The sequence below is a fragment of the Melopsittacus undulatus genome, chromosome 7, assembly GCF_012275295.1.
Source record: "Melopsittacus undulatus isolate bMelUnd1 chromosome 7, bMelUnd1.mat.Z, whole genome shotgun sequence".
Classification (NCBI taxonomy): Eukaryota; Metazoa; Chordata; class Aves; order Psittaciformes; family Psittaculidae; genus Melopsittacus; species Melopsittacus undulatus.
This window is the reverse complement of record NC_047533.1, coordinates 51,625,624-51,697,712: the sequence shown is the minus strand read 5'-3', so window position 1 is coordinate 51,697,712 and position 72,089 is coordinate 51,625,624. Positions and strand designations below refer to the sequence as shown.

Sequence of the window (72,089 nt, the reverse complement as noted above, 5' to 3'; positions counted from 1 at the left end):
CTGTCTCCATAGGAGAGCTGCTCCAACCCTCTGATCATAGTTGTGGCTCTTCTCTGGACTCATTCCAACTTCCCTCTTGTGTTGGGGGCCACAGAACTGCACACAGTACTCCAAGTGGGGTCTTACAAGAGCAGAGAGGCAGGATCATCTCCTTGTACCTGCTGGTCACTCTTCTTTTGATGCAGCTCAGTATATGGTTGGCTTTCTGGGCTTCAAGCACACACTGCTGGCTCATGTTGAGCTTAAATTAACAATAACACCTGGAATTGATTTTCCTCTCCTTTTAGAAAAGTGCTTTGTGCATGTTAATGGGTCTTTCTAGCAAATCCAAAGATTGATTCTCTCAGAAGAGCATAATTATTCATGCAAAGTCTTTGCCTTTATATTTCATTAAATACTGCTTTTTAATTTACTTTCTCCTATTGTAAAATCCTTCAAGTCATTTTGTATTAGAAGTGAGAGAGAGAGAGGCTGGTTAAGAGTTCAATGGAAAAATACTTCCTGAGAACTGCACTGTCCCTCCTCTGGGAAGCTTTGTTTCCTCTGGGATGCTTCATTGCCACAACTCACAAGTCCATGCTGCCCTGGTCTCCCATCTTCATGCTGGGACTCTCAGATCCCCATTCATCTCTCTGCTCACTCAGCCATAGGAATACTGGCTTCTTCCATGTGACCCCTCAGGATCTCAAATCTCCTTCCTTCACTCACAGCTGAATGCCTCCAGCTAGTTCATGTGATGGCCCCATCGAAGTGAGATGGGACTCAGTGAGCAGAAGCTCCTCAATACCTCGTGTTGTCACTTTCCCCATCTCCAGGTGTAAAATGCAGTTGTTGACTACCTGGGATCTCTGTACCCTACGATAATGGGAAAGCAAAGTTTCTGGGTATGCTGAGTAAAGTGTATAAGAGTATGTTCAACTTCTAGGGACTTCAGTGGGATAGAACGTGAGACTAAAAGGTAACTCTAGAAACAGAACCAGGAGTCGAAGTGACGGAAGGGTGAAAGGAAATGTTGGTCTCCCAGTGACTACTTTCAATGCTACAAAGACATTACATGTTTTATGTAACCCACAAAAGAAGTGGGTTTTGAGGGAGCACAGTGAGCTGAGATAAAATAGCATAATCCCCTGGCTATTGTACATCCTATTAAGAGGCACTAGACCAAGACATAAAATAAGTGAATGTTACCTGCTGCACGTACTGTCGCTGTCCTTCCACATGTGTTCAGGGAATTGGAGCTCCCGATGTTTGGTTGGAAAATGTGTACTGTGCAATGCAGTGTCTACCCTGTGATATGCTTTATGTCTTTCAATATTACCATCATGTATTGGCCACTCCTGTTGAATCTAATGGGTTGGCTCTTCAGATCATACTCAGGCAAAACATACTGCAGCCCAGGGTTACCCAGTAGAGACTGCAAGTGCAAAAGGATGATGCAGTTGTGTGAAACATGATGGACACAATGTCACTCCCTCAGGCATTTCCCTGGGTCTTAGTACAGTATCAGAGGGAAATTAAAGCAATTTTTCTATTCCCTAAGTTGTGCTGGAAGGATATGGGTAAATTTTAGGAATATTGCACACACACTGCTACTGTAATTTGGTGATGTAGTGTACTATTTTAAAAACCCTTCTGGTACTCTTTCACAAAAGCACTTACAGTGCATCCAAAGCTACTCATTCTGTCAAAGAAAGGGCATTACCTGTATTATTTTCATCATTGTGCAAAAAAAGAAGAAATGAAAACTGGATCAATTATATTTTCATAAGGTTTTTTTTCCCTGCCATTTTGCATATGCCCTGTGGGAAATTTCCTACAGCCTAAATTAAACATACCCAAAGGGCTAAAACCAAGCAGCGTGTAAGGCTTATGGGACAAATGGCTTTGATGCTCTTAAGCTTGGCCCATTGCTACGGCTGGTTTCCACTTAGAGCAATCTTTGTTTTGTGCTGATGCTACAATCACACAGGGAAGAGCTTGTAGCTGTCTTGTGGAGTGCACGGTGTTTGCCCCAGATAGTTCACCAAACGTAGAACACAGGTGCTGCTGGAGGCATCCTACAGGGAGTGGGCTGTGTGGCTGGGCTCTCCTCCTGGGCAGCAGTCAGGCAGTGGGTGCCTCTCTGGTCCTGCTCCAGATACTGCAAAGGCAGCTGAGGTTATTCATCATCCTCATACCCTTCTTTCCACCCTCTTGAATGCTATTTCATTTTGGTTTTCCCTTTGAGGTAATGAAAGTGGTGAAGCTTTCATTAGTACATTAGTGCTGCTGCAGGTGAGTGGTTAGCCGGTAAAAGAATCCTAAGTGCATGGGGAGGCACCTGGGACATGGGTTGCACTGTCAGCATGGAGGCAGGTAATGGAAAACCGAAAGGGGAAAGACCATTAACAACCTTCCTCCATACTGGGCTTTGCGGTAGGAAAGGGATGTTGTTCTTTTGCCTCCTGATGTGCTGCTTTGGCATCTTCAGCAGGGGTAGTGGAGGCTGCAGCTCAGGGGATGGATTTTGCAGGATGGTTTATATCCTCCTACCTGCAGTAGCTCTGACACAGCACTAACCAAGCCCTTGGCAATTCTCACTGTCCCCACATTGTAGCAAGGGTGGGGAAAGGGAGAAAGAGAGAATTTAGAAAATCCACAAACCCCTAAATTTTAGCAGGGGTATCAGGTTAAATATTGTATCTTTTTGAATCACTTAAAAAAGTCACAGTTCAGGAATAAAGCAGAGACTAAAATCCTGATCCAGAAAACAATTAGTTCCCCACATAAGCCCACTGGGACTATTACATGAGATGGGCTGATTTCAGGATAGCACACTATGGAAATTAGAGTTTTATTCAGTCTCAAATGGGAGGAATCAAAAAATATGGAAAATGTTTTTTAGAAATGTGTCTTGTGGTAAGAATTGGGAGTTTGGGAGCAAGGCACTTATCTTCCTCAGAAACAGGCCACTATTTTGGCAGGCGTAAGCTGAAGTTGGTGAGAGAGTGCTGGATTTGGCCAGAGTGGATGAGGCTGCAGCATCTGCCCACAGTGTGCCCTCCCTGGGGGGGCTTTCTTTGCCTGACTGCTGCCAGTGTGGCTGAGCTGATGGGTCGTCCTCACCCCGGCTTTGGTCAGATATTTTCACCCCTTGGGAGTGCTGTTTTATTTATTCATCAAGATATGTAGGAGGAGTAGTCAAGTAAATCAAGTAAATCTTAGGACAACATTTTCCCAAGCAACAAAATTGTTTAGAAAGGAAAATTCAATAAGACCAGGTTGCAGATGATGCACTGAAATGCAAATATCTGTTGACTCAAACACACAGGGATGAAATAACAATTTACATCATCAGGGTCAAAGAAAAGAAAGTGGCAAAGAAACAAAGTCAGGCATGAGTAGGGTAAAGGTCATGAAAATAAGAGCTAACAACAGCCCCCATAGTAAGCATGAATGAATGGAGATGACAGTAAACTGAATGGGATTAATTAGAAATGTAACTTTGCATACAATTAGGTTATTTGCTTGAAATGCTGGATACACGCATTTAAGCTGATTTCAGTTACCATAACAACCCGATACAAGCATCATATAATCTTTTATCACATTATTTTGTATATGATTACATTATTTTACAACTTTGGTTGCTAGGAGAGCACGGTACCTTTCTGCATGCTTCAGACAACACTCACTTTGCAGAGACATCAGCTCCTTGTGACTGGCTTCTCAGATAGCTTACGGAATCATAAACAATGCAAGAAACTGCATCATACATGTAGGAGTATGCTGCACTAGGAAAACTCTCCACAAGAGAATGGCTGGGATTTTCTACTGCCACAGAGCTGGCAGGGGTGGCTCTTGTCGGAGAAGAGCCAGGAAGCAAGGAGACAGCAGTCTTGGGGGAGCCTTATTGGAGAGATGGCTTAAGCTGAGGAGCTTCTTGCACTCTTGTTCTGATGAGTTTGTATTACAGAGTACAAGCTGCATTTCATGCTAGCAGATTCCTTTGATGGAAATTCTAATAGCAGTTAAACTCCAAAGTTGTTTCTAACAGAAGAGCATATGCCAGTTCATAGTCAATGTTCCCACTTTTGCCCACAGAATAATCTAATACACCTCAAACAAAGACAGCAGATAGCTGTGGGGCAGCTGTCTCCCCTGTGTTTTGCAGCATAAAGGCATTGCAGAAAAGGAGTGGTTGCTATTTAAGATACAATTACAAGCATTTCCCAGCAGAAAGCAGTGGCAGAAAAAGCTAAATGTGATGGTTCATGTGCTGGAGATGGATGTTCATAACACTGAGGAGGTTTTTCTGGCACTTGGCTTTGCAGATGGATTGGGGGCTGGTATTGATGGCTTACAATGATAATTCTGGACAGGGGGAATACAGGAGAGAAGGTGATTTCTTGCAAATACTGACTGCCGAAGAAGGCAGCACCAGGAGAGAGGGGGCAAGGTTGGTGGGAGGTGTTCCTCTGCCTGGAAAAAGGACCAGCAATACTTCACTACCTCTGGTGTCTGGGGAGGCTTGAATGCTTTGCTGCTCCTGGAGGAAAAGGCATTACAGGTCTGTGTGGGGATTGTGGTTACAACGGGTAACATGGAGGTCTGAAATGAATAGGAAGATGCAAGGAACACTGAAATACTTTTATCGTGTATTTAAGAGCCGGGAGCTGTTAGTAGAAGCAGGGCATTTCTTTTTCCCTTTAGATTTATTTACGATTACAGGAGCTCTCTGGAAAGATTTTGTTCTTAAACCACACCCAATAGCAAGAAAGGGAAGAAAATTAGTTTGGGTTATTTTCCTCTCAGTCTTCTCCCCTCCTGTGCCTAGAGATTGCAATTAAAACAGTTGCCCAAGAAACAAAACAGAAATTCAAGGGCAGCCTAAATATCAGCCTCATCTTGTTTTCCTTTGGTCTTCTCCTTGGAGAGTTACAGCGACTGGACAATGCAGGCAGCAGTGCCAAGCTGGGGATTTGAACAACAGAATGCACGTCTCACAAGGAAAACATGGAAGCTGCACATTCATTGCTCCTTGTGATGGCCGCACATCTCCTCAGAGTTGCGGAGGGACAGAGGTTGTGTGCAGGGACCTGCAGGAAGCAGGATTTGATGTCCCAGGCAGCAGTCCGCCTGACAAGGCTGCCAGACTAACATTTCTCAGCGGTACAGGACCCTCCTCCCTCAGCTATGAAATGTCAGGCTTTGGCACCTGCGGCGTACCTCCGTACTGCTCTGCAGTGACAGCCAGGCTCTCTCAAGTGTCACCAGTGATCCGGTCCCCAATTAACGGTGTGGGTTTGTGGGTTTCTGACACTATTCTTAAAGCTCCTGCGTGCTGCTGCAGCCTACAAGCCACGGATCATTTCTGCCTTGCAAGGCTCAAAGGAGAGGAAGGGAAAGAGCTAGGAAGTAAAAGCTATGGTTTCATTATTCCATGCTAGCAGGATAACAGAATACATTTCCTTTAATACTAAAATGTGTCATTTGAGCAAAGATCCTGCTGTCTGATCAAGCTCTCCATTAGTTATTTTTGCATGTGCATGCACAAATCCAGCAGCTAAGCCTACAGCATTGCTGTATATTGGAAACCAGAAAATGCTGCAGGGTGTTTCTAAAGAATAGCAATTTGGAGATTGTGGGTGGTTTGTGGGTGTAATAAAAAAGGCTTCATAGCGAGGCATGTGAATTAAGCTTCTCTTTAGGCTGCTTACAGTCTCTATCTAGATTGTTAAGAACCTGATTCTGCCATCCTTACCCTCACCTTGTAGCATTTTCTCCTGTGAGCAATTTCATTTAAGTGCCACCTGTTGTATCAAGGGCCCTAACACAGAAGCTGAGCACCAGCGTGGCTGAGCACAAGTGGAAAAACACTGAGCCTTACTGTACTTACTGATGCTCCCTGTATTTTTAGCAACTCCTGAAAGCTGAGATCAGTTGGTCACCAAACCATGGCACACAGGGGACATGTTGTCATCCCTCTATATTGCCCACCATGCTCACCACTTTGCTCTCCCTCGCACAGCTCACCAGAGGCTCCAAGACGACTATGGTCACCATCAACAGAGAGGGCAAACTAAGCAGTTGCCCTATGGACACTTGCCATCTTATGCTGTCTCCCTCTGTACCATACTGGAGCATTGGCTCAACGCCCTGCAGCCCCTGGGGACTTTCTCCCTCTGTCACCGATGGTGGTCAGTCACAGCCACCACCACATTGGGACCCTCAGTAACTCTCATCTTCCTGGATGGGTTTTTGTTTTGTTTCATTCTGGGGGGTTTCTCAGTTACGCTGGGGAGGTTGTTTTGCAAAATTCCCTCCTTTTCCACCTGAGGCTCCTTGCTCTTGCTTGGCTTGAGGGATATCTGGGGAGGCAGACTTCTGCCAAGTTGATGGCTTGTGCCCTGTGTGCAGCCAGCCCTGTCTTACAGGCAGCTGACTCCAGCCTTGCCTAATCTGGTTGATCAGTTACTGCAGAGTTAGAAAAAAAACCTACCAGTCCTTGTGCTCCCTTGAGCTGAAGTTTTGCTTGGCTTTAACTGCAGTAATAGCAAGCTTTATAGCCTCAGTGCTCCCACTATGCAACAGCGCTGGAGCAGCACAGAAGCCTGAACCGTTATTCCAAGAGCACGCCTAGCAAGTTCCCCAGGTCTTTTATAGCCCTTATTTTGCTAATGGAAAGTTAATCATTGGCTTGAAACTGTGCAAAAATGTTAAGGGAAAGAATCACAAGATCACAGGAAGAACTCTAATGTGTTTCCTACTATGTCCCTTTCATTTGCCTCTGCAGTTCACAGCTCTAAATACCTTGGGGTGAAATGTGTCTGAGCATTTCAACACCTAGCAAATATTAACTACCTCAGAGCAGGCTCAAACAAGCAGGATGGGGGGGGGGGTGCCTTTGTGCTGCAGCCTGCAAAGTCGGGAATGCAAGGTCTGTGGAAATAGCGACTTTTACATTCTGCCCTTCATGTGTGTAATCCTGTGGAAGACCATCATGGGACGGAGTAATGCCACAAAAGCACTCACAACACCTAAGGACCCTTCAGTGCTTGACAAACATTACTTCATTAAGCTTTCTGATGCCCTTCCAAGGTAGTTCTGGCATTGTTATTCCTTCCTGCTTTCAGAAATAGGGAAATCTGGGATTCTCAGTGAGCAGCACAGAGCCAACTGACTTGTAATGTCCCTCTCTAGATTTCTGACCTGTGGTGTAGAGGAGCCCACCTTCGTCCTCTAGCTAAGAAAGCTAAAGATGCTGCTAGCTGAGCTGTTTGTAAGGGGGGTGAGGGCATCAAAGAGCATGTGTTCAATAATGCTGAACACTTTTCTCTCTGAAATCTACTTTTCCTGCTCAGAAGCAATATTGTGTCAATTGCCCTTCAGAAGCAAACACAATAATGTGAATGGCAACTCCTATGTGAGGAAGCTGAGCTTTACAGGTATGAGGATTACTTACAGGTATGTTCTTTATTATTTCCTTTTGATCCTTCCCATGGGAACAGTGGCCCAGTTGGATTTCATCAATATCTACTGATTTTAGTGACCTCTTTGTTCAAAGGAAATATGAAAACAAATCTGCAAAGATCTGTAATGTCTTTTTTGGTGGACCAATGGAACTAGATCTGTGGATCACACCTGATAATGCATTTGTCTTGCAGTAAAAAACAAAGTCTCTTTTTTCCCAAGCAGTATTTTCTAACCAGGAATGACATGCAGCTGGATAAAAATACATATGGCAAAGAGAGAGAAAAATAAAATTCTGGTGTTTATACAGAATGAGCAAGTGGAGAGTGTAGAACTGCTACATGCCTGTTGATAATTTATCTGTGATGTTAGGGGCTTTTGGGGTGTTTTTAGAGAATATAATCTGGCCACCCATAGAGAACAAACTCAAACCATGGCAGGCGGGCTTGTTTGCCTCACAGCAATGCAGCTGTGCTCTTTAAGGAGCAGCATCCCACAGGAGTATAGCCAGCAAACAAAACAGGCTGGTCTTTTTCTTTCCTCAGATTTGAATTGCTTGAACAAGTAGGGGGAAGAACAATACAGGAAGAAGAAAGTGTGCTAGACACAGGGTACTGCACACTGCTCTTCAACATCCAGAGACAGGCTGCAGGTGGTGATGCTCCGGCCTACGCACCCCTATGCCGCCATCGCAGCCCCTCTTTGTAGTCATATCCCTGCCCACAACTTCCTTTGATACATGTCCAGTGAGATGTTTGTAAGTGACATAGCACAGCCTCTGTGGCTTTGCCAGCTGTCTCTTCTTCAGGCAACCAGTTTTCTATCTACAGCAACATACAACATGGTAGAGTTGCTTCAGTATGTTTGCATTTCTGCTTGCTTGCTTTACTGATTTAGTATAAATTACACTGATTTCTAGCAAACCCAAATGCTTACAAAATTAATGAGGCAAGAAAAGAGCACAATACATAAATGCCAGGGAGTAACCTGTGCTTCTGCCATTTATGGTTGTATTTCACTGTATTATGAAAGCTCCCATTGAGGTACAAACTTCTCCATGCTGTACAAGTTTTAAGACCCTAATAAAAATAAGATTCAATACAGTGGCCAAGAACAAGACACTTAAACAAACTGAAATGAGGCACATATATACTCTCAAAAGAGTAATTATCTACCCTGTGCTGCTGTGCTCCTGTCTCTGTGGTGAATCATGCAAGGTGGCATGAGAGCAATTGTCTTACTCTCTTGCTGGATTTCATGGCAGCCTCCCCCGATAAGACTTCAAAGAAACAATGGGAAGCTTATCCTTATGAAGGCTTTATTTGCTGCTGAACACCAGGCTTTGTCACTGTTCTAAGTCAATGGAGCCTCTCCCGGGGCATGATGGTGTGGTTAGGTGCAGATGTGCAGGCACACAGGCCACTGCCCATGCCCTGAGCCAGACAGAGTGGAGCCAGCTGCAGTTCAGAAGCTGCATTAACTTGGATCCCAGCCCTAAAAGTACCTGATTTGTTGGCCAGCTTTTTTTCAGGATCACAACTAGTTTCCTTATGTGGTCTAAGGGTTTGAAGGTAGTTTCTTGTACTTCAGTGCTCTCTGTGCCTCTGCAACAGTTGCTCCTGGAGAACATAGGTGTCTTTCTGCAACACATCTTCTGTTATTCAAGCTCTGATGAAGACAGATGTCTACAATCCATTCTGCCTGTACAAAACATTGATAAACACATTAAGTACCTGCTGGTTCATTCCTGTCAGTAGCAGCCCACTCCTGCTAGGGACCAGCCTGACCAACACTGCATAACATACTCTTTCCATAGGTCATGAATCAGATGTTAAGGGAACTTTAACCTATGTTAAGGGAACTTTTATATTGGACCTAAACAGTAAATGACTTCCCTCACTTCTAAGATCAATACAAAATCATGATTATGACTCCAGAAACCATTTCTCTGACTGAGACACACCAAAACCTACAAACGGTACAAATCCACACCACCCTCTCACAAGGACTTGCTGAGAATTAGGCAGCCCAGATGTGCTGGCCCTGGGTTACCTGACCAGCCAAGAATGGGAAAATACCTCTTGGTTCATAGCTTTAGTTCTTGGTTTTCTTCCAGCTGCTGCAGTGCTGGCTAAAGAGGCTGCTGTCCTTCACATGCCATGACTGCCACCTCCAACCCACCAGTGCAGGGCATTGGGTAGGTCCTCTTGAACCTCTTTCCATTCAAAGGAACTGAAGTATCAAGAACTGCTGAGCAGAGTGGTCAGCTGGTTGTAACTGAGAAATAGTGAGAAACTACTGCTCTGGGAGGGCTGTAGCCTTTGGCATTGGAGAACACATCTGTGATGGGAGATCCCAAGCTATGTGGATGCACAAGATACAGCTGGTGTTTATGGGACCGTGGTTTTCAGCTGAGAAATGCACCAGGCCCAAGGTAGCTCTTTGCACTCTGCTTCATTGTTGGCAAAAAGATCCTTGGATCAAGCAAGGCTTGGATCTAAAGAAACCTGTTCTGACAAAACATAGCTACTTTTTAATTATGTCGTCCTCGTCCCAGCTTTCTAGAGGTTTTTGTCTTCTGTTTTATGGTAAAGTGTCAACGTTACTGCACAGTAGGTGCACTTACCTTCAAATTTAAGCTGTTCTCATCTCATAATTACATCCCAGAGGAAATGCTAAGCATACTAAAGACAAACACAAGAGAACAGTCACTCTTCCAGGTCTGCAATGCACTCTAGCAGAAAGAGGCCTCTGTGGGTGCTGAATCACCCCAGAGCCCAAATTGTCCCTCTGATCCGATCACAGCTTCCAGCCCTCTTGCTTGAAGACACCTGACCATATTTCTGGCACACACAACAAGCCCAGGGGGAGACTGGTGCTTTACACTGAGACTAGGTAGTTATGGTACACAGATAGATGAGCTGCTCAAATGCTCCCAGAGGTTTCCTGCAGTTGTTTTGCTAATGTCTGACCTGCTGCCTGGGTTCAGACAGGAGGAAATGATTGCAAATGCAGGTGGTGGTTGCTGAATCAGCCTTCCTTGGATTTAGATCATGAGAGGAAATGTATAGCTCTTCCAGCCCAGGTATCCTGAAGTAGAGAACCATTAATTGCTCAGCTAGGGAGGTGTTAATTGCTATGTTGTTACAGCTGCAGTTGACTATTTCAGCCTGTAGTCAAACTGTCCCATAGTGCCTTCTGCCTCTAAGATGGTTTTTGTAACAACCTATGCAGGTTGTTACAATACAGAAACCTTTCCCATGGCAAAAAAAAATCCATCACAACTACCAGCAGGACAGAAAGGAAGAGAATGCCCATTCAGGCTTGCTGATTTGGTTTGGCATGAGGCAGTTAGCCACCCAGAAGGTAGGTGCGCCATGGTGGAGTGAGCTGCACAGATGCCTGAGTCTGTACCATAGCTTAAAGGATGCATCTCTCAGCTTTCTCAGCTGTTTTTTAGCCTTGTTGTTTAAAGATTCTTACAGTAATGGGCTGTTATGAGGTTGAACACGTGCATAGGGTTTGCTGCTCAGCCCCGCAGTCCCAGTGCCCTCTGGCTGCCAAGTAACCTGCATGTTCTGCTTTTGGCTTGTTTTCCTTTCCCCTCCGCTGTGACTGGAAAGCTGTAATGAGCAGTGCATATTTGAAGTGTTCATTCTGGCCTAATGGTTTCTTAATCCTTAACAGGCGGGGAGTGGGGGTGACATGCTGATGTTAGATGAGCAGCAGACAGCTCTGTCCTCAATACCTCAAGGTGCTCTAAATTAATGCTGATAAAGCTGGCAGCCTATGTTAATCCTTGACTAAATGCATGAAAACTGATTAATAAAACAAAGCTTCAAGCTCCAGCAGCTCCTGCATTCAGGTCACTGACCCTATTTTAAGAAACAGAGTTTTGTGCTTGTGCATAGTTCCTGTTCCTGAGGTGGGGAGGCAGATGTGATAACCAGTGGAACGTACTGGTCTCTGGTGTGGCATGGCTTATCCCGAATTCTTGTCCCCTGTATTTGCCATTACATATCCTTTTTACTAAATCATTCACTCTTGTCTTATTGAACATTTCCTGATGTTTCGTACTAATGTTCTCATTTTTTAGTAGTGACAAAAGAATATATTTTCTTTCCAGGAGAGCAAAAGCCTTATTTTCTAACTGTGTTTATCTCACTTGGGAGTTTATTCTAAACGCACTGCTATTAAGACTGCATAAATTTAAGCCAGGAGTGGTTTATTGCATGCTTCAAGTGTATCTCTAATTCGTTCATACTTGTGATTTGGGCAGGAGGTAAAATGCATGTTACTTCTGGATACAATCCAAGACCTTAGCAATATCTAGTTCAGCTGAAGCTAATGAAATAGTTCAGGCCAAGGAGCAGAGACCTCTGCCTTAAGGAACTGCCCTCAATGTGAAGGCAATGGGAGTTCTTTCATTAATGCTTTCAGGGTGTCAGACTTGAGAGGCAGAGTGGTGGTGTCTTGCTGCTGCTGTGATCTTACTCCCACAGAACAGTGAGGAAGTAATACATAGCTGTAGGTTTGTTGTATTGCAAGGCCAGCATGTTCATCACATACCCCTCAAGAACTACCCTCATGTTTGATGACTGCATTGCTGTGATTAAGCTGCAAAGAATTCTGAGATATCACCAACCTCAGTGCTGGGATTTGCCTTTATCCTTTTAAAAGGGCTGCTCTTATTACCATGTTCTTTTCCAGGACAAATTTGGTCAAAAGATTGCAGGCTGCTGTCTCATCCCAAACAATTCAAGCTTGTAACCCATCAACATCGGCTCCCTCCATCCACCCCTTGGCTCTCGCCTGTGCCTGTCTCTAACAGCAGATGTGGCACAAGGGACTCTCCAAGAATTAAATGCAGGAATTTGCTGGCCAGAACTCTATCAGCTGAAGGCCAAGCCTACCTTTATAAGCTGTTCCCTCAGCAGAGATGCTCTACTTTCTCCTGAAGGCATGCCTTATCCTTGAGCCGTTCGAGCATGGGAATTCACAGCCATTTTCTTCAGTCTTCACAGAGAACTGTGAGCTGCAGTTTGGGTTCTCTGCAAAGCCCTCTGAGTACAAAGCCTCACACCAATGGCTAATGCTCACCGCTCACTCCTCCTGCAGACTGAAGGGTGCCTTGCAAGACACAGAAAGCATTCATCTCCTATGCAGCTTATAGACACCTCTTAGCATCCTGGGCTCTGACTTCCATGAGCATTCTTGCTTCAGTGCAAAACCTGTGACAGAAAATTGGATTTCACTGAAGTCTGAGGTGTTCAAAACACTCATTGCTTCTGTCTCGCTTGAAAAACAGCTCCTCTTCCCCAAGATATATTATTATCCTTCCCCTGTCACTTCCCCCAAGTTCAGCCACAATAGGAATAAAATTCAGTGGAAGTTGCAAGCACCAGATCATCTTTGTCAAAGATGGCAACAAATCATTTGTGGAGCAAGTTATATTTAATCAGAGTTTTTCAGAGACTCGCAGGCTGGCTTTTCTGCCCCTCTTCTCTCTCTAAAGTAAAATGAAGCTAATTTCAAAACTGGATGAGTTTTTGCTTAATCTAGTTTTGACAGGGCAGCCTAAGCTGAGGCAAAGCCATGCTGGTCCTTTGCTCAGACACAGGAGGTTGAGAAACCCAAGGGGTCTGCAAGGGAGGGAGGACATCTTCATCTGATGCTGCATAGAGCTTGTACCACAATCTCCTTGGGTGCCAGAGATTTCACGCTGTGCTGCTGTTCATGGAGACCAGTGCACAGCCACTTGAGAAAGCTGTGGTGCATCTTGTGTTGCTCTGTCAGAAGTAAAATCTAAATTAAGATGGAGGAGGTGGTGGGTTTCTAGCCGAGGAGAGGAACGTAACCAGCAAGGCTCTGTAGAAAGATTGTAGGACTTGCCAGACGCTTCTTTTTTAAACCTAGAAAATCTGAAAAGCAAATTAATGTGCTCTTTGAGTCATTCTGTGAAACCTGTAGCAAGCTGTGAAATTTTACTCAACGGCTAAACTTCTGTGTAAGTTGTTTGGGTTATTTTTTTCCCATAGAGGGTGGAAAAGAGAGTGCAGGAAGCTACAAACTGGGAAGGGCTAATGCTGAAAGAGGAAATCTCTGCCAGAGTTGCGTTTCAGTGGAAAATGATGAAAAGTTTCTGTCCCAGAAAGTTTAAGGGGGTGGGGGCACATGACACAGCAGCCTTGCATCGGGAAGTTACATGGGCTGATGAAGGTCGTCATCCAATACTAACACCTGGTACAAGGGGTACAATGACAAGGACATACAATTCTGTGTGTGTGCTGCATCCTCTGGGAAAATCAGGGCAGTGAAGAAAGGGGCTGTGGGTAGAGAGAAATTAACTGATTTATGAGTGGGTTTTCTCTGGTTTATGCTATTTTAGATCAAATCACCACTATAATATTTGGGCTATTTTATCAGATTAAAATTTTGCACATCATGGTAAGACTTCTGCTAACATGAGAAACCAGGGGTATGGCACTGAGTCCCAGTGAAGGATCTCCTGTGTTTTCTTGGGATACCAAAACAGGAACCAGAATTAGTCCTTAATCCTTTGCTGGTTCCTTACATCCTCTGTGTCTTTACATCCTCCCTTGCTTTCAGGAAACCAGGCTTATCTGAGGCCACTCCAAGTAGAGCTCTCTCAGCTGACAAGCTGCCCTCATTTTGTAATTCCTTTCCTTCCCCCAAGTCCTTCTTCCACTTTAAATTCACCGCAGGACCAAAGAAACCTCATGTTCTTCACAAACACCTTGTGTGCTTGTTTTGGGGCTAGCACTGACAGCAAGTCTGCATCTTCAAATCTTCCCATGGGGCCTGGATGCTATTGCAGGGGAATCTGTGTTACTCAGGTTTCAAAAAACCCCAACTCCAGACCTCCACATCTTTTTAGGAAATAAAATTACCTTCAGGGAAAAAAAAAATACTCTTTGCTACTGAAGAGACAAGGTCACATCATCTGTGATCAGGGCAAATTTGTCCTCTCAGATCAGCATGCCAGATTGCATCTCATGCTGGGAGCAGCTCAAACACATGGGACCAGGGTGGGGAGCTCTCTTCCATGCAGCACACATGTAACCCTAAAATTCTGGTGTTAGTGTGGCAAGCCAGTAACCAAACCCTTGACGTTTAAGCTAAGAATTCAGCAACCCTAGTGACTATTTGAAATGTTTGAGCTGGTCAGATTAATCTGGTATTTTAACCCCCAGGCCCCCAACTTCACGCATGGGTTTTCTAGTACTCGTTAGGTCCTATACTGACTGAACACAGTAAATACACAAAACCCAGCTATTTTGCTGTGACACAGCCACAGATATCTGAGATGAAGCAAGACTTGTCCCATATTTTTATGTGAGTAAAATCCAAATCTAGTTTAAAACAAAACAAAAAACAAACAAACAAAAAGAGCAAGGGCTGGAGAATGCCTCTGTACTTTTTCTTTCTCTTGTTTGTCCTGTTATACTTGTTACTTTGCCTTCATCCCTTCTTCCATAATGTCCACAGGAGTCCAGCTCCTATCCCAGGTGCACAGCAAATCTGTCCTGGCATGATACAGAAACATAGTATCACAGAACTCTTTAAGCCAGAGGAAACTGGTTCAATTTTGAGTAAGTCTGAGGAATAACGCTGCTCAGTTAACATAAAAAACCTTTTTACTATCAGTAACATTGTCCCTTTCCCGTACATCATTGTAGCATTTCTGTGCTGCGTGTGAGTCTCACCCTTACATATGGAAAAAAAGGAATTCTTGTAGTAAAAAATGATTCTATTCCACTTGCACCCTTCAACTTGCTCTAGTAAAAAGTATTAATGTCATGAACATTATATACTGTGGAGTTCAGCCGCCTGAGTGGAGGTAATTCGGTCCAGCACACTGACAGCCATGCTAGAGGCTGCTGAGAACCCAAGGGTTAAAGGATGCTTTTCCTCTGACACCTCTTCTGGAAGGATCCTCATGTTACACAGGGTCTAGAAAGGAGAAGGGCTTCCCTGTGTATTTTCATGAGAACCCTAACCTTTTCCCAGGGGTGTGGGAAGAAAACACACCTACATTTTGGGCACCGCCAATGTAGTATGAAATTATCGATCACTGTTTGACTCACATCAGGATTGTGAACCAGGGTGGCTAAAAAATGTTCGTGCAGCAAGGTCTGCTGCCTTTCCTGTGAGAAAAGTAGTGTTTGCTAGGATGGCAGCTGGGGGAGGGAATACCTTGAAGCCTTGCATCTAAATCACTTCAGACTTCAGCTTTAATCACTCCTCCAAGGGTCTAAGTAGGAAGTTAAAACAGCTGGAGCCACAGTTCCAGTGGTGCTCCTGAAGGTGATTAGTCTCTCATTTGCAGAATTTTTTAAAGTGCCTATGCATATCCTGTGATAATTCGAAAATGTAGCCATGGTGCCCATTACAGACAGAGGGAAACACACATCTTTTTCCAAAAACCCAGCTGAGCCTGAAATCAGAGCAACCAATGCAACAAGGTTTGCATTTGAGGGGAAAAAAGGCATAATTATTGCAAGAAAATAATGCCTTGATACCACTCTCTTCCGCTGGGAAACTCAGCATGTGAAAGGCCCTGAAGCCACTCTTGTGCAGAGGAGCTGCTGCCATGCTGATGCGTTATGGCTTGTGGGGAAACAAGTCTAAGAAAGAAGTCTTCAAATGACCTTGAGTCTTATGTTGAGAAAAACAAAAGCAGCCTCAGATATTTCTGTGGAAAAAAAAAGGGATGGAAATGCAGTTATGGAGACGGCGGGAGCTGGGGGAAACGAGAGCTATGAAATGCATTTATTTCAATCTTGTGAAGTACCACAGCATATCGAAGCACTTCACTGAAAATCAGGAGAGATGGATTTTGACACAAATGTGTCTTCCGAATCAGCTAGATGCATGTCTCCCTGCCAAGATTATTCATAGGTGAACTTTGAGAAGTGCTAGCCTCATCAAAATGAAAAACCAGATCACTTCTTCCCATCTGAGACTAGCTAAGCTCTGAAGGAATATATATTGTTAGTTGCAGGAATATGAACCTTGATGAGCACATAGGGCTGGGCAGACCTCTGGAGATCAGCTACTGATTTTCTTTTTTTCTGATAGCCTGAGCAGCTCTGCAAGGAAAATATAATTTTGTGTTACAGAAATATAATAAATATCTCATTTCTTATTATTTCACACAGGCCTGAACTTTACCAGCTGCTGCAAAAAAAAAAACACCAGAGTGTTCATAACGGAGAATATGAATGGAATATGAGGTGCCATAATCCCTCAGCACACTCAGCTTTTCTTGCATTCAGTGCAGAAGGCTTACCTGGAGTAGAGGCAGAACCTCTCTTCTAGTACCACCAGGTTCCATCATGCTGTTGTAAGACTAAATTATCTCAAATGAACAAACTGCTTGGTTCCTAGCAGTGTCAGGCAACTTTCACCTTGTTATTTTTTCTCTTCCAGGTTTCCAAATGGGTAATTTCTGAGGTGTTACCACCAAACATAGCCACTGGTCAAAACACTGTTGCGCCGCTCAGGCAGTGCAGAGAGCTGTATTAGTGGAGCGAAAGAAGATGAGGGAGGAAATGGGAAGGTGGAGATCAAATCAGGAGCTTGAGCACCATCGACAACTACTCTGGCCCTGGGAAATGCCACCTAGATAAAAGGAAAACGGGCTCTATCTTCACCTTTCTGTTATGTTGTGGTGTTGGCAAGATTTGTGTCTGTTTGTCTGCATTTACAGTGCATTATTATAATCCTTCTGTGGAAGGATTATAATAGAGAAAAATGAGGAAATAGAGGATTTCTTTTTTGAACTTTGTCCTCAGATTAACAAATGAATATAACTGAAAATTATTTAGGTAGATTTTCAGTCTGCAAAATATCCCTATTTTTTCCCACAAAAATGCTATGTAACATTGCCTGAATAATAAAATTTGATTCAAAACCCACCAATTTGTGCTCTGATGTGGTGCAGAAGAAGGTTCTTAAGTTTCTTTGCTCTGATGCCCACATCCAGAGTAGACCCATAAGTAGCTAACATTTACACAAACAGTTGAGCTTCTTGGCTAGCTGTTGCCCATTGAGCAAGCTCTGACCTCCAGCAAGGCTCTCCTGGCCCTCTAGCATGTGTCCTCCCAGTCAAGCCTGGATGCTAGGTCGGAAGCTTAGGAAAAACTTCAGGCTCTTTCACCAAACCTAAAGAACAGCCATGTTAGTTTTGGTACCAGTGAACCTCTGTTTCTTTCAAAACCCCATCTAGGAGCAATACCCCATAGTTCCTGCCTCTGCTGATGCTCATGGTAAAAAGAAAAACATCTTTCTGTTGACATCAGTGAGGCAAGGAGTGGGCCCAGCTTCATTCACACCCACGCGGTATGTTTAATTAGAAACTATTTTCCTCTAGGAGCAGGCATTTGAATTTCTTGAGATGCTGCAGAGAGCTGCAAGAAGGAGTTGCTGAGGGGTGGGGGTGTTTCAGGTAGGAGGAGGCAAATAACAGTTGGGAAAAAGAAATAAAAATTAGGGTTTTGGATCAGGGTGGTTTTGTAATGATCCACAGTCAGAGGCTGTTTGCAGCCTCTTCATATTTTCCAGAGGAGTTTTCCATCCCTTCAGTGTAAATTTGACCATAATCCAGCTAAATCTATTTTCTAACTGGAGTTAACAGAGTTAACGGAGTTAACAGGATTGTGCTGTGTCAGGGAAGATATCACAGCCATAACATCTGCCTTGTGCTTGCTTTCCTGTAGATGTCCTCTCTAGCCTTCCATGGACTTTTTCCATTGTGTGCTTTCAGTCCTGTTCCCAGGGAAATAGCTATCTATTAGTGCTGTAAAGAGAAGGTTTGCACTGAACTTAATTAGCAGACTCTATGTCCATAGCCTGCTTGCTGCTTGGCCGTCGGGATTTCGAAGGAACTCTTAACTGCTTGCCTTGTATGTGCAGTTAGATGGAATTACGACAAATTACAGCCCATGTGTGACAGTTTAATGGCAGAGCAAAACACAGCTGAAGTCAGATATTTCATGAGAGCTGTCCTAATTCATGCCCTAATGACATGTTTGTGTTTGTAAATACCCTCCTGGCTTGCGTGATGTGCAAAACACAGAATCAGGGGCTGAAAGCCAGTCTCTGACCACAGGAAGCTCCTGTGCTTTAATAAAAAGCCCCACCTTATTGCAGCCAACAGTATCCAGTCTCTCCATATGTGGAGGCTGCGATTGAGATGACCCTTGAGACAAAGTCTTTTGAAAGCAGCTAGTCATTTTTTGAGAAGTGTGAACACAGAGAGAAGTGTTTCTTAGGCTGCTTCTTTCCTCTGAGACACATAAAGGAGAAATTGCATTTGGCCTTCCAAAGAAACCATACATCCTGTCATGTCTATCGCAGGGGGCAGGGCACAGGAGGGATCAGGAGTGCTGACCAAGTGCAAGCGCCGCTCTTGGTTAAAGGTGCAAGAGGGACTTGCTGGGAGTTAATAACAGTTTCAAGCCTTCCTATTAGACTCTTCAGAGCAGATAAAGACAGGCATGCATATGTGCATAGCCATCCCATGGAGAAGGCCAGGAAGCTTTCAGTGTTTTCTGAAACCTGGTGATAGGTGTGGTGGGAGGAGCTGGTTTCTTGGTAGACTGGAGCTGCCCAGAGATGCTCTCTCTGGGGGGATAATGAAAAGAGGGAGACATGCAGTGACTCCCTGAAACATCCAGTGCCCACCGCTTTATTGGATTCTGGCGCAGTCCTTCCTTCTGCTGCTTAATTCATTCTGATTACTTGATAGCTGACTAAAATTGAGTAAAGCTGTCACTACCAGCAGGGAAGATTAAGATATGCTGTACTACTCCTGCTTATTTTCCTTTCAATTTAGAGAATAACGCAGTGCCAAGGCACAGTGGAGCTATGCCTACACTACAGCCCTCTGCTTTGCTGTGGCAGTCCCTTGGCTCTGCTCAGCTCAGTGAAGAGGAGGAGAAATGAGTGGGGTGACACACAGAGTATCTCTGTCCCAGGGGACAGGATGTTCAAACAAGCTGCTGTAGGCAATGCACTGTGTGCAGCTCGTAAAGTGGAAAAATACAGCCTCAGACTCCAGGGTAGAGGTTACCTTAGGAAAGATAATGGTGTTATTTAGCCTCAGGACACCACCTGTGAGATGTTCAATAAGACCAGTGCAGATCCGGGGGAACGGGATGTCACTGGGGATGTCTGGGAGAGCCAGAGAGGATCTTAAGGAGTGTGAATATTTCAAGGGAAAGATGTTCACCTGAAGGCAAATAAAAAGTACAAAATCTTAATTTTATAAAGAAGAGGCTGTGTAAGGGACTGAGCTGATACCATGTCCCTCCTCTGTCTGCACTCGGTTTAGCCCACTTTTGCTTGATATTATGGTTCTGATTATGAAAAAATGCTAATGTGTTACTGAATACTTTAATGGCTGAGTAGCAGTTGCTAGGTTCTTGCAGTCCTGTCATTTGCTTTATTTGCTGCCATTGTAAATACTATTGGTTAGGAATTTCATGTTGAAACGTACTTCTTGCACGATCAAACTTTTAGGAAGGAAGAGTTTTGTTTTATCAGAAAGGAAAACGTTAAGGAAATTTTTCATTTGCCATAGGGTTAGCACAGACTGAAATCTGTAGCACAGAAACAAAATACTGTATTTTGAGTGAGTTCAGCACTGACCTGTACCACCCCAACATCCTTTCTGAGTGTTGCACTTTGTGTGCCCGATTTTCCCCCTACTGCAGCCCCCAGACTGTGCTGTACCTCCCCATCTTGACAGAAAATGATGCACATAGCAGGCTGGTTTAGCTGTATTGTGCAGTCCCCTGAGTGCCTTTGTTTTCTGGGAGACCTAGGCAGCCTCCTGGTGACAGCTAACCTGACATACGTTTCTTTATCTGAAACCTTAAGCTGCACTGTAGGAAATGTATTTCACATGAGAAGCTCCATGGTGCAAAAGGGTGCAGAGAAAATGGAAACCACAACTCGGGGAGGCTCTGTAAGGCCATGAAGAAATACGATTTCACTTTGAAGGTAGCCAAAGTGACATGTTTTGGTTTGCCTCAACATACACACCTGAAATATTTTGTTTCAGTCAAAATTAACACATTGGGAAAAATGACAACTTTGCATTAGAATTTGTATTTTAAAGTAATTTTGATCAAACATATGGAAATTCCCTTTTGCACAGGAATTCAGGTTTTTTCTCAGGTGTGACTGTAATTATTGATGATTAGTTTGAGAGACTACATTCTGACAATTGCTACTTTTCTGTATCAGTGCTAATTACAGTATGTTTTACAAACAGTAGCAAGCTCTCTGTCAGGGAGATAATTTTTAAATGAGGAGAGATTGTTTAGTGCTATTTTCTGGCTGAGAGCAGCAACCAGCATGAGAAATAACTGTGGTTTTCTGGCCTGCTCTAATGTTTTCTTCTGGTTTGACCCAAAATTGTTCCTTTCCTCCCAACAAGTTATTAAACTGCATTTTTTTATTATGGTTTTGTATAGCTACTGCTTGGGAAAGGGCACTATCCCTCCATCACAGGGCTTCTGGCACAAGGGGAAGCTCAGTATGACTGCAGCTTTAATATGCAACCATATTATAGTATACATTTTGTCATAAGGAGGCTATTAAAGAGATATTTTCTTTCACGATAAAGTTAAAAACGTCCAGGTTTCAAAGAAACTAAAAAGCAGTGTTAAGGTGATCTGCTCAAATTGTGGCTTGAAGAACATTAATTTCCAAGATCGTACCGTAAAGATCTACAGGCTCTTTTCATTTTTGGGAACCATATAATAAAGGCTGTAGTAGCTCGTTTGCTGTAGGAGTGAGTTATGTGTCCCCTGCTGTGGCAGCCTGTGATTAGAGGGAACTGGGTTTCCTCCTCACACAACCAAGACATCAGATAAAAAGCAGTGTTCCTCCTGTGGAGCGATCTGGTTACTTGCTGTGTAGTATGTTCATGACTAAGTAACTGCTCCTGCTGATGCTGCAGTCCCAGGGGCAATCCGAAATGAAATCCCAGCCAGCAATCAATGTGTGAATCAATGTAGCTAATTTTCTTTTATTCTTTTTTATCTTTTTTTTTTCTTTTGTGCAATGAAAACAAATAATTGGATGCTATGGACAGCTGCTTGATCCAAGGGCTATACTTTCTTCCCTCCAATAAAGATAGCAATGAGTGCCCCTCCTTTTATTTTTTTTCTTCAAACAGTTATCGAACAGCTCTGTGGGAAGCTCTGAATCCTTCCTGCAGTGGTAGGGAATTTATTCTACTGGAAAACTTACTGTTCCTAAGGACTGGAAGTGTAAAATTAAGTATCACTAAAGCAGTGTTGTGATTTACCCACGGCAATTGCGATAGTTAAGTTTTACCCTCTTGCTGAAGAGCAAATTCATGCAGACAAGATAAGGGGCCTGTCTAGGGTGTCTTTGGTAGGGAGCAAAGCTCCAGGGGTAACCCTACTTTCCCAGAAACAAGCACAAATAGCAATCTCTAAAGATATTAATAAACAATGAGAAATTCCTCATTCTGGTGAGATGTACTTGATTTTATTACTGATACTTATTGTGAAAACCTCAATTCAAAGGTTCACTGCTATTATGGGCAAGGAAAAAAACATGAATGCTTCTAAACTGACTCAGTGTTTGGTTAAGACCAACCTGTCCGTTTCATAGGTTGTTATCAAGGGATTCTTGAACTGATTTATAGTCTTGGCTCCTTCAGTGCTTTGAGAACTGGAAAATTCACAAGTTGAAGTGTACTGCTGAAGTTGGCCTGAGTTACTGAACTTTGAGGAAGATGGCAATGGAGAACATATTGTTTATCATCATCTCACTCAAGGAGTTATGAAGGGAGTTTTATAACAGAAGACAAAATTACAAGTAGGAGTTTAAAATTAGGCATGAAAATGCAGTCATCCTCAAATAGATTATAAATATGCAAAATCCAGAGGTAATAACCTGAGTGTAGGTTGCACAGATTCTTCAATCTAAAGAAATTAACATTGTTAGACTGATGAGGGTCCTTCAAAGTAAAATTTCTGAAAAAGTAGGGATGGGGTAAGAAAGGAGGATGGCAGCAAAGCTCAGAGAAAAAGGCCATTTAAGCAGCATTTGTGTTTGCATATCAATGAGGAATAGAAGATTCATGAAATGGAAATGACTCCTTTTATACAATTTTTCCAAATTCAGAAAACACAGATGAACACAGTAATTGTTCCATGCATGCAGCAGAGAACAGATGTCAGCCAACTGTCCCAGCTGAGGAACCCAACAGTGCTATTTCCAGACCCAGAAGGAAATGAGAAAGTAAGTCTGAGGAGCAATGGGAAACTTGTATCTGGCAGTTAATTCTTTGAAATATTGCTCAGAAGTTTAGTTTTCCATACATCAGTATCCCAGACATGAGAATTTCCAATGTATTTTGATTTCAGTGGCAGTGAGTTAGTCTACTGTGGGGATTTTGAAAATCTTCTGTCTGACAGAAGGTAGGTCTAATAATCGTATTCATATAGGATGTGGATAATTGTAAGTGAAAATGGGAGTATCTTCTGTCCTTCCGACTGACAATTACCAGCTCTGTGGTGTACCTCTTCCTTTCTTGAATTTCATGTAATTTCTGTTCTAGACCTCAGCAATGCTGCCAGTGAGAGCTTCATGAAAACCAATACATTGCTGCAAAAAGGGTTGGTTTAACTTGTTATACTTCTTTGATGAAAACAAGTAGTTAGAATATTCTCAATCCAGTTCTCATTTCAAATGTTAACCTCATTTTTCTGTAGAGGAAAAGCTTTTTGGAAGAAAGATTACATTTTTGTTTTACCGATGCCCTCCAAATGTGCATTTCCAGAGACAGACCCCTTCAAATGAAAATGCTTATTATGAGCCATCACAAGCTTTATCAGAGATTGTATTGGGCTGCCTTGATTCAGAGACATGTGGTAATTGCTGGTAGTGCTAGACCAAAATTCAGACATCAGCATAGCTGGACCTGAAGTTTAAAACTTTAATCACACACCTGAAACTAAGAAATAGGCCTTGAGGACAAACCTCAACTATTTTTCTAGACACTGAGAAGGCAAGGTAGTGAGCAACCCTGTACACTATCCTAACTCATACCCTAATGTACTGTTTGTATCTGGCACCAGGTGAAAGAGGATGCTTGCAGATGAGTTGCAAATACCAGGGTTACTGTGGGTAAATTCTCATGAGAGTTGTGAGCAGAGTTTCAAGCCACAAGCATCACTGCTTGTTCATCCATATTTAGCGGGGTCAAAGGGAAAGCATGCATTGCAAGATTTGGACATGTGGAGGAGACAGGGAAGACAGGAGAGTGTCTTCACTGGTTCTCCAACTGTCTCTTGCTCCTTGCTAGCTTTCAGCAAACTCACTTGGCTCGAGTGCTCCTCATCTGAAAGCTGATTTCTTGCAATCATTTTGACTTGTTAGGAGCGGGGTGGGACTTAAGCCTATAGACTTCTAAAAAGTAGTTCATGTTATGAAATATCTTTTATTCTAGCAGAAAACACTCAAACTGACAATGACAACAAACCTGAGAATGTTGACTATGTGGACAACCTGCAAGAACTTTGGTATGCAAGCAGTGTCACTCAGCTCTATGATGATTGTGAACTACTGAGGAGAAAGGTAAGCACAAAAAAGGATGTTATTAAAGGCAGCAGTAAAGGCTGTTCTGTACAGCTGTCACAGGTGGAAACCTGTTGCCTTCTCACTGGGTTCTGCAGCACCAGGCAGATGAGAGAGCAAAGGAAGTGTATCTCCATACAGTACATGGAAAGCCCACCACGACTTTTGGCTGATCTTGATGTTTTGTTTTAAAAAGCAAAACACAAAAACCCCTTCACAAGAAGCAACACATTAACTTGGTATCTTGTAATTTAGAACACATTTAGACAACAGCCCTAGTAGTTTCCTAAATTCAAAGTACTGTAGTTGTTCATTATGGGGAGTGCTTGGGTCATGGGCACTGCTGCAGGTGCACTCTCAGGTATGAAGGTGCTAGTTATATTAAGAAAAGCTTGGGGTGAAATGGAAAGATGTTGTTGGGATCAGCACAGGTCTGTGGGTAAATGCTGAATTTCTGAATGAAAAAACACAATATCTTAGTTGCTTTTCAGCCTTGAATCTGTCTTTAATAATGATATCTTAGTATAGCAGACAGTGAATAGGGGTTAATGGGCTTGGTGTTTTAGAATTGTAACATGGAGATTGGAAATATAAACATTAGTCAAAATTAAAGGATAAATTGAAGAATTTTTAATTGCTTTGGGTTAAGATGTGTATCAGTCACCAGGGGACACAACTAGTTGTTTAAACTTAATTTTTACATGGAAGCAGAAGTACAGACTGGATGGAGAGTGGAATAGATTAAAAAATATTTAGATAAGATGGATGTACTCTAGTCAGCAGGGTCTGATGGAATTCACCCCAGAGTACTTAAGGCACTGGCTGAAGCAATCACTAAGCCATTAGTGATTATCTTTAAGAACTCACAGAGGAGAGAGGAGGTCCCTGCAGACAAGAGAAGGGCAAACACAGTATATTATATTTTAAAGAGGGGAAGAGAAGGACCCAGGGAATTGCAGACCTGTCGATCTAACTTAGGTCCTTAAAAGATTCAGAAACAAATCATTAAGCAATCAATTTGCAAGTAGCCAGCTGATATGGTGAAAGGTGGGGGGGGAGGTAAGGGAGGAGGAAGAGAAAAGAAAAACATAGGCTTGTCAAGAACAGTTGATGTCAAATCAATCTAATTTCCTTCTTTGTCACTGTAGCATGTCTAGTGAATAAAGAGGAAGCTGCAAATGCAATAGTGCTTGATTTTTAGTAACATTTTTTGACATATATGACAGGTTAAAGAATAAGGTATAGATATAATTACGATGGGATAGGTGCGTAGCCTGCTGAAAAATAGCTCAGCAGCAACAGCTAGTGCTGGATCACTGTCAGCGAGGGTATTTCAAGTAGGTCATACGAGACAGTTTGTCTTGTATCCAGTTCTATTAAGTAGTTTTTATTGACAACTGAACAACAAGCAAACAAATCCAACCTGTGTATGACACAATTAGGAGGTGCTGTGAGTCCTAGAAGGTCAGGATCTGAATTTGAAACAATCTTCACAGCTTGGAGAAATGACTCCCAAATGTTTAAATGAAATTCCATCAGAACAGTCCAAAGTGCTGTGCCTGGAAAAGCAAGACATAGACACTTTGGCGGCGGGGAGAGAAGGTGAGGGGGAATAACCAGGCAGCAGCATGTTTGTAAAAGATTTGAGGATTGCAGGGAACAATGAATTCAATGTTCTGTGTTATAGGAACAAGAGCATCATCCTTGAGGCACTGTCCACAATTATTTTCCTTTCTTGGCTTCATCTATGATACTGCATGCAGTTTGCCAGAGTGCCACCTTTTCCTGGTGATGAAGACAAAGAGGAGAAAATCCAGGGAAAAATCAGAATGTAGAGTACCAGAAAGCAAAAACTGTGAGGAGATGCTGAGAGAATTGGGTTTGTGCGTTTCAGAAAAGCAAAGGATAAGAGAGAGTAACATGGCAGCAGATGTCCAGTGTAGAGGTGAGGGCTGTGAATGAGACAGTGAGCAGTTGTTCTCTTTGATTGTGGAGAGGATAACAAGCAGAAATGATCTCGATTCAGCACTTAATGTCAGGGTGAGAAGAGCTGGCACAGTCATGCAAGGAGGCTCCTTGCTGTTTGGTTTTGAGTTTCTTAGTTTGTTTTCTTCCCCTTAAAACAAGTCAGACAGTGCCTGTTGGGAACCTCTGGCTCCATGTCAGTGTGGGAACTCATGCCATGAATTTCCTACAGCCACACATTTCTACCAAGGGATTAAAAGAAATAATGTGAAAATGTCCTTATTGCTTGAGTTTCCATTTTAAAGTTGCTTTGACAATATGCCAGAAATTGTTTGATTTGATGGTCTTGCATTGCTCACCATGAAAATGTCAACATTTATTCTCTGTTACCATCCTCTGTAGTGAAGATACTGCAGTATTTTAGTTCATAATAAGCCAGCTGGTCCATTACACATGCTCTCTTTATGAACATCAATTACTGCCTGCTTTAAACTCTCCTTCTTTCTCCATGGCAGCATCACTCCAAACCTTATTTTGTGGAAGAGACAAAACAGGCTTATATAAATATTAATTGAGAATGTTGTGAAAAGAGATTATCTGAGAATCTGTCCCTTGGAGAAAGCAGCAGAGCAGACTGTTGCATTAAAAACATCTTAATGCAGCTTTCCAGCAGAACACAGACACCCCTTAAGTACTCTGCATAATTAGATCCGGACATGGGCAAAAACCCAAGGCTTTCTTGTTGTGTTGCTGTCAAGGGTGCAGCTCCTGATTTCAGTAGTTGGCATTCTGCTAGCCCCTGCTAGAATCACCCGAAAATCAACAGGCACTATGGACCCCAGACCCTACAATCCAGATATATTGTGCCAACGCTGTTACCCTGTTGCCTTCTTAGGGGCATGTGGCTTAACCTACAAGTTGGTGACTATTTTTCCTAATGCCACCACCTATTGCAACCCCGCCTGTCCCTTCTTTAAATCATACATAGTCTACCCCATCGCTGCAAGAAGTCATTGATTATAGGGTGTGTTAGCAATAATCCCACAGTTAATGTCTGCTGGTTTGTTAGAGAAGTGAACACCCTCAGCTTTGCTTTCAGCTATTAATTAACCAACCAGTCATTAACTGCTGCTAACAATTGATTTACAGGGAATTATTGCTTAAATAGCAGGAGGTATTTAAGAGGAAAATAAATTAAAACAAAGAACTGCTGGATCCTTGGGCACAAAAAAAGGACTCCTTGTAATATAGAGCATAGCTGCTACAGCACTGTAATTACAGAGTGATAAACAGTCATTGGGAAGTACGTTCCTTTCTAGAGACAATGACATTATGTCTCCTGGAAAGAGCCCCTTTGTCTGCACTAATTGAATGATCTGAAATGAATGATGTTATCAGAAACCTAACCAAGGCAACTAATGTTATATTTATGGGTTATCAAAAATGTTTAATCACAGCTGCGGTCTTTCCAAGATGTGTCATGGACACTGCAGCATCCAAAAATATGATTGAGGGCCAGCACGGCACATTGTCTTAATTATAAAGGAGAATTACAAGTTCTTCCACTGATTCTGCCTCCTTCCCCACTGGCAGAACAAATGAGACCTATTAACCTAAGTGCAAGTGAACACCGCCTCCTAATGACACTTTTTCCTCTCTGTGGACAGAGAGTGAATGAGTGGTTGCATACTTTTTTCCCTAGGAAACAGTGACCTAAATCAATTTACAGAGCCTGTGGCACCTGAAACCCCACTCACGGCCACTCCTGTTGAATCTGCCCAGGTTTATGCCAACGCAGTCAACGTCTAGATTGATCAAGCGGGCGTTGCTGAGCAGGTCAAGTTGCATTTGCCCTTTCCTGGCCAAATTAAGCCGTGTTTCACTGCCCTCTCCTGGAGCCAATGACTGCCTGCTCTGCTGCCGTTTAGGGCCTTTCGGTACCCCAGCACTAGCAAAAATGCATTTGATATGAGAGCACAGGGAGAGTACCGCTGCTTTTTCAGACCTGAGGCTGTTGATTTCCCTTGCTGAGAGGCTCTGCAGGAGATGGCCAGAGAACAGATGGGAAGGTATCACTTTAAAAATAGATCCTGTGCTTCAGCTTCTGAGATCGTTTACTTTCATTAGATATATGTCAGTTTCCCTCCCCACCTGCATTTTTGGGAGTTGTTTTCTTGTAAACAAGCTGGCAAAAATATGTACCCCGCTCAGGCACAGAGCGGTGCCCATAGGGCAGTAGGGGGGAGAGAGCTCAGGTATAACTGCTGTAGGGGTTTTCTTTGAGAGCAATAAAGATACTCAAGTAGACAGTAGCTGAGGACAACATCTTACTTGCTCCAGGAAGAAATGTCACAGCTTTGGTCACTTTGAAAAAGATAATTGGCAAAGCTCTGAGCAAAGTCCTGCTCTTCTCTCTCATCCCAGCAGCTGTGCCCTAAGCTTTGTCTCTCTCCTTTTCATTTATCTGAGCTATGGGGACCTGGAAAGCCCCCAGTTCCAAATCTTTAATCAAAATCTCAGGGTTTGTATCCAAGACCCATAAATGCTGCAAAAGGAATTTCCTCAGTCCTGCAGTGAATAGCAGACATTTCTGAATAAAACGTTGAACTCCCAAGCTTTCTCTTGTTACTTCAGCTGGTTTGGTAAAGATGTATCTGGTTTAGCTTAGTTACAGATATCCTGGAGAGAAGAATTCACAGTAACCTCTTGCCTTAGCTTCCCTGTCCTTTCATTCGTTTACAGCTACAAGAGTAATTAACTTTTTGATTATCTGTAAAATAAATAGCTGCTTATAAAGGGCTGCAGAGTACCACAAAAATTCAGCAGGAAGTAAGGATTGGCTGGACCTCAGTATTTTTCTGTACCAGGAGGTGGCACTGATAATCACAGGGATCTGCAGCAGATCTGAATCAAAACCTGTGTGGTAAAACCTCTTTGTTGATATGAAGCATGACTGCAGGTGTGTGAGCCTTCACAACGGTCCGTGTGTCTTGTTTGGGCTTTATTTAACCTGCAGAAGAATGGCAGAGAGCCTGTCTCTACCCAAAATTATCAATTCAATCTCAAAAAGGAAGTGCAGAAGTCTCATGAATGGTTATAGGATGTCAAAAAAAGAGCTGCCGCTAGCAAAGAGAGCATCAGTAATGTGGTTTCCTAATGCATTTATAGTATTTCAGAACATCATAAAACTGTTATCAAGTGAGGAGTACTTAATCCTCTCAAAATATGCCTGAGAAAGTTCTGGTGCTCTTGATGAGGCAGAAGTAAGTAATACTGGCATGGGTTTTGGACTGAGAAATCTTTCATGATGGTTGTGGAGCTAGAGCAAAAAAAATAGCCTAAATGCCTTCAGCACTGCAGTGCTTGACTTTTAGGTCCCAGAGAGAGAAACCAACATGCCTATGACAGGGCAGGTGCTTTGCATCTCGTTGGGAATCAGTATACATCAGAGTAGGGAATGTTACTTGAGGTGTTTCACAGAGTTTAGTCCGTGGACTGTTGGTATTCTGTAATAGAAGGTATCCTGTCTAAGAACTGCAGAATTATCCTTAAACATTCATGCAAGGAAAGCAGCAAAATTGGAGAATAAAAGTAAGTGAACACACAGATGTCAGCCTGCCTGCCTTTTAGTCCCTGCGAAAAACAGTTGTCTGGGGGTTTGTTTAAAGATCTGGAATAGTTCTTGTTTCCAGAGTGTCCTCTAAGGGCTGTGAGGAAGGGCAGCAGCTGCCTGTCTCTCCTGAGGACAGGGTTTTTTTCCTCTCTGTCTTCCAGAGCACAGAGGGCTAGAGTCTTGTCTTGAGAAAACATGAAGGGTGCTTGTGCTAACTCTTGCTTGAAGGCATTTTGGAGATACTGGGAGGAAGTTGTTCAGATCTTCTGGTGGTCTAAGAAATTTTTAAACCACATTTCTGATTTCCAAAGAGAGCTTCGTAATTGCCGAACTGTAAGAGCATGAAAAGGGATGTCTTCCCTGACGCTCACTCCAGAGCTTCCTGATTTCGTTTCCTAAGCCTGATGGAGGCATAAGCATGAGGTGCCAAAATGTGGCAGCTGTGCATATATCCAGATGTGGACTTTTTCTGCACAAAAGCTGCTTCCAGTGCTTGGCTCAGCTCAGGCAGATTTAGCTGGGAGTCTCAAGCATAGCCCTATTTAGACTTATCCTGGCATACCTGAGGAGTAAGATGTAGCAAGAAAACGAAATAAATTGCAGTCTATTGGAGGACTCAGTATTTTTAGACAGTTGATGTGACCACTTTTGGTGGGATATAAAGCCCAGTCACTCTTATTAGACACAGCCTACAAAACTTGAGGTGCAAACTGCCTCTGGATGGGAAGCAAGCAGACAATCAGTTTTCCTATTTTAGCTCTGTGAGTACGAAGGAGCCAATAAAACTAATAAAGCAATGACTGATTTAGTTTGTCTAGTGGTGGCTGTCTATGGTAGTATCATCAGCTCCTCCCAAAACAGTTACCATAGTAATGAAAAACATCTCTAATGATTTAGAGGTTCTTAAGGACAACAAATGCGTAACTTAGTCCAAGAAAGAAGTGATTAGGAAAAGGTCATACTGGATTTACTTCTCTGGAAACACTATCTCTCCATGCACCTAACCAGAGGCTCTATTCACCTGCACACCTGATCTTTGTTCTTGTATCTGCATCTCCCAAGATCAACAGGGATTGCCTATTTAACACATTTGCTTCCTTCTTTAACTAAGCTTTGACAAACTCCAAAGAAAATGTCTTGCCTCTGTGAACTGTCAGCACATTTCACTTTTTATGCAGTAGGAACTGACCTGCTATTTCTTTAATGTCATCTTTTTTCTCACATCTAATCAACAGGAATTGATCACTATTGTTATTAATTCAGCTCAATGAAGTATTGCATGTTCCAAACAATCATATAGCTGATGAGGTAGGTATAACAATTATTTCATTGTTTTTTCTCTGTTGTTATCTAATTAATACATTTTTTTCTCTAATTCCAGCTTTACTTTGGAATTATAAATTCAAGGGACTTGATACAGAGAGAACGATTACATGCTCTGATGTTAAACAAAAATATTAGAAAGCTGCTAAATTTCATGCCAGACCATTAGAAACAGCATTTGAATTAAGCATATTTTATGTTCTTTCTGGTCAAATAAGGTTTTCTGCTGGAGAAATTAGGTCAAGCTATAGTAGAAGGATACTCTGAATAGAGCCTATCAGCAGTTTTAAGACCATGTTAAGCCTGTGGGTTCCAGGTACTCAAATGAGCTTTGTGTGAGGTGTTGCCTGAAGTCACAGATAATTCATGGACTGGTCATTACCTTACAGTATCCTTTGTCCTATTTTGATATTTAAAATGCAAAAAGCATTTATTCACCCTCTCAATTTTTCTTAGAGGCTTGATGGGTCTTTAAATCCCTGTTTTAAAGTTAGCATAAATGTGTCAAGGTTTGATGGCCTGTAGTGAAGCCCAGGAGCAAGAAAGCTCTGCGGCAAGGGCTGTGAGCAGCTCTGAAAATGCTTGCAAAGGTTTTCCTCACTCCAAGCTGTGTGAAATATTTGAGCGGAGGAGAGAAGGCTGACATTTGGATTAAGAATTGTTGAGCACTAAGTGTTTTTGAGACTGAAGATCTGGCAGCAAATAAGGTGAACCGAAGTGCAGCTTATCTATTTGGCTGGGTTTCCAGGGCTAACAAGTCCCTTGTCCAGGAAGCACACTGATTGCTGAGGGAGGAATGGGGCTGGGAAAATATTTTTATACTGAGGATGCTTTCACAGGTGCTCTTCCCTTTTGCTGATTATTCCCAAACAGTTTTTTCTTTATCTGTGTGCAAGGCTCACATGCATCTCAGTGCCAGCAATTTGCTCTTGAAGGGCCACTTTTTGATGAAATACTAGAGCAGTGGGCTTCACAATAGCCTTGAGATTGACCCATAACTATCTGGCCTCCTATCCAACATCTCTCACCAAGAGTTAATTCTGTGTCACCTACAGGATTACTTTGTTCAAGCTGATTTTATCCAGTGGAACAGTTAAGGTATTGACAAATAGTAAAGAATAACAATAGAACACCAACTGAAAGAGTAAAGCTTTCCCACAGATGATTTTGTTTGAAACATCTGAAATAATTTCTGGATAAATGAAACTCCTCAATGAAAATCTTTTTTTTAAGAAAAAGAAGTGTAACAGGATGTGAGAAAGAGTTTTCATTTTGAATCCATGCTGGACAAAGCTGAGCATAGATGCAAAATACTGCAAATTCTCCACAGAAAAGTGTTCCGTGATTTCTTAGGGATGCGATGAACAAGTGAAATCTAGCTAAAGAGGGTTTAATAGACTCCAAAAGACTCATAGGAATTTTTTTTCAACTATCTTATGGTGTTCAGCTTAACTTCTGTACGCAGGAAATACCACTCTTGAGAATGATATTTTGGTTTCTACTCAAATATCTATGATATTTGACTTCTATTTCCACAAGGGCTGGGCAGGTTCAACATGTGACCAATACTGCCACACCAGATCAGTTACGTATTTTGGCTTAAACAGCTCCAGGACCAGTGAAGGAACATCCCCCCACATCTTGGTCTATATTGGAAACCTGATTGCACATACAGGAATGATTCTTTTGAGAGTTAACATGTGCTGTTAAATACATAGAGGTGAAGGAGACCTTTCAAATACAAAGTTCACATCTTTGTGCACATTCTTTTCCCAAGATTAAGATCTTTTGGCCTTGAGTGCAGGAAGTTTCTCCTGTCACCTAATGAGCAAGCTTGAAGTTCACATAAATGCAATCATGCTCCAGGAATTTAAAACGAAAAGGGGGAAAAAAACCAGTGTGCAAGCCATGGGGTCCTGATTCAGGACAGGGCCCAGGTACCTGTACTGGTGCTTGCCTAATATGACTTTACTCTGCTGTGAGACACTAGCCTGGGTGTTTGGATGGCCCCAGTGAAACTTGAAAGGCATTGTTTTGAAGTGCTCCTGGCTTTTCCTACAGTTCATCGCAGATCTTGTTAGGAAATGAAGGAGGAAACTAGGCAACTTCACTTCTCAGCCATGAGGAAACACACAATGAGCGTGATGAAGCCAGCAGCTGCAAGACAATGGGAACAGGCTGGGGCTATTTTTGTTAGATGTGAACAATCAATTGAACGTGTGAGACCTTATCGTGTTCCCTCCCCACCTTCTCCCCCCTTTCTTTAACACTGGAAATTTTCCCAAAGAGAAAACAGCTTTCATTTTCTCTTAGCAAAGTTGATTACCATAATAATTTTCTCTTTCATCTCAGTGCAGGTTTCTTTTGGAAGTCTTTGATGGCTTCCTCTGAGCACAGTTATTTTCTTTCTGTGACTGAGTGACTTGCAGCTGGGTCATACTCGGCATTTTGAAATCTGGAGTAGCATTTGCTGGTATTTATGAGTTGGTAAGGGTCCCCTCACCTCTCGCTTGCTGGATGTGGAGGCTGGAAGCATTTCTCCCAGAGCTGTTTTCAGGGCAGAAAGCTGAATTCGAACTGGGCATAGCTTTTACAGAGAGAAAATAAACAGCAAGCTTTCATATCCTATCAGATGTAATGAGGAGAAATACATAATTAAGATGGTAATCAGCGCTCCGATAGCTGAATCCCCCCTTATCTTTATGACTGTCTTCTCAGAACATTCCTTTTAAATGTCACAGCAATATTAGCTCCAAATCACAAATGGAAAGATCGAGGACATAAGCACATGATTTATGCTGTCAAGTGAGCATGAAAGAAAAAACATTTTGCTCTCTAAACAGAATTACATTTTTCCTGTATGTTCAGACATGTGTATTACTCCCCTGATATAGTTGTTATTTATATTGTTTCAATGTTCTGTGTGCCAATAGCAGATATACTACCCTAGATTCTCATACTTCATAACTATGAAAGGAATATATATTTGTAAATGAGCTTTTCTAACATCTTGTGATATTTCAAGCACGCACTAAAGCAGCACTTCAGGTTTACTATTAATATTTTTTATTTTCGGTTCTTCCATGTGTAAGTCTCTCTCTCTTTATTAAGCATCCTATTAGTCACATAAGATCGATACTTTCTGGACTTCTACCCATTATCTTAATGTCACTGAGATCTGGCTAAGACTTCATACCACAGTTCTTGCTACTACTTAATTTCATTATAATGACATATTTACATTGGTAACAGTTCAATCAAAATTGGACGTGTGTATAACACTTACTGCAGTTTAGATTAACAGCTTACTTCTACTTTACTACAAGGAAACCACTAAATTGACTGTAATTTGTAATCAATATAACTATAATTCTTAGCATTTAAATAAGTTTTTAAGCAGTCTCGCCTGTGCTGCTAAAGGTGACATGGTTGTCCCATCTTATCCATTTGAGTGAGTCCAACTACTTGTTATATTATCCAACTATGCTTCTCTGTTCCAATTGTCTCTACCAGTTCACCATTATTTTCTCAAAATCCAGCAGTTTCACTGGGAGTAGCTGTGGCTCAAACTCAGCTCAGTGTTGAAAACAAAGATCACGGTTTTCTCAGAGTGGCAAAGTCAATGCTCTGACCTCACCACTCACTATCAGAGAAGCCTCAAACAGTGCTTGTGATCAGAGTTCATGGTTTAGGTATTTATCCTCCATTTCGGGCTGATCTACAACACAATGACACAACTTGCAAGCATTGTAGTATCATGGTCTGCACACTGAATTACTAGTTTTGTCAGTGTTTTGTCTATGTTTCAGATGAGGACCCAAGTGTGTTCTGGTGTCCTCAACATAAAAAGGACATGGAACTGTTGGAACAAGTCCAGAGGAGGGCCATGAGGATGATCAGGGGACTGGAGCACCTCCCATATGAAGACAGGCTGAGAAAGTTGGGGCTGTTCAGCCTGGAGAAGAGAAGGCTGCATGGAGATGTCATAGCAGCCTTCCAGTATCTGAAGGGGGCCTACAGGGGTGCTGGAGAGGGACTCTTCACTAGGGACTGTAGTGATAGGACAAGGGGTAACGGGTTGAAACTTAAACAGCAGAGGTTTAGATTGGATATAAGGAAGAAATTCTTTACTGTTAGGGTGCTGAGGCACTGGAATGGGTTGCCCAGGAAGGTTGTGAATGCTCTATCCCTGGCGGTGTTCAAGGCCAGGTTGGATGAAGCCTTGGGTGATACAGTTTAGTATGAGGTGTCCCTGCCCATGGCAGGGGGGTTGGAACTAGATGTTCTTAAGGTCCTTTCCAACCCTAACTATTCTATGATTCTATAATTCTAAGCATGCCTCAGGCACACCCTGCTCCCATACTAAAGGGCACCAGTCCCTACCTAACACCCCCCCCTCTTTCTTTTTTTGTGGAAAGAAAATCCATCTGCAGGAGACCAGACCTTTCATACTTGAGCAAAACTTTGGATAGGCAAACACTGATGCATTGTTCAGATGTATTATGCACTCTGATGTAGACTGGTGCTTTGTAGGCTAGGCAAAAGCTCTCATTGAAAATAGATGTGTGATTCCTATGGCTGCTGAGCTCCATAGTTATTTAAAGGAGCTTTAAAGGAGGTGTTTATTTGATGTAGTAAAAGTGGACAAAACTGCTGAAGACTGGGGAAAAAGAGCTTCTAGGCAGGTAACCCACATGTAAGTGTTATAGCACTGTGCTTATTATTTGCTTACTTTTTTTATCCTATAACTGACTCTGAACAGAATAAAATAAGATTTGGGAAAGCCTTTTAAAACCTATGTACTTCCATAACCTGGTTTCCCAGGTTTCCTACAAAAAAAGGAGCTCCAAAACCTCTTCCCTGAAACAGCTGGAACTGAGCTTACTTCTCAGACCTGTGGCCCTTCCCTGAAAAGGCTGCTGCCCTCTGACTTTGTCTCTGAATTGCCCAGTAAAATGCCTAGAAACTGGAGCTCTGTTTTCTTGGTGCTTCTGGGTATCTAAGAGCCCTTTCATCAAGGAGAGACGACAGCTTTCTTTTCGAATCAACTCATTTAGGGAGAAGAAATCCAAAACAATAAACCACAAACAAAAAGCGTGAGAGGAAGGGGAAGGAAAAGCCCTCAGTTCACACAGCACATATTGTTTTGATGTTGTTGGAGATAGACAGTGTTTTTAATTAATTTCTCAGAAGTGAGTCTGAGTTCAGTAAATCTGGGGACCCTTTCCACTGTCTCAGAGATCGCAAATTGAAATTGCAAATTGAAAGCACTTTGTCAGAAAATCCTGAACAAGGGCTCTCCATCATATTGGAGTAAGCAAGGCTGGTGGGAATCCAGCTACCTGACTTTAATGTTTTCCCTGCTTTGGAAGCTTCAGTGCAAGCCCTCAGGTCCCTTCAAATGCACTCACCTTTCTCCTCTGCTCGCTGCTTTCTTAAGCACAGAGTGGGTGGGTGTGAACTGTGCCCAAGCTGAGCTGACCAGATCCTGTCTGATCAGATCCTGTCCCATCTTCTGAGCAGCTTTTCTGTATCTAATGATGGAAAAAATCTTTCACATTCCCAGTCCATGTGCCTGAGACTGTAAATATAAGTCTTTTTCCTGGTGAAGAAGCTTGACAGGTTAGCAATGGCAGGTTGTTCATACTTAGGATGAATTCAAGTACAATATCAGATTTGTTGCCTGGCTTGGGGTTTGTCTAGACGGGTTGTTTTATTAGACAGCAGATGGTTTGGAAATTGTTTGCTGTGACAGGGCTGAGTGGAATCTGAATTCTCTGTTCCCAGAGCAAAAGAGGGTGGGGTAGGGAAAGAGGAGAGCAGAACTCCCACGTTTCCCATTCAGACTGAAAATGCATATATATATATATCTATATGCATATATATGTATGTATATATTTTTGGGGGAAATGAGCTTCACTACACTGATCACGGATCCTTAAGCAACTCAGATCACTCACAGGATAAATTTCCTTAGGATACCCCCAGTGCCAATACTGAAAATTGAATTTACAATCTTTAAGTGTTTAATTTTTGCAATTTTGAACGAGATAGATGAGCAACAGCAGGGCATATTGGCTGGACCAAAAAAATGACATCGATTCAGGTATCAGGCAATTGGATCTACTCTGTTTATTCGGACCCATGTGGGCAGAAGTTGAGGCTGCCTCCTTTGCAGAAAGGTTTGAGAACAAAGTCTTACTGGCAATGATTTTGGATTTCTCTTTAATTCTAGGCCGATCTTCACGCGTGTAAATTAATTCATTTGCAAGGGAAGCAGCAGCTCTCTCCCCTCACAGGTAGCACAAGGCCCTGCAGATGGGCTTTGTATGTCAATATGGACTTCAGTGTGAAGTTTTAAACAATTTCCCCTCTGTCTTTCCTGACGTAAAGGTCCTTCAGGGAGGAACTGATTACCAAGCTGAAAAACCGAAACTGTTATGAAGCAATGCTTGTTCTCCAAAGAGCTGTGAAGCTTTTGTTTCTGGTTGCACAGGATTGAAAAGCCATGTTTCTGAGCAGAAGCAGAAGCTGGGCCATCTGTGCTTTGAAGTATTTCAGAATTTATCCCTGGAGCCAGAGTATGTACTGATAGAAAAAAAAATCAACGACAGGTTAAAACTGACAGCCCGCAGCCTTGGTTACTATAACTAGGGTACTGTGCAACTGCATTTTGGTCTTATGACTCAGGGCTGAATGGTGCTTCTGGCTTCCTAAATCCTCCAGTAATGTGTCTTGGGGTTGAAGTAGCTGTTTCAGGGACAGGGAACTGAGAGGCAAAGGTTGGGTGCCTTAGTCAAGGGCAGCCAGTAGAGCTGGCTTATAACCCTATATAACTCCTTCCTTTCTCAGCAAGGGTTAGGGTATGGAAGATTCATACCATTTCCCTCATCATCTAGAGCAAGGGGAAAAGCAGCAGCTCTGAATGTGACTCCCTCTTTCTCAGGGGATGGCATAATTGCTCACCAGCTTGTATTTGTATCTGTGTGGGCAATCACATTTTAAAAGAGTAACATGCACTGCTTTGGCTATTTCTAACGTTGTTTAATCACAGCATCTGCTGAAATGTAACTGTAAAATGTCAGGGAACTCTCAAAGGTCACATCTGGCTCAGGTAAGGAAAAACTATCTAGTTTCTAAACTAGACCTCAGCTAACCAATCTGACACTTTTTCAGAGTGTATCCATCAGGAGGAAGAGGCACCTAATTGCAGGCCTGTACTACTGTGTTCATGCGGTTTGGATTCCTCTTTCATCATGGGATGACTCTGGAGTGAAATATTTTGGGCAGGATTTTGTGGCAATGCACTATCTACCGTGTTATCTTCACTCTGCAACTAGGTATTAACAAACATTTTGATATAAAATAATGTATATAATTAATATAATTGCTGGTAATAATTCTTGTGCTTATTTTTCATACATAATCATGCCAGTGGCAAGCTGCTTATTCAGGGAATAGGAGATGCCAAATTTTGCAGTGACGTGCCAAACAAAGTATTTGCTGGCACTGACTGATGCCTGCCCTGGTGCTAAGGGCATGCAAACAGAGTGTTACTTCAATCTCCTAATATTTTAGAGGAGAATATAGGCCTTATGCTATTTTTCTTCTGTAAAAGCATGTGTTCATCTTCTCTGACAGTGTTTTACTGGTCTATGGCTGCTACTCATCAAATAATTGACAAAATGGTAACACTCAAATTTTGCTAATGCCTTAATTCTCAAATATTGGGCAGCTTTTCTGACTGGCGTTAGCTCTGGCAAGAATGTATGTACATGATGAAGGGATTTAAGGTTTATCAGTCATCAATACAGTGGCATCAGGATGTCTGGAGCTGGTACTGTTAATTTATTTAGTGCAATTCCCCAGGATGAGTAAATGCATTTTTTTCTGCAAACTAGAAGCTAATGCTTGATGATAGCTGCACATTGCCATAGAAACTGGGGCAGGTTCTGCTGCAAGTCAAAGGTTAATTTATATTAAAAATAAAAAAAAAGAAAAAAGAAATAAATAATCTCACTCAGATGCATTAGTATAGACAGAACTTGTCCAAAACCTGATCCCTTACCAAAAAATCTATCGTTCTATTCTAACTCTTCCATTGACATGCCTCCTGTTTGCTTAAGGCAGATTCTCTGTAAGGTATTATACAAGATAACTGCCTGATTTTGAGTGTTTGTAGCTTGTTTGCAAATGACAGAGTGACTGACAGCAGCACAAGCTCTCTGTGGGATGGCTGTGGACCAGAGCACGGATGACTCATTGTGTATGATATTGTTTCACACCAAAGTGTTTGCTCTATATACTGAACATGTGTGCTAGTCAATAGCAAAAAGTTCAAGAGCAAACACAGCTTAGGTGGGAATAAATTCACAGTGACTAAAATCATTATGCCCAAGTCAGAAAGCTAATTTCATCGAAGGATAGATGACAAGCAAAACACCCATTTAAGTGCCTTTGTAATGCAGGAGGTTTACTTGTGAAGGTTTCTGTGTCCTCTGCAAATGCCTAAGGGTCAGACAGTGCAAACAGTCTTGGCATTTCCTTGCAGAAAAAGCCTCTTTGTTCCAGGCAGGGGCAGAACTGAGTTTGGGTCCCTGCTCAGATTTCTCCCATACAATGGCAATTCTGAATAATTGGGAAATATTTTTCACTTGGATGCACAGGCTATTGCTAAGGTTTGGCTTTCTCCCTGCCTGTCGCCCCAACTGCCTTTTCAATGTTCGGCAGAGATCTGCATAGCTGGTTTTGTATCAGGAGCTATTTATTTGTTTTGTTGCCAATTAAGCCTCCCCTACAGCCCTTGCACATCCATAAAGCATAATTAAAAACAAGCTCTTTGTGATCTGCTGATGCTGTTAACATCCTCCTAGGAACAGCCCCTCAGGCTGGCTCAGTGGTGCAGAGGTGTCCCCCTCAGATGTCTCCTTTCTCCCCAGATGAAATAATAAGGATCTACGAGAAGAACATGACACTACCTCAGTCCCTGAGGGGTGCTCGACTGTACCTCTGGGCCACCTCCTCTTTCGTTAACAAAGCCCTCCACAGCATATGTTGGATGATTTTCAGTCCCGGGGGACATTTTAATGAACATACAAAGGCAATTTCATCTATTGTTGCACCCCTCTGTGAACGTGTAGTAAAGGGACACAGAAATATTCCTCTTGGCTGACTGGCAAATAAACTGCTTTTACTCTAGAGTGTAAGGTTAAACTGTGCAATTTACTTTTCAAATTGGGTTTCTCTTGGGGTGCAGGTGTGAGCCCACAAAGACTTCAGGATGCTTTACTGGGCTTTGAATTGTGTCCATAAGCACCTGTTCTAGGTGGGGGCCTGGTTCAGACAGTGTTCCTCCATAGGGAGTTCGGGGGTGAATCAGCCACCAGTGTTCACACAGAGACTGCTGCGTGTGGTACGTGTGCAGGGAGCCTGGGGGCAAAACGTGTACGTGAAGGACACCTTTAGTGAGAAAGCCTCAAACTCCCCCAAATTCTCTGGCAACATCCTTTGTACAATGTCTTTTTCCACATCCTAGACCTTTCTTGCAGCCTGTGTGTTTCATGTAGCCAATGAAGCTGAAGGGTTCATAACCTCATGGAGTAACCTGAGACACAGTAGAGGTTTGTCAGCTGCAGGGCTCCAGATGTGGCCAGGATGGGACAGACAGGGAATTCCCATTTCCTCATGCCACAGACAGGCCACAAGGCTGCAGTACCATTCCTTCCTTTTCTGCACTTGCAGAGCAGGAGCTGCAGCAATGGGAGGTTCACCCTGGGTGAAACACCTCCTGGGAAGGAGGGACCATCCTGAAGGACAAATTCAGCCTTGAAAAACAACCAGCAGAACGGCATGTATATCAAAGGGGTATTGCAGAACTCAACTAAAGAGATCCCTTAGAGGCTCTTTAAAGCGTTTTAGCTCACCCTTAACTTCCTTAAAATGGAGCACAGTTTCTCTCTGGGAAGAGAGATAAATGAAATCAAAGTGGAGGTGGGAACGTGCCTCGAAAAGCAAGGGCACCTGAGGAACATTGCCATCTTTTGCACTCCTATGTGCTCAGTGACTGTGCTGCTTACAAGAGGTTTATTATTGGTGTCCTACCTTTTGACATATGACACTGCAAATCTCTGAGGCTGGAAGAACTGCTCTGTGATGACATTTAAACTTTTTAAATGTGGTGTGTCTGTACCCTGTTGCACATGAGATGTGGGCAATGTGTATGGGTGTGAAAGAGCCTTCTCAAGAACAAGAGGCAGAGCAGTTATTTCAGCATTCCATGTACCTTGAACAATTTGGTTTTAATGAGAAGGAGACTTTGGGGGTTTTCAGTTTCCATCCTCTAGTTTTGATTTATCAGTTTGCCAGTGGACACGGACACCATAAGTGCATGAAGGTATTTGCACATCGGTGAAGATTTCCAAAAGCGTACAAGCTGCAGTGAGCCATCCTATTTTGCAGTTCAATTCCATGTCTCAGATGGATTTCCCCACACTGTTGCTAGGAGATGAAGGTACTGCCTAACAAAGGATATATTGACAAAAAATTTTCCAGAACAAATCTATCTTGTTATGGTAAATAGACCCTCACATAAAATGGATATTGCAGGATTTATTTCCCTAGCGGTGGCACTGGCAAAATTACACACATCAAGTCAAGGTGAAATTTCCCCATCATGAGTGTGTTTTTGTTTTGTTTTGTTGACATGAGGACTTTCAGTGTGTTTAATACTGAAAGCACTGTTGCCTTCCAGTGTGTTTTGTTGCTAGGCTAATACGATGAACACAGTTTACATTAGTGTTTTTCCCTCTTCCCTTCTCTGCTACTTCTCCCTTTCAGGAAGAAATGTGGCTTATTATAATTATTTCCTTTTTTTCATGACTCTTCTGGGAAACATGGATTCCTTTGCTTATTTTAAAGCAGGGGAGAAGTGTGCATGACTCTGGACATGTTGAGATCTGGCATACAAGCAGCTGAATGCAGTGGAAAAGCAGATCAGCCTCTTGCTTTACAGCTCTAGGCACATCTACATGGAAAAAAAATCCCAAAACATAAAGTTGATTGGAAATCTCATAAAGAGAGGAACTTCAGGAATTCTCATGGAAAGACTAAATTTCTAGAGAATGACAAGTTTTCTCCCTTTCTTGTGGTGTTGTAATGAACACAAAACAAATGGATTTGAACAGCAAAAGCCAATGCAGAATTAAGTCACATAAAATAAAACTCTTTCCTGGAGAATAAGTTTAGCTCTGGTGGGACGGTTATATTTGCTCACCCACAGCTGTCCCAGCAGTTCTTATGCCACTGTAAGGGTTTCTGGCTCTAAACACATAAAAGTAAACAGTCCAGAAAGATATGAAGGCTGAAAATGAGATTGCTTCTTACTTTGCAGGAGAGGAAAGCAGTCAGGGAGACACACAGTCCCCTTAATTTTCCTACATGTGTCATTGCACAGACAGAACAGATAATCTGAACTTTATTTGTGTTAAAAATGCTATGTCTCTTCCTCCACAGCTGTGCAAATGCTGGGGTGGCTCCATCTTGGGTGCGAATCAGCTCACCCAGGTGAGCCTGTCCATACAGACCAGTGGCAGACATGGTCCCCTCCTTTTCTGTTTGCAAATGAGTGGTGTGAAGGGAATTGAGATACAAAATGTCTCTTCTTATCATCTCAGTCCTTGACCTGCTCCCTCCTGGGTTGTACCATGACTTTCTGCCTCGCTGGGCACAGTGAAGTTGAGCCCACCAGCTGGGCGGAAAAATGCGGGTGGAGAAAAGGAGGTGACACATCAAGGCTGGAGTTGCTCGATTGCCATCTGTCATGGCCATTCTCAGGTTCGCGGGGAGAGAGGGAAACCCTGGTTTTGTGGTGTGGATGTGAACACCTTTGAGAAGCAATCTTTCCACCACAGTCCTGGATGTCTGTGACTGGTGATCGCAAACTAAACTTGTCAGAAACCTGATTTCTGACAATTAATTTAATATAATTTGTTTATAAACTTGTGCAGCTTTTTAACTAGACTTGAATGCATTCAGATATTATCTCTACTTGTTTTGATGGGAGAGGGAGAGAGGACAACTGGGAAGAGCCTTGCAACTCCCCCTGTTTCTGCTCTTATCCGGTTTAATGCTGTAATATCCTGTTTTTTGATGCTTACAGTTTAGCCAAACATTAACCATTTAGGAAGAGACTGACCATGCTGGGATGGCACAGACCAGAACCTCTGAAATATAAATAAAGAAGCGTATTTTTTCCCAAGTGGCAAAAATCAAAGACAAGTGGGGAGAATATTTTATTCTATATTAATAGATCATGGCAATCTATTTGCTTTGAAATTTGGCATGGTGGTAGCAGTTAGGTCATAGTGCTGTTTGCTGAACATATGGCAAACCAAGCACGTTTAGCCAAAATAAAAAATAGTAACAACAAGCCCTTGAAGCACAAACAGAGTGCACTTGTATTCAGCAGAGACTTGGTTCTCATGACTGCATTGCTTAAGGATTTGCTCCTGCCACGTGCACTCTGAGAGTTTCCCCCTACCTGTGGCTCTACAGGGTGTGGATCCCCTCCACATGAATCCATCCACAAAGCCTTGATCATGGTGTAGAAGGCACCTCTTTATTGTATGCAGAGGTACAGCTAGAGGATGGATAACAGAGCAGAGCTGGAAGCTCAGGCAACCTCCACCAGAGTTGAAATCAGACTTGGGTTCCTGCTAAGTAGTGATGACTTCTGTGGGCTGGGGGCCGCCTGTGTTGGGATGACATAATGCAAACAGAGTGGCACAGCCAATACATTACATTGGGCAACCTGGAGTGGGACGTTTAGGAAACAATCTGTTTGATCGGAAAGAAGGAGAGCCAGGGAAGGAGAAAAGATAGCCAAGGAGATTTTGGGAGGAGGGAGTATTTACTGAGTAAAATCTGAAAGCAGAATGTGAAAACCAGGAACTCTGAGGAGGGATAACAAGTTCCATATTAAAAGAGGATCATGGCACAGGACCACTTACTAGCAGGAGACAGTGAAGTAACAACATCAAGAAATTAATAGAACCGTAAGGGAAAAACAAAGAAGAGAGAGTTTTCCCTCCCTCTTTTATGTTTATGCCAAATGCTTATTTTCTTTATCCTGCATGGTGTAGTTCATACCCAAGGGTGATTTATGAGGGCGGTTAAAAATCAGCGTGAAGTTTTCTTCAGCTCTTTCCAGCTTTAGGCTGAGCACAGGAGTCACTTTCTTTGCCAGACTCACTGGCTTCTGCCATCTTTGTGGCACTGGTGATTTCTTTTTGGAAACAGTGGTTGTAAAGCTCCTATTTTCTACTGCCTGTCATAGACGAGCAACTTGAGGCTGCTCCCAAAAGGCATACCCACACCATTGCTCAGCTTTAAAGAGTTCTCCGTGTTGTGAAGGGCAGCGCTCCAGGCCCCTGCCCTCCACAGTTTTTGGGTGTTAGCCAGAGCCAAACAAGGACTTTGAATCTTTATTAGTTTAAATGAGCTTTTAGAGCATCAGGTGCTGCAATGACTACAAAGTATTGTGGCAATGTTGGTGACTTGGGTGCATTCACAATGCAAAACTTTTGCTTACCGTAGGGCTCATCTGAAAGATGCTCACACATAGCAGTGACTGCATCACTGTCGGATGTTTACTGAACTTCAACAAATTGTCTTTGTCAAGCTTGAATCAGTGTCTGGTAAGTTGGTCAAATGTGGTTGAACTCTGTGGCCCTTTAACTTTGAGTTGAATGTATTTTTTGTTCCACTGAGTATTTTTTGAACAAACATATTTTCTGGCATGCTCCCCATAGGGTAGGGGCTGCCATTGCCCACATATTTACTTAGCTCACGCACTGGCAAGTTAAAGTGGAAAATGTCTTTTCACAGAAGCTGCAAATAGAAGAAAATCCTAGCTACATACAAAATCCTATTTCTTCTGTGGCCCTGCCCTTACAAGGAGTAACCACAATTCTTTTCCTATCCATACCAAATAAGATATTCTTTGGTATTTTAATGTCGTATTCATCTGCCTTGGGTGGCGCCTGGCTTTGTGAAGAATGGATGGCCCATGATAGCAGTGGGCTGGTCCACCATGTGTCTCAAACCTCACTACAAAGGGAGTTCAGTCTGCTTTAGTTTCTCCTATGTTCCTAATGCTGCTCTTCCAACATCTCAGTTTATTACCATGCCCTGGGCTACAGTGTTGTCTCCTTCTCTTCTATTTCCCTCCCTCCTTGCCTCACCCATAAGTGTTGTTATTAATTCAATATGTTTCAGATACCTCTGTTCTCTGAAAGCTCCTCACAGTAACAGTTGGAGCTGACTTCAGTTTTCCACTTTGCTCCCAAAGAATCAATATCTAGAAGGTTCTTGTGATATGTTCAGGTATGTTGACATAAGTAAAAGATTCCTTAAGTTGTATAAGAGGGGAAAACTGCAGAAACAGAAACTATAGTTTATAGTTATTTGTAAACTATATGATATCAGACAATTTCCTGATTCAAGTATAAGCACATACTTTGTTTTCCCTGATCAGACAGTAAGAGTTAACTGCATTGAAAGAAAAATCTTTTCTAGTTTTCCCCCTTCACTATGTTGTGTTTGTTTGGTTTTTGTTTTGGTTTGACTTTTTTTCAAAGAAAGAGTTTATTTATGAGGAATTAATTAGTCATTAATTCTTCACTGCAGTTACCTCGGTCAATCTATTAGCATTAACTTCAGCATGTACAAAACCAGTCTGTTCTGTTTTTCAAAGCCACACTATAGAATTCTTAAAGCACATTTTGAAAGAAATACTAATTGTGTTCAGTCAATTAAAAAATTCTTTATTGTTTCCCCTTCTGCATTCTGAATTACTTAAAAACTGCAATTGCACAATCTTTATTTCATGAGAAGAGTAATTTCTAGTAACAGGACTGTAATGAAGATCTTCCAAGTGAAGGATGCAAAGGTAACCAGGTTGTGGGAACATATGTTCCAAGTAGGCAGAATGGGATGTCAAATATCGTTCCAAAATTTCTTTGAGAAGTAAGGAAAAAGTATTCAAAGACTTTGTTACATGCTTCCATGATCAAAAGATTATTAATTTGTGACCAGCTAAACAGATCAACAGGTATGAACTGAGAATTACCTGAGGGCAAATATTCATGTTTGTTTATCATTCTTTTGGAGACATACTTGTGGTTGCTGAAGTTAGCATTAGCATTATCAGCTATGAGCGTTAAGGAAATGCAACTTTTGTTGCACTGCAAATCAAACATTTCCAGCATTTGAAATGTGATTTCATTTGCTCTTCTTCAAAGTGATCAAGCTACCAATGGATTTTTCCCCTTTCAGTTATATACTAACAAACGTTAATATATGTACTACACCACTAAAGAAATAAATATTCTCCTGAATTCAGGCATTAGTGTCCATGACAAACTTTGCCTTTTCAAGTAAATCTTTAAGGGGCACCAAACATATTACTGAGCTACACTAAAGAGTATCTCTTTAGCTATAGATGAGTCCTTGGAAAGCACCATTTAACTTGTTACAAACAGGTCATACGTGAGCAGGACAATATTTTGTTCTGAAATGCTATATTTAAATCACTTCCTTGGTCCTCTTCATTTGCATGCTGCCTTATACCTAACAATTCATTACCATCACCAATGGAGAAATTTCCACACTGACTACAGTAAAACTGCGGCAGTTGTTTTTGTTCTGTTTCCCCACCCCAGCAATGTTCAAGGCCAGGTTGGATGGGGCTTTGAGCACCCTGGTCTAGTGGAAGGTGTCCCTGCCCATGGCAGGGGGTTGGAGCTAGATGATCCCATAAGGTCCTTTCCAATCTAAACCGTTGTATGATTCTATGACTAGTTCTGTGCAAAAATTACCTTTCGCTCCTTTCAGAAAAGACTGTGTGTGGTCTTCCTTAGCAGACCCTTGAATTCTTACTGTGACAGTACTGTTGTGGTCTCAACACAAAAGGGACATTACAATTAATTACAAATTCATGAAGACTGTAATATTTATTATTATTACCCTGTATTTATCATTATTATTAGAAAATTCTTTCTTTCTGCCCTGCATTTGTGTCCTGATGATGTGTTTATCTTCCCATGCAACTGCTGCTTAACTCATAAAAATACACGTGATAAAATCATCTTTGGGTACAAGTGTGGCATGCAGAGCAATCTAGCTGCAGTGCTTTTAATTAGACTACAACTGTTTTGCATATCAAATATATCTGTTTGAATTTCAGCAGGAGGTGATGTAATTTAGATACAAAGACTGTAAAGGCATGTGGAGCCCTTTGTGTTTAAAGATACTGCTTAAATGTAAACCACTGCTCTTTGATATCAAGTACACAAGGTTTGATCAACAAAGTGGCCTGGGGAACACCGACAGCTTTCAGCTGAGATGAAGTCACTTGTGTCCTCACTGAGGGGGAATCATCTCCTCTCCTTTCCTCACCAAGTTCCTGGTCAAGAGGCCCTGGATTAGGTTTCTCAGCTACAGGAGCAGCCTTGTAGAAGGACCTAAGGGAGGATGAAATAATTTCTTTTAAAAATTAATATTCTACCCTTGCTCCACTCTTTACTTCACACACAGTCTTTGCTGAATACAGAGAAAACTGGCTTTCTAGCACACTTCCATGCTGGACATAGTACCTACTGAGCCCTTGCATAAAACCCATGCTGCTGCAGCTGTGTGGCAAACGCTGTTTACATAAATTTTAATGATGTGAAGTCTTGCTTTCTCATTCAACATTTCCTTCCCAGGTTTGCAAATGCAAAAACAAAAGATCTGGGGAAATTCTGTGTTTAAACCAGCAAAAACTGAGAGGAATACACAGCTATGATTTCAGGTATGCAGTTCAGTAGAGCAACACAAAGGGAGTTTTCTCTTTCTCACTTGTTTTAAATTTCGTTAAGTTTTCCAAGTAGTTTAATTAGTTCAGGTGATTTAATTAACAATTACACTGCTTGGGGTTTCTCTGAAAGGATTTGAGTGAATCAAGTCTTCCCCTTCCTTTTGCAACACATTAATAGCGTAAGGACCACTCGTTAAGCAAGAGAGAGCTAACCAATCTAAGCAACAGATTAAGAGAAAATAAAGCCTAAAATCAGAGCCTGGTAGCCACAGCTAGCTGCTGGTTCCTGCTCCCTGCACATTGCAAGCATAAAAACAGAGCATAAAAACATGAGGGTTTTTTTTTCAAGTACTGAATAGGCACTTTTTCATTTTTGCTTTTTACTATATAAGAGCCTCAAAAAAGCACCATTGCAGCAAAACAACACTTCAGCAAAAAGGCCTCGCCATTCCGTTTAGCGGCCAGTCAATCCCTCCTGCCCACTGCAAGCAGAAAAAGCATGGCTGTAAGCTTAACTAAATGTTGGTGCCATCTGGTGTGGGCCGGGGAAGTAGCAGGAATCTTCCCTCCGGCACTCTGCGGGCTGCTGTGAGGAGCCAGCTGGGTGTCATTTTCCGAGAAGCAACACCTACAATTTGATAGTCATTGTCTTTTATCCCCCAGTCTTCCCTCCTATTCCCTTCCATGGCAGTGTGGGGCTGGGAGAAGCAGACCCAAGCAAGGACTAGCCCAAGGCGAGACCTGGGCATCCTTAATACATCCCAGTATTCACAGCTTCAACCAGGGTTAAGGTATGCTTTGCTGTCATGGTATTTATTAACAAGAAACACATTCCATAAAAAAGTTATTTCATGGTTTTGTTTCACAAGTCGATCCTGAAAGCGCTGTCCATATTTCCACTTTAACCTTCTTCAGGAGAGCAGGCTTGGGCTGTCCTGCCTCATGCTTGTCTCTTATCCCTCTTCACTCAGCAGCTCCTGGGTTGGTGGAATAGCTTCACCCACACCTGAAGACAAGAGCAAAGGCCTCACAGACATGAAGTCCTGAAGAACTGAATAAAAATTGATGTCTGGAGAGAGGATGGACACCCTCTGGGTCATGTTCCTCATGAAGGAAATCAGCACTATTGATGCCATGCTTTGTCTTCTCCCTTGCCTGGCCAGCATGTGTGTTTTGCAGCCAGGACAAGGAGAGGCACGCAGACAGAAGGTAATGCTGGCAAAAAGGGTCGAGCATGGTGGGTCCATGTGGGGAGGGAATGGAGTAGGGAACATGGAAACGTTGCAAGGGTGGGGGAAGAGCATGGGAGGTAGAAAAGGAGAGAGGGGAGCTACCCAAACCCATGGAAGACTGGGCTTCGCTAATGCATCTGCTCAGTGTGGCGTGTTCACTTCTCAGACTCACACCACCCTCCCTTCTTGCTTTCCTAAACGGAGCATGGCTGAATTCCTGCAGTTCAAAGGAATTCAGGAATTACTGAAACTCCTTTTCCTTTTGACCTCTGTTTCTCTCCTGTCTAAAAGTTTACTGGCATGGCCACATATTACAGACTTTTGTTTGTTTGTTCTTAGGAATTATTTTTACCATCCAGACAATTTAGGATGTACCAGGAAGGCAGGCAGCAGCATTGCCTTTATTTTGTCGACAGTTGTCATGATGGGTGATGACAGCAGAGTTTCCATCCACTGTGTAGATGGGTTAGTTATTTGAGTGTGACATGACCTTCAGATTAGATAATCATGGGCTGTTGTTTTTATCAGATCTGCCAAGAAAAAAGATTACTTCCTTCAAAACCAAATTAGTTCACAATTTTTTCCCAAGGAAAATGCATACCTTTGTATTATAATAAGGAGATGTTTTCTTGACTAAAATCCTTAGTCTCATATGTATATGAAGGGAGTAGAGTAAAATGGGGCCTTGACATTTCTTAATGATGCTTTGCACATGTGATGCTGTGTACAAGACAGCAGTTCCTGGGAACCTGGAGCTTTAGATAATGTAGGCACGGGCTTGTACTTCATTTCCTTTTTAATCCACTGAGCAATTCTATACAAGGAAAACATTTATTTCACAAAATAGCCAAAAGCCTGCCTTCATTCAGGGATTGTTGCAACTCATTCGTATGCAGAGAAAATATTCCAATAGTTGCTGTCAGTGTTTTCGGAACAACAGCCCGCAATCTGCTTGGGTTGTGTGCCTAAGCCTTCTGTCTTTTGTACTGCACATTTTGGTGGATGATTTGTCCAAAAAAAAGAGCTTAGGCAGTGTGCTTGAACCCTGCAGACCTTTGCACACTGTGTTCAGACTGTGCCATGGTTTTCTTTGGGGAGTATGTGTTAGCTGCCAAATATTATATTGACATCAGGAAGTGAGCTTTCTGCTGCTGGAAACATGTGCTGCCAAGTATAGCATTCCTATGTAAATATGGAAGCAGAGATCAGTGTTTATGGTCCACCTACTCACCCATCTGAACCTCTGTACCCTAATGTCCGAAAGCAAGAGGGAGTTTCAAAAGTACACCAGGGCCTGATCAGGCTCCTTGTGAAATCAATGGGCAGCAGGAAGCTCTTACAGAGACTTCATTCCTCATTTGGAAGTGTGATGCAATTTAGCAACCACCTTGGGGTGACTGAATTGAGAAAGAGACAATTATCAACATTATCCTAACTCTGATTCCACCAACTTGAGGCAGGCCAGGGCTGACCATCTGAAATCCCCAGTGTCATTTTTTTTTTTGGTGGTTAAGTCAGCTGAATTCTTATGAAAGGCACTGATTTCATGGAAACAGGGACTGATGGTGCACACATTGCTTTATGAAATGGCAGTCCTCCTAGCTTTCCTCCTGATGAACTGTAACAAAATGGCTTGCAATGTGTTTGTATGTGTATGCAGTGTAGTACATTATTAATAGAAAATTAATATGCATTTGGTATAACATATCTCTTACAATGAATGCTACCAGCAACAAAGAAATGTTTAGCTTAGCACTCAGCTCAGTTCTGGTCCTGGGAGAAGCTCCCACTAGTTTTGTCTAAGTAAAGATCAAGAAAGAAGAAACAAAAAAGATTGTGGAAGAAAAAGTACCTGTGTAGTTATACAAATAATAGCTTTGCTGGACATATGTGTAGTTTGAGTCTATGCATTTTAGATTTATTCAGGCTTTGGTCCACCTGCCTCGATTTAAATATGAGAGGAGGCTAGTATAGAGAAATATATTGATTATATGCATAGTAATGATTACACCCACGTGGATGCTATGGGATTCCTTGACTTAAAAATGAGAGAAGGTTAGTATAGAGAAATATATTGATTATATGCAAAGTAATGATTACACCCACGTGGATGCTGTGGGATGCATTCGTTCATTGGTCTGAATAGACCCAATCTTGCCTGTAGCAGCCAAGGAGTCTTGTTTTAACATCTGGTGAAGGGAAAGAGGATTTCTTACATCCAAATGGTTTCTCACTGCTGTTCTGGTCTGGGAGGGCAGTGGGCATTCAGCATGGTGCAGGGTAATGTCAGAATCACTTCAGCTACTACCAGCCAGCTCTGAGAGAAGGAAGCTGGGTTAGTGCCAGATTTGCTTGCTTTTCCTACTGTGAAATGCACCTGGCAGAGCTCAACTGGTCTGAAAGATCTGGGACATTATTTCAGTTTCTATCAGTCTCTTACAATTGTTAACTAACATCATTTGTTTATTTGAGCCGATAAAGCATTTCATTGTGGCTGCTATGTTGTTTATATCCTATTTGGGGATGTTGCAGAATGTTCTTTAAACAAAAACCTTTCCCCTTTTATTTTTTAAAGTCTTTGTGCAAAATAATTTTCTGTACACTTACAGCTTGTGCTCACCCACATTGGTCTTGCTTTTATGTACTCATTTATGTTTCTGTAAAATGTTTTTTTCATCCTATGCTTATTTAACATGTTTATACAGGAATGTTTCTGTTATATATACAATACATATATACACTTATATACATAAATACATAAAACTAGTAAAGCACTTCTCCTCTGGGGGCTATTACGGCCTGTATTTGAATAGATATTTAACATATCTTAAAGGTGCAGTTAACCAGCTTTAAAAGCCTTGGAACTCCACAACTCAGTTTTGCCACACTTCCTATACAAAGATTTGTGAGGGTAGCTATTACTGCACTGTATGACTTGGTAAGTGTAGTTGAGTGCAGTGGGAGCCAGGGAGGCTGCATTTTGATCATTAGTGTCTGCTTTATTTTTTTTCTGGAGCTCATCTGTATGCAGTCCCTTCTACTGTACATCATGTACCACTGTAGTCTGAGTTTTGGTTTAACATGTTTAAATCTCCTAGCTGTGCTTAATAGCACATGAAGAATGATGTAACAATGTTTTTCTGTCTGTCCTAGGAAGAAAGCATATCAAAGGTATTACCTGTGGTGTTAGCATGCTTACTATAGACACTTACTACCTTAGGAATTGCTTTAGAGAATTATTAACTATGATCTATACTCATATGACTGGAAAGAAAGAAAATCAATCAGTGTTGGCCATTACATAGCCCTGAGCTAGTAAGGTATAGGCAACAGATCCTATCAGTTCTTCTGGGATTGTCAATTACCAGCTTGGATGATACTAATACTATTAGTATTTGGGACAGAATTCTGCTAGGAAAATTCCTTTAGAACAAAACAACATTTCTGATTTCAGAATGTAAAGGTTGCAACAAGAAAAGAAAGGAAAGAATTAAGGATAACCACCATCTTAAATGAAAAATTGCCTTTGAAACTGAAAAATTATGGCATTTTTTGTTGAAACATCAGTTTACTCAAAAAGATATTAACATACATATTAACACAATAATGATGTATATGCCCTATACATGTGATATCACATCCTGTGCCATTTGCAGTGGCTTTCGCCTGTAGGGATAGATAGTGTTACTACTGGTACCTTGAGCAAGTTTTTGGGATGGTGATATCAAGCAGCCAAATTAAATAAGCGAGGCGCTCCTCACTCTGTTTAGAAGAACAAGTATCTAATTTTCCCCTTTCTACAAAACATCCAAGTGATGGAATTGGAGCAGACAGAATTTTTTTCTAAGTAATTTAGTTCAAGTTGTGTCAATCTGAAATAAGAATAAAACAAGGCATTCCTTCCAGAAGTGAGGAGCTGCAAAATATGAAGCCACATACAGTTACAGGGTGCAATCAGGTCTGTATGTCCCCTTCAGCAGCTCATGTGGTACTGTTTTGATTCCTGCTGCTCTCCTGGACCTAAGGTGGATAACAAGTCGGTAGTGAAACTTAGCAGTGGCTCCAGTGTCCTGTGGCAGTTGTGTAAAACCCATGGATACAACATTCCTTCTTGTGTTGTGCTCTTCCATTCAGCCCAGGGCTATAGCTACCCTTCACTTTATCAATCAGAAAGTAAGAAACAATAATAAAACCTGTGCATAGCTAATTCCAGTATTTCAGCTACTGTTTTGGAGAAAATACCTGAAATTGATCCTTGACAATTAGGTGTGATCTCTAATACACAGAATTACAGAGAACCAGAGGCATTGCTTGCCTATCCTGCCTTAGCAGTATTTATCTTGCTCAAAACATCACTCCTGAGAACTCTGTTTACAGAACATTATGCCAAATGTTGTGTTTATTTTTCATTCACCATTTGGTTGCACTGTCTAAAGAACCTTGAAGTGCTGCAGAGAGAAAATTTGTTTTATCAGCTTTGTTTTGAAAGCTTTGGAAGAAAAAGCAGTGAGAATTCATGAGAGGCAGCAGAAATTCAAGGCTAAAGAGCAGAGGAGGCATGGAGAAAGGCTTGCAGTTGTAAATCCCTGCTTCACATTGCTGGGATCTCAATGGAAATTGCTTTACTGATTTTGCAGAGACGTGAGCTATGTCTTTTTCCTAGACAATGTGGCATTATGCCACTGCAAACTGGGCAACAGGACTCTGAAATTAAATATACGGAACTCTGGAGACAGGGAAAAGTCTGGACAAGAACAGGTGATGGGATTCTGTTCAAGAGATGGAAGGTATAACAAGGCATTGGATCATTCTTGAAATGCAAGTAAAAATTGTGGAAACTTAAGGGCATCTTTAGCTTCCATTAAACTCAGTAGCTGTTTCACCATGGCTCTTAACAGGGCAAGTGTTATAGCCACCGAAGGCAAGGTTTTGCCCTTTTCCACATTATTGAGAAAACTCCAATTGATTTTAGATAGTAAGGAATTATGCCACTCATTTTGTACCACAGAAATAAGTTTAGGCTTTTTATTTTGTGTAAAAACTGCTATGAGAAAAAAACCAAGATATAAAAGAAACAATGAGTTGAAAATGCAATTCAGTGAAACTGTGGAGCTGCTTTTAGTATTTGTATGTCAAAACTTTCTTTTGAAATAGTCTCACTGGGCTTACATGTGTTATTTTCAGATATAAAGAAGACTAAGGGTGGCATTTTCAGCAAGGATTTATCCTTGTTCCTTCTTAAGTCAATTGGATTTCCACACTGGCAGGTCAATGGAAATGCTGTATAGAGAGAGCATAATCTAAACAAAAACCCTCTAATAACCCCCAGTTCAGTGGGAGTACTTTTCCAATGTCAATTTCTTCAAACCACAATTTTAACAAAGGTTATGATTTCTATAATTCCTCTATGGTGACTGCAGTGACACATCTACTGATACTGCTCTGAACAGTAATAAAAACACATTGGTAGTTAGAGCTTGGTGTGCAAGAAGCTTGAGAAAGTTAACCCAGCCACCTTGAACAGTTCTTGATCTTGTTTGTTAAAATTATCCCGTATGTAATCAAGGCTGTCCAAAGACAAGGTCAATACACAATTCATTTCCAAGCACACAGCTGCACTATCGGGCAACCCTTCAGCTGGGACACGAGAATGCCAGTGTCATTGGTCATGAAAGAGGCTGTGAACATAACTTTGCCTGATTTTTGGTTTCAGCAGGCATGGGGGTACAGTTGGAGAAATCAGCTTATTGCAGGCACTCCCAGGACAGTTTGGAATGCTGTTTCATTTATACCCTTGCAGACATCACAAGCTCATTTAAGCCATGCACACATCTGAGTTCTAGACTGATTTATTAAAAAATTTTTTTGTACTTTTTTTTTTCTTTTAAGGAGAAATCAGGACTCAAGGTCTGCCTGGGAGATGCACTTTAATGTAGTAACACCCTAACAGGTATCTCTGACCTAACTGGAATAGGGGAAAACTCTTTGGAAGCCAAGGCGCAGTGGGAGGGTTTTACTGAGTTTATCAGAGCTAGTGCAGCTAAGAGATGCCTCAGAGAAATCCTGTATTCCAGCTCTAAGAAGAGAACACTGTCAGATGTATTTAAAACTTACATTTTCTTATTTTGCAACTAGATTTTCTAACAGGTAATTTGAGCTGGTAATCCTTGTTTCCTAGACACACAGAATAGAGAGGTCTGTCAGGCCCTGAAAGCAATACAAGGCTTGCAACCACATGGTTGTGGCATACTTGTTTGCTGCAAGGTTCATTGGAGGGGAAGGCAGAGTACAACTCAAAATGAGAAGTATTTGCCAGAGAGCGCTATGGTTTGCCAGAAGACACTGGAGGTGTTTGTGGAGGACAGTACTGGCGTTGCCACTGCTCTCCCATGGAAGGCAAGCAATGGGTTGGTGGGTCTATCTTGACTGCAGCGCTTTGCATGCTACTGTGCAGACTCATCCAGTAAAGCTGTAGCTGGGGATGGAAGGAAGGAAATCAGTGCACAGCCCTTCCTGCTTTCTTTTGAGAGGTTTCGTTAAGCCTCTGACTAATGAAAGAACTCAAAACACATGTAAGGCCCTGGTAGTTACTGTGAGCCTCTGGTTTAAGCAGGTCGTCAGAGGGGTGTTTTCACAATTGTAATGTTTGCTCTTAGAGCTTTCTTTGTTGCAATATTAAACCACTCTTTAATCTTCACCAAATCAGCCATGTTGGTGAACAGTAAGCTCATCTTGCATTTCAGCTACTCTGGTTATCTTCCACTAGGTAGTTCTTATCACTTTACCAACAAGGATGGTGAAACTAAACCCAGGATGTGGCCTTCCCTGAATTCACAATCTGAGTCTTGCATACATAGCAATGCTTCAAGGGGAAGCTCCAAGAGGAAGCACTTGAAAATTGATCTGCTAAGTATGCACTAAAATCTGTGGAGCAACTGTGTACAGGTAAGTTCTTGAAAATACACCTTTAACAGTGCACTGCATTTGTTCACTTAATCTATGTGGTCTCACGCTGTTGTCCTGTCTCACACTGTTGTTTTCATCTTGATTTCTTTATCACCTTGCTAGCTCTGCTGCAGTAGATTTCAGAGGGTCAGCAGTTTTAGGTGATAAACCCGAAGCCATTCTACAAAGTATGAGCTCCACTCTCCTGCCAAAATGTTTTCTCTTTCTGGCTAAGGGATATTTAATGGTTCAAATTCACATCAGTTTCCTTTTAATCTTTGTTTTGTAATCTTTTTCAGACCTGTCACCAAAACCATTTGCCACCTTGCTCTACTCACTGAGTAGGGTGGCTGCAGTCTCAAGAAAGCTTCTTCCTTATGCTATTTTTATGCCTCTTTGGATTAATTCCCTACCTCTCCAAGACCAGTCAATGCTACTATCCCACAATCCACACTGCAATCCTACAGAGGGTGACATATATTAATTCCTTTAGACATACAAGTCTTACACTAAATTCAATTAAGGAATTCCGAAAGATTCTTACTCTTTGTAAAATTATTCAAATATAGTAATTAAAAAAAGTCCAGACAGAAAACTATATAGTATGTTCACTCTGAAGACTCCAGAGACAAAAGCTGCCCTGGTCTGTAAGGAATGAATTACAAATCAGGGCAAGGTGTTCTGAGGAAAACCTAAAAGGACATAAAAAGGCTGTCCTAGTTAAAATAAAAATCAGCTTCTAAAAGGGGTTAGTAAAATGGTTGCAGCTTTTGTGGATAGGCGAGGCTTGAGAAAATAAAGTGTAATTACATTTTTTTATTTGAAACAAGGACTTTCTAGGAATAGAGTTACACATTCGGTTTTGATTTGTGCTTCTGGTTTGGTTTTGGCTTCTGCTTAAGATTTAGCCTAGGTTTTGGTTTTAAGCATAGCTGAACCCTGGAGTTCTGCTTTCTGTGTTCCAGAGGGTCTTGACAAGGAAAACAGAGCCTCCTTAAAAGTAGCCAATTAAAATAGTTTATTTGTTTTTTATCTTCTAATTCTCTGTAGGGCATCCTGTTACCGGTTACATAGCAGAGACAAATCTCATCTTCGATAGCAGGTAGTTTCAGCTACTGGAACGTATGAAGTCCCTGGGGCTTCAGGGGTCCCTTGTCTTGCAGGAGGTGGGAATGGTGTTAATACATGAGCTGAAAGCAACTGGAGAGGCCAAGGAGTGCTACTGGAGACTAGGTGGACAGATATTCCATGAATGGCTTTTGCATAGATAACAAGGGGGAAGGAAGGAAGCAAGCAACTGGGGGAAATGCAGCAAGACCTGACACTTCACATGAAGCTGGAAGGGAGAAAGGAAGCCAGGCTGCAGCCCCAGAGTGGTTCAGGTGCTTGGGATTCTGCCACTGGCCCTGCCCTTTTCCCCATACAGAACACTACACCAGTGGTAAAATTTGGGGTTGCATCTAAAACAGAACTAGGAAATTAAAGCCCCTCTGATTTTGTGCTTGACCTGGAAGTAAAACTAATAGTAACTGAAAATCCTGGCACTCTTATTTGTCCTATGTTGAGAATGCATGACCAAGATTTCAGGTTTGAGTGAAAAAATTAGGTTCCTAAGTCCCACATCTAGGTGCCTAAATAAACTGCTTTCCCAGAACCTGCTGGGTGATTACAGGCAGCAAAGATCAAGCTACTAATCTTGGTGGCTATAAAGGACTTAGGAGCCTAACATTAGACACCTACTTTTGAAGCAGGCTGACGTAGAGTTTTAGCCCATTCCTGCTTTATACAATTTTATTTTTGTGAAGACTTCTTCCATATCTTTAGCAGCCTTCCAGTATCTGAAGGGGGCCTACAGGGATGCTGGAGAGGGACTCTTCATTACTGACTATAGTGATGGGACAAGGGGTAACAGGTTGAAACTTAAACAGCAGAGGTTTAGACTGGATATAAGGAAGAAATTCTGTACTGTTAGGGTGGTGAGGTACTGGAATGGGTTGCCCAGGGAGGTGGTGAATGCTCCATCCCTGGCAGTGTTCAAGACCAGGTTGGATGAAGCCTTGGGTGACATGATTTAGTGTGAGGTGTCCCTGCCCATGGCAGGGGGGTTGGAACTAGATGATCTTAAGGTCCTTTCCAACCCTAATGATTCTATGATTCTCTATCAACCTCAGGACTCCTCTTGGTGTCCTGTGTTAACAGACAGTGTTTGCAAAAGATTTGCCCTCACCCATCCCACAAACCATCATCAAACATGACAGGGCTTCAGACATATTGCCTGAAGGCTGCCAGCAGTTCTCCCTGCTTTTACTGACCAAGGAAATTCATTTGGCAAAAGGCAATAAAATGCATTAAACTGAACGATGACTTTAGCAGTAAAATAGCCCCAGCTTTTCCACATCTGAAATAATTTTCCACAGTAACTTGAGAAGGAATATCAGCCAGGTCAGAAGTCTAAGCACTGTCTTCATTTTTCAGTTCTGGCCAGTTATTTCTCTTGTTTTTATGGTCTTCAAGAGAATAAATAGGCTAGTGAGACCTTGGTTGTGTAGATGTGCCAGGTAGTCATATGGTCAGAACCCACACCAGCTGAGTATCCACTTCATTGCCTGATGTATAAATGAGGAAAAATGTTACTTGTTGTCCATACAGGTGCAAAGGGGAGAAGTGTCACAAACAGAAGCAATGCTTGCTGCAGGGAAATGGAAGGTATGTCAAAACTGGTGAGAACTGGGACATAAAATGGTAAAAGTCTTGTAATACTAAAAACAGAACAAAAAGAAGGGTTTGGCCAAGTTGTTAGCTCCACGGTGTTATGGGAGGTGAGAAACCAGGCAGAACTGGCCATGTTAGTATAAGAGCTTTTGTCTATTAACTACATGACAAGTCTATACGCAATGGAATACTCCTGCATTACTCTAACAGCTGGGTACTGCAGGTCAGATTAGCAAGGTCACATATGGTTGTAAGCAGCAGCTGATTCCTGTAAAAAGAGCAGCTGAGTTGCAGAAGGATGGTATGGGGTGCTTTGGTTGACATGTAGATCACATCTGTCTTACCTTCTAAAGCAAATATGACCTGTGTTTCTTGTTCCATGCCCTGCTACTTAGTATTGCCTATACGCCCCATCATGCACAGTGAATGTCACAGGGTAACATAACAGTTCAGTGAGTTCACAACTAACTCAATCCTAGTTCAGATGTGATGGAAAATTCCTGTTGCTGGTGGTGCTGTTTCTAACTTGTAGGTTCCATTCTGTCTCATAAATTGGGCTAATGCCCAATGGAAATAAAGATAATCTCTATTCCATGTAGTTTCCACTCTGAGTGAGGCCAACATATGTATGGGAATGCAGTGTGAGGTTGGAGTAGGATGCAGGAGATTTGCAGAGAACAGATATAACTGGACTTCTATTCACACATCACAGTTCCTTCTCCACAGCCTGATTGTATGAACACTTGTATGTATAATTTTGCATGCTAAGATGTCCAGTTGAATTTAATAGGAATAATCATTATGCACTCAAAGTACAGATTTGTTAACCTGTCAGTATAGAATAGGTGTGAGCAGAATTTTCCATAGTGATCAGCCCTGATGATACTGCTCCTTGAAAATGGTGAAAGATTGGTTTGGGTGCTTTTAATTTACTTCCCTGGGAGCACAGTTTTACTGGTCTGGAAGGGTTTGAAGAATCTGCCCTGTAACTTTGGCTGGAGAGCAGATCTGGCCTGGCTTGAACACAGGTCTGGTCTGGCTGAACACTGGAAAATATTATTTTCAGTTAAATTCCACAGAAAATATCGCTGTTTACTTTCCAAAACATGTACTGAAAAGATATATATTGTCAGCTCTGAACATGATCAAATGTTTTAAAAAATCTTTATGAAACAGATCTTTCAACAAAAAGTAGAAAAACTCACTAAATAATCAACTTGATAAATAATATTCCATCAGCTTTACTGTTTGAATGTTTCTTGTGGGGAAAAAAAAACCCAACATTTAGAAAAGGAAATAAACCAAAAGTATGGCCTGAAAGAAGCATATTTCCAAAGCAATTGCAAATGTTGTCAGTAACCAGCAACCTAGCCTGGATGAAGACACCTCCCAGTCATTGTTATTCTTGAAGGATTTTCTGACTCTTCCTGTTGTTTTGGCGGTGGGTGGCTTGGTGACTCACCCCAGGGCCTCCCAGCCAAACAACAGGATCCCGGGGAAAGGAAAGTCTTTCTAACATCCATTGCTACCAAGGGATTGAAGCACAGGAGCCCTCCTTCCCCCACCCTAAAAGCAGGGAGTGATTGCTATAAACTACTCGATCAAGTAAGGAGACCAAGAGGCAGAGGAGGGGCTGGCTGTGGCAGTGAGGTATTGCTCATCTTGCACCTTGGTCATTGGTATTCTGCTAGAACAGTACTAATGTCTAGATATTACTTTCTGAAACACGTGTACTTCCAATACTTTTTTCTTTCAAGTACTGAACTGATCCAGTCTTAGTTGCACACTAGATCCAAGCATCAGGTTATACTGTGATTTCCAACACCTATAAGCAATGTTGAAGCAGTTGCTTCTTCCGAAGCTCTGTTGTGTGATGAAGATGACAGGAATGGGTTATGTCAATTCAATTAAATAAAAATCTCAGATTTCCTCAGTGAGGACTTGAACATTTGCCAACAATTTACATTTCTCCTAATGCAGATGAAGCTGTTCTGCAAAATTGCACTTTTGTCAGCACTGTAATAAGCCCTGCAAAGGAGTTTGTGCTATCATTACATCTACTTCAGCAGATGTGACGATACAAATTGTCACTTCACAGGTTTTAGCTATTTCTACCCATCTTTTGTTAACATGTGGATTTGACAGTCAGTGTACGAGGAATTGCCACCTCAGCTAGCCCTTAAATAGACTGCATTTCATCTTGTAAATCTAATGGACTAACCCCCAGGCTCCCTAGATGTAGTCTGCACATGCAGACTGAAAATAGGTCTCCATATTTGTGGGTGATGATGACAGAAGTTAGATAACCAGTTGATTAATAAATTGATAAATAATACATTTTCCAGATTGAAATACTATCTCATAGACTGTCAGGATAGCAAGGGCCCTACAGAAATGAGAGTTAGAACTCTGCCACAAACCATGGTGCATTTTCTCCAACAGATACTATGCCTGTTTTTACATGCTTCCGGTGAAGCTGTCTTCAGCCAAACTATTCAAACAGTAGAACGTCAGGTGAAAACAATATGCTGCAGTTTTTAAGAGTGCTTACTTCCTTCATGAATGTGATTAGGGTACTCTGTCTGAAACTATAGTTATGTGGACTGCATTGTCCCAGCCTTCAGCCTTGCCATTGTTCCTCCCTTCTTTTCTCATTCCTCTATAAAGAAAAATAACTAGTCTGTAGAAGTAATTGATGTCCACCTGCTATTCTCAGCACTGAACAAAAATGAAAGTGTTGAACTTCAGAATACAACTCCAGTTGATCTAATGGAGCTCACTGGGATTTTGCTTTTCAGCTGGCCCATGGGTATTAAGAATCTCCTAACTGGATCTAGTTGTAAAGGAAAATATATTGTCTTAGCTTGTCGGAGCATAATACATAGGTTGTCTGTGGTCCTGTTCCTTATGGAAAGATGTAGGATAGAAGAAATTTCTTAAAACTATTCTTTGCCTAGCCATCATCTTATGGTACCCCAAACTTTTTTGCCTACATCTTGACTCCAAATTAACTTTTTTAACATTAAATAGAGATACAGTGATGTTCCTGTAAAACTCTGTTTTACAGGGTATAGAGATAGAAGGTGTTCCTGTAAACACCCAAAGAGCTGAAACCCCAGAGCATAGTTTTACTCCAAATATATGTTAGTGTATACCATAAACACATTTTAAAAGTTGATTGGCATAATATATAGGAGTTTGTTAACAGCTTTTTGTTACTACGACCATTTCCTTTTGCTATTGAGCAGTTCTAAGTACAGTATGTAGCAGCACAGAATGCTGATAGTCAATTTTTGTCTGTTCTTTTGTGTGGGGTTTTTTCCCTTAACAAAGTTTTAGTCTTATCCAAGCTGTCTGGAACAAAAATCTGGATGAATATAAGCAGAGATGAATGTGAATCAATCTATTCCTGATGACAAACTGCCCAGCAATATAACAAATTATCAAAAGCATGTATGTGTGAAAATTTTTGTGCCTTTTCCAGCCATCTCTAGATGATCTGGAATACCTGCTTCTAGAAGGTGCTCAAGATGCTTTTATTTTCAGTTGGCTACTTACTGCCTAACTATTACATGCTGTGGAAAGCATTTAGTCCTCTCTATCACTGAATAAATGGGAAAGTAGAAATGCAGACAACAGGAAAATGTTTATGGTATCTGTAAGGGGGCAGATACACAGTCTGCTAGGAAGCTGAAATGCTGGGGGTATATTTTGGCACAGGGATCTTACCCACTTTTCTTGGAGATGTTGTTTCCTTATCAGACCGGACATGCATTGTATTTTGCATGTGTCAAAAAGTGCTTACCAGCAGGACTTATTCTGATAGCGACAACAGGAAGTCTGAAATACACCAAAGGAATGGAGGCTTGGGAAGCCAGACACCAAGGAGCTGCAGTAATAGCTATGCTGGATAAGGAGGCTAAGCCATAAAAAGTTCAAGCCTATCGATGCTGGAAGCTGGATTGGAGGGGATGGTAGATAGCTGGAGAAAAAAGGAAAATAAAAAGCACAAGGAAAAATGTCAAGCAGAATGGGGCTGTCTTTAGCTCAAGAGCAGCTCTGTGCAAAAAAAAATGTCTCCTAGATATTGTCTTGGAGAATAACTTAGTCTCAAATTCATAATATGTGAATTCTGGCTTGTTGTTATGAGTTCCACCAAAAGCTGTTCGTTATGAATTGTCTCTTTACCTAACTTTCTTGACAGAGTAAGAGATGCAGGAAAGGAGTGTGCTGGCCTGGCAGTTCCTGCATACTCTCTATCTGCCCAGCATTAAATTCTGCACAGCTGCCAAATCTCCTGTAACTCGACCTTTTTCCAGCCCCATGTCCTGCAGTTCAGAAGCTCTCAGGGTCCTCTGAGAAGTAGCTCAAGCTCCCCAGATCCCACAACATTGACAAACAGAAATGAAACTGGGTAATGAGGAAGCTGGACACATTTTTTTCAGTGAATCCTTTTATGAGTGGATAAAAACATAGCTTTATAATAGATGCTGGGCTACCAGCATAAGCCATAGTGTTGGCTGCTGAGAAATGTATAATGCTTGTATTTAAGTACAATAGGCTCTTTATAATCAGATATTTTATAATGTTCTAAGATGTTCTTTTCTGGTGTTAGCGGTTTGAAAACAAAGCTGACACTGTTAAAAGCTATAGCTTAGGCAGACCAATGCACAGAGTAGTCCCTCATGGGGCTGACGAGAAACCTGATACATTTTTCCACTGCTTGTGCAGAGGAAACCCAATGGAAAAGAGAAGCCACAGAAACTCAGTTCGTCAGAAGCTTAATGTCCAGTAACATCTTACACAGGGAAACTGACAAGTGTGGTTAGAGTAGAAAGCGCATCTTGTTTTGCAGTACCGAGGTCCACTGCAGTCTCATACTGCTGCTTATTTTTCAGCTAGGCCCAAGAAGAATGAGCTCATTGCAGTTTACCACAACAAAGACAAGATATATGTCTGGATAGATAGCGATTGGATTTATTCAGACTTCTGGAAAATTAAAAGCATGGTTCAAACACATACTTCTGTTTTGTTTCCTCTGAGACAGCCAACCGTATAATCATTCCATGCGTTTCAAATAACATAAGAAACTAAGACTGACTCACTGTTTCCCGTTTCATTAGTTCAGGACAGGATGCAAAGCCTATAAACACGTTCTGTATGAGTCTTTACATGACATGATGTTCCTTGCTCTAAATTTGCAAGCCCACTTTCTTTTGTATCCCTAGAGTGACTTTCTGTGGTCTGTCTTACAGCTCTCCTGACTCCCCGTACATAAGCATGAAGTATGATTTGGGACAGCAGTACCTTTCCTTCCGTAGCTTTCTTCTTTATGCCACTGTAATTATGCTTGAGCTTCTCTCTGACCAGCAAGATCAAAATGTCTATACATCAGTAACTCACCAAAAGAGAAAGAATAGACCTAGACTGGTGGCCTTAAAATGACCTTGGTTGTTAAATAGTGCATTACAACTCCAAGGGAGGTACTCACAAAGTCAATGGACAACCACAGGGTGACTAGTTGACAAAAAAGGCAAGTACAGCTTTTCAATTTCATAATCCAGATCTGAGTGTCTCCTGAAGCCAATGAATCAGGTCATCAAGTATAGTGTAAATTGTTTTCCTTCCATTAAAATATCCAGAGAAGGGCCACCAGGATGATCAGGAGACTGGAACACTTCCTTTATGAGGACAGGCTGAGAAAGTTGGGACTGTTCAGCCTGGAGAAGAGAAGGCTGCGTGGAGACCTCAGAGCAGCCTTCCAGTATCTGACGGGGGGGGACTATAAGGATGCTGGAGAGTGACTCTTCATCAGGGAATGTAGTGATAGGACAAGGGGTAATGCATTAAAACTTAAACAGGGAAGGTTTAGACTGGATATAAGGAAGAAGTAAGGGTGGTGAGGCATTAGAATGGGTTGTCCAAGGAAGCTGTGAATGCTCCATCCCTGGCGGTTTTCAAGACCAGGTTGGACAGAGCCTTTGGTGACATGGTTTAGTGTGAGGTGTCCCTGACCATGGCAGGGGGGTTGGAACTAGATGATCTTAAGGTCCTTTCCAACCTAACTATTTGTTATGGTTTGAGCATGTTTTTGAGGGTGTTTTTGTTCAAGGTTTTTTCCAGCCAGGTGGAGGAGGGGAGGCCGGGAGGAAGGAGAGACAGGACACCTGACCCAGGCTAGCCATAGCACGTGATGCCCAGGATGCATACTGGGAAAGAGAAAGCTGGAGGGAGAGAGTGGTGGAGAAAAATGGAGGAGGGAGCACATGGTGCTCGGCCGGGCAGGGTGGAGTGAGTTATGGGTCGGTGGCTGGTGGGGTGTTGTATTCTTTTCACTTGCTGTTTGCTGTATCATTATTATTTGTAGTAGTAAATGGCAGTAGAGGTTTTATGTTATGCCTTAGCTATTAAACCGTTCTTATCTCAATCTGTGGGGGCTACATTCTTTGGATTCTCCTTCCTAACTCTCTGGGAGTAGGGGGACTTGGTTTAAACTACGACACTATTCTATGATTCTATGATTCTAAAATATATTGTCTACTGGATAAGGAAGTAAGGACTGAACACACAAATGAGACTGTCCATTGCTACCCAAGACTCATGAGATGGTGAAATAAACTGTGGCTGGTGGTGGACCTACAGTTTTGGGAACAGAAATATGAAGCACATATGTGCAGAGCACTCTTTCTATCTTTTGTTTTGCTAGCAGCAGCAAAGGAAGCATACGGTAAGAGAGAGATTGACAGAGGTAGCTCGTGAGTGTAAGTTTGCTACAGCCTTATGATAGTGACATATACCTACTGAATACCTCAAACATACAACATCGTTTGAAATCTAGCATTCTAGCAGAGTGGCAACCACACTTCTACAAATATGGCCCTGACTTGTATCAACTGCAAGTAAATAAACATTGATCCAGTTCCTTGGAACATAATTTTACTCCCTGTAGTACACCAATACAGTCCCAGGTATGAAAGAGTAGGAAAAACATGCTCTGCAGTAACGATATCCTTATGGAGTCTGTTGGTATTTCAAACAATACTCAAACCTGATAGCTAGAGTTACAGTAGTTCTATTAGAAATAGCCTTGAAAATATCTTTCTTAAAAAGAGTACTGAATACAGATTAAATGCATTTTGGTTTTTAGTACCTGCATAAAAGCATCTAGGCACTAAGAATTTTAGTGAAATTTTTCACATTAGCTCTGAATAAATTAATGAGATTTAAACATTTCCATGCTACAAAGAAAAGGTGGCTATTTTGTTTTTTTAAGTGCTTAAGTACATTTGCAAGCCTGCTTTTTCATATTTTTAGTATTATTGCATGCAGAGGAATTTGGGCACTGCCATTTCTATTCTCTGAGATGTTTCAATGCTTCCATTAAAAATTCAGAATAAAATAGCTGCATTTAAATTGTCTGTCAGCATGAATTTTCAGAGTAACTTCTATAAGTGACCATCAAAATATCTTGGCTTCATACTGATATATTCAAGTTCTTTGGAGTTTTACTTTATATTCAAATTTTAATATATGTAATAGTTGAAAACAAGTGAACAAGTGCTTTAAAAACAATTTAAGAAAAACCAGAAAACGTGGCTAAACAATGTATTTCTACACTGTTACTACTGCATTTTTCAATGTAAATTGACCCTCTTTATGGGACTACAACCAAATACATAGGTAAGTTGTAAGTAATTTCTAATAAAATACCACTTTAGATATATTTGCTGAAATACAGATGTAGCAAGATAATAGGAGTTTGAGATTAGCTTTCTCTTTTTCTGTCATTCTGCTGAGTTAAAGTAAACATCAGTGGAAGGGATAGCAAGTATCGATGGGAAAGGCCAACAAATTTAGTGAACGTGTTTGTTTCTTCATTTTAGTAAATCCTCAAAGACTGCTTATATTTTGTATCTTCTTATTTTTGCTTTTGTAAAGACTGACATTTATTCTTCACACACATTGGAAATTGCCAGTAGGCCACAGCAAGGCAGCATGGCTGTCCATATTATTTCCTGGTTTATGCAGTGGTGCTTCAAGAATATTGAACAATATGTAAAATTTCTACATTCTCTAAATCTGAAGGGGATTATTTGAGCCTCAAAGGAGAACTGTGCATAAAAAGGCAATATTTTGCTCCAAGCAATGTGAACTAGGAAAGAATATATAAATACAGCCAGAGACCAATAAATCTGTAACGGCAAATCCACTGTAGCAGTAAATGGTTTCCCTTTAATAATGAAATACCACACTGGCAAAAATAAATATATAACTCAGGCTACCCCAACCATTATTGGACTGCAAAATAATGATGTTTTAAAACAGAGCGTCCTTTCATTCTCTGGAGTGCCCTTTGGTCATGTTTCAAGTTTTCTTCTGCAACTACGAGGGCTAAAATCTCATTTGAAAAAATGAGGAAACTGAGACTGTCACACAGTCACTTGTTCTATGGGCTCGAAGTGAAACTCCAGATATTCCAGAGATGGCAGTAATACCACAGTTGGCAGCAGTACCAATAACCAAATTTCTCTCTATGAACAAAGTACACTTTGGCACTGAAGATAATGTTTCTTAGTTTGAAGAAATAGAGAAAAACATTTAGTCAATAAAGAAAAACTTATTTGCTTATAGGGAAAAAAAGAGAAGATTTCTATTCAGTGAACACACAGGAATAATCTTTTGCTACAAAGATTGTTGAAAATTTTCAAAACCTTAAATGTTTTCTTAAAGGAAGAAAAAATTCCACTGACAGGAGTTGAGAGAATCTTTCTTCTGCAACTCAGATGCTCCAACCGGAAGCTACCACTCAGGTTTGGCCAGAGTTTTTCTTTCAGTGAGTTATTTGAGCTACTCACCTTGTATTCATACTATTCATTACTGTGCTGCTGCTATCCATACCAAGTTTGATTTAGCAAAATTTAACTGCCTTTGATGTTTATCCTAATGAGCATCTCATTGGGACACAGTTCTCTTGATGCTTTAGCGAGACATTAAGCCTTAGGACTCTCTGAGGTAGAACTCGAGATGCATGACATAGTGTAGGGCAAAGACACTTGGTCCTTTCATTTCTTCCCAGCTCCTTGCATGAGGCTGGGGAGCTTTTTCCACACTTGTCCCTGGGATACAGGTAGCTACTGCAAGGATGCAACACTTTGTGCCATTTCTGCCTGCAGTGAATTGCAGCTAACCACCACAGTCATTATCTTCAGCAGTGGCCACACACTGAGGACTGTTTGGGATGCTGCTACTCAGATGAACAATGCTGAACCAAATCAATACTCTTAGATATTGAAATAGTTCCTCTGGGTCTCAAAACCCAAGGAAGGGATCCAGTCCTTAGGCTTCTTACATTTTGCAGAGGTTCCATTTCAGTCAATAAAATAATGTTCCTTTCTGCATCCTTCTTCAGAATTAACTTTTCAGGTGGTGGTTTGTAAATGCAGTAAATAAAAGGTTAAAGTCCCTCTTATCTGATCAGCAATAGCACTACCTGGGATCAATTCACTCTCCATGTTCAAATTTGTCTTTTTGCTTGAAGGCTTTCTGCTGCAATAGTTGCTGCATTTCTAGCCCATTCTAACTTTAGGTCCTACGTCGGCACAAAGTTAGCATAAAAACAGAGGACTGGTGCTAACACCCTGCCATATGCTCCTATCAACTTGACAAAAGTGTCATCGTGTGGCCCACCTCTACTCTGAGTCAAGTTTGTATTACTGTGTGATCCTTTCCAATGATGGTGAAAACACAGTCTTGCTAAGGAGAACTTACGTTTGCTTCTCTCATGGGTGATTATACCTAAGTTTGTTCAAATTAAGTGCTAGAGGTTCATTGCCTACCATCAGATATCTGATCAGAGCACCAGCTTTTGTCGCCTGCAATGGGTAGAGGATATGTCATAACCTTAATATGCAGAAATACAATTTCTTTAACTAAACAAAAATTATTCCACACATGATGCTGACTGCTACTATTTTCTTCATCCCATAAATAAAACAGTATCTTTGTTGGAAGCACTGCAACTTAGCTCCTGGGAGTTCCTGCATGAAAAGCCATTCCAAAACTTCTCCTTATAGAGAGAAACAGTCCTGAGGGGACTAAAACAAAGAGAAATTTTAATTACTGCAATAAGTAGAGTTGACTGTTTAATGAGTCAGGAATTCTGTGAGGTCAACGTTTCTGTCAAGTTTTCCTGAGAGGGGACAGAGAGGGAAACAAGTAAACATATGGCACCACACACTCGCTGTGGTTGAAGTTTTGTGATTAACTGCCATCAGCTGCCTTGAATCATTAAAGCAAAGAGCACAGGACTATTACAAGATGATGTTTTGATAGCCTTTAACTCTAGAGCTTTGCTTGGGTTTCTTCCACTGAAGTCTGAGAAATGGCTGTGAGAAGCAGGGACACCAAAGTTTCCCAGACCAGTGAGTTTTGAGGAGAAGAGAGCGATTCTATGCTGGCTTTAGTATTAGCCCAGGCAGGAGGCTCACTCTGCAGCAAGTCCATTACTAATGGAGCAGACACAGTCAAGGCTAGTTGCATCTTTTCAAATTAAAAAAAAGGGATAAAAAGGAAGGAAAGAAAAGAAAAAGAAAGCACCCAATTTTCATTAAGAGGAAAAGACAACGCTCTCCATCCCTAATTCAGTGGAGCCCAGAGCCTCTCTGTGCTGAGGCACCTTGCTGGAGTCATTTCCTCACCCTGTGCTGGTGGCCCCTCATATCCTCCTGGCTGCAGGATGGCAGGTCTCTCAGGGAGACACGCTCTCTGCCTTTAACATGAAACAGCTTTGATTTTTGCCAAGGCCACTTTGCACAACACAAAGGAGAGACCAGGTGAGGGATCATGTTGCATGCTTTACTCCCTCATTCCTGGCTGTGTTATACTCCACTACCTGGACTCCCTCGCTGCTCATAAATGTCCCCTTTAAAAGTATCCCCATCTGCAGTATGAAAGTTGGTGATGTATAACATATTCTAAAGAAAGATTTGCCTCTGTTCAAAAACCTTCCTGACCTCACGGCCGAAGAAGAACAAAATAATGTATTAACAAAAACATGGTTCACTGCCAAAGAAAAGGAGTTCCTGTAAGGACTGAAACAATAAATCTCCTCCGCACTGAACTCCCAGAGGGAGTATGTTGTGTTTCCTCCTGTTCTTTATCAAAGTCCCCAAAATAAGCAGGAATGGGCAGTGACTAGGCACAGTCTCTACACACCTTTTTCCATGGAGTAATTAAGGCCTGCCTCAGAGTGAGAGAGCACTCCCTGCCCAGCTGTGTGAGGCAGAGCTGACAGCACTACCACCATCACCAAGCATGAAGCTCCTAGGGATTGCCTTCTTTTACTTAGCTTCACTCTGTGTTTGCACTGTGGGAGGTAAGTTCTTTGGTTTTTTTGGATATACTTGTCACATCTGTGGGGTGTTTTGTGAGCAAACGCTTAGCTGTCAGTAGCTGGATGCTGTTGGGTTTTTTTCCTTGCAGTTCAGTGATTGAAAGCCTGTATGTTGGAGAAGAAGGTACTAACTGGTATTGAGTTATGTGTGTTCAGTGAAAAACTTTTCTGCCATTGTATTTTTGTGACAGCTCTCTTTCTAGGTGTCATGAAGCTCCTCAGTGTAGGAGAAGTTAAAAGCAGAAGTCTGTTTACAAAGGTTTTCTGTTTTGTTTTTCTTCCTTGAAATAAAGCATTTCTTGTAGAGGTGGCTTAAAGAGGGGAAGTGAAATGTCTGTCAGATCTCTTGCAGACCAAATCTATCCTGATGGATTTCCATGGCACTATGCCAGCAATAAGTTTGGCCAAGGGTATCTCAGAAATTATCTTAGTTTTGCCTCCAAAGATACAGGGGCTTGCAGCATTATTGAGTGTCAGTTAATGGGGGATGCAAGCCTGGGGGCAGTATTAGTTACTGAGTGCAATATCTTTATTACATGGTTCTCAAAGCACAGATTTAATCAAACTTTGCTGGGTTCATATCATCAAAGCTTGGAAGATCTTGCTTTTAAAGTGGAATTAACTAACAAAACATTTTCACCTTTTTAGGTGAAAGAAACTGTAACAAGGGCCAGAATCTATCATCACATTTATCAAAAGATAGTTTTGAAGACAAATCTGCTTTTTACCAGTGTTTTCATTTGCTGGCCCTCTGGTCTGAATACTTATAAGCAAATCTTCCACAAGTGTCTGTTGATTGACTGTAGGGTATTTTATGAATCAGCAGTTTAAAAAATGATAATACTAGATTGACTGGTCTTAAAAAAGTTAATCAGCTTTTGCTCACATTGTGTGTTAAAATCTGGAAATGCCTTTTGTGCTGTAGCTTATGCTATTGCTTGGGCTCATACTGGGCTCAATATACCTCTGCTTTTAACTCCTCCTAGACCAAGGAGCTTCACGACTGCTGTTAGGGGAAAAAAAAATCAATAAGGGAGAGTAAAAATATAAGTGCCAGAGGAAGAAGTGCTTTTAAAACTATGTTAAGTAAGTACAAGCCCCAAAAGTCTGTGTTGAGGTACTATTTATTCTCTGTCTGCTACTTCTAGTAAAAATATCCTTCCTGTCATTGTTAAACCTTTAATTTCACAGCTTCTGAAAAGCAAAGTGGAGTTGGATCAAAAGGAGCATATTTAACACAACAGTCCATAAAGCTTATCAGAAAGCAACATGCAAAGGTGGGAGGAATTCTGTCAATTCCATAAAACCCTTTCTTTAAAAAAGACTTCCCCTCCTCTGCATGATATGAATGAGGTGGAACTGATGACAGTGAATAAGCAAATTTTATATAGGATACATTTGCTCTGGACAACTTTGGTTCCTTAAAGGGTTTTTTGTGTTCTGTTTTTTGTTTGTTTCTTTCCTGTTGTTATTTTAATGTTTCTTTGCAAGGTAGACACAGTAGAGAAATTCTATTGGTAAATTCATGTTAGAAAATTAAGAATATGTGTGGGGAAATTTGGAGCATGGCTCCATCAACCTTGTGAAAAAGTACAGAATTTGGTCAAGTTTCCTTCATTCTACCCCATGCATTGACTTGTTAAGGCAGAAGCAGTTTTGTTGTCTGTTATATGAGGCTGGACCAATGTCTTTGGATTCCCGCTTTTTGGGATGAATAGTGTCCTGGACATCTGGGCTGTAGCAGCAGGATCTCATAATCTGGAGAGAGGAATGGATGGTAAGGAGGCTCCCTCATGCTCAGTCTCCATTTTTTGAACATTGGAGTCAGCAGCAAGACATTTCTGCAGTTGCTTAGGAACACTTTTAGTATTTTAAAATTACGTTCAGTAAAATTTAGAGAAGGTCAAATCACAGCCCAGCACTTTAATACTCCCTCCCCCAGGTTTTAGGGTA

General features: G+C 41.7%; 1 protein-coding gene across 1 annotated transcript in view; it reads left to right on the top strand.

Moving 5' to 3' along the window:
- The first annotated feature begins 70,043 nt into the window (after positions 1-70,043).
- Positions 70,044-72,089, top strand: part of EMCN (endomucin) — a 55,697-nt gene continuing 53,651 nt past the window's right edge. Inside the window, exon 1 of the mRNA XM_034065007.1 lies at positions 70,044-70,118. Within this exon, the coding sequence (XP_033920898.1) occupies positions 70,058-70,118 (61 nt within the window). The 5' untranslated portion in view covers positions 70,044-70,057. The remainder of the gene's footprint in view (positions 70,119-72,089) is intronic.